This window comes from Asterias rubens, chromosome 1, assembly GCF_902459465.1.
Source record: "Asterias rubens chromosome 1, eAstRub1.3, whole genome shotgun sequence".
Taxonomy (NCBI): Eukaryota; Metazoa; Echinodermata; class Asteroidea; order Forcipulatida; family Asteriidae; genus Asterias; species Asterias rubens.
In genome coordinates, this window is record NC_047062.1 from 32,796,233 (window position 1) to 32,868,321 (window position 72,089).

Below are 72,089 nucleotides of genomic sequence, written 5' to 3' on the forward strand. Positions count from 1 at the left end.
TTGGATTTCTAGCTGATCTGAGAGTTGACCAAGGGCCTACCAAGGGCCTTGGAGCTTGGCTGGAGGAGTAAAATTTCTAAGTGCTGAGGGGCCAAGGAGGTTGCTCAGTGGGCTAGGGAAGGGTTGCCTCTGCTCTGAGACTCCCGGGTAAGGGGCTGGAAGTTTGCTGGTTATCCAGTGGGCTCGGTTGGTTGGGATGAGGACTTGGGATGATGGTGTAGGAGTAATTGGCTGGACTGTTTAGGATGAGGACTTGGGTTGATGGTAGGAGTGATGGGCTTGACTGTTTGGGATGAGGACTTGGGTGATGGTAGGAGTGATGGGCTTGACTGTTTGGGATGAGGACTTGGGGTGATGGTGTAGGAGTAATTGGCTGGACTGTTTAGGATGAGGACTTGGGGTGACGGTAGGAGTGATGGGCTTGACTGTTTGGGATGAGGACTTGGGGTGATGGTGTAGGAGTAATTGGCTTGACTGTTTGGGATGAGGACTTGGGGTGATGGTAGGAGTGATGGGCTTGGCTGTTTGGGATGAGGACTTGGGTGATGGTGTAGGAGTGATGGGCTGGACTGTTTAGGATGAGGACTTGGGGTGACGGTAGGAGTGATGGGCTTGACTGTTTGTGATGAGGACTTGGGTGACGGTAGGAGTGATGGGCTTGACTGTTTGGGATGAGGACTTGGGTGATGGTGTAGGAGTGATGGGCTGGACTGTTTGGGATGAGGACTTGGGTGATGGTAGGAGTGATGGGCTTGACTGCTTGGGATGAGGACTTGGGGTGATGGTAGGAGTGATGGGCTTGAACGTTTGGGATGAGGACTTGGGGTGATGGTGTAGGAGTAATTGGCTGGACTGTTTAGGATGAGGACTTGGGGTGACGGTAGAAGTGATGGGCTTGACTGTTTGGGATGAGGACTTGGGTGATGGTAGGAGTGATGGGCTTGACTGGGATGAGGACTTGGGGTGATGGTGTAGGAGTAATTGGCTGAAGTGGTTGGGATGAGGAGTTGGGGTAATGGTAGGAGTGTTGGGCTGAGACGGGCATGATAAAGCTTGGGAGGACTAGGGGTACGTTGGGATGAGATGGGGTTTTTCGTATTAAAGGTGTGGTATGGTACTTTTTAGTCAAAGTATTAAATGGGGTCGACACTTTTCTATTAAAGTGGTAATTCTTAGATGTAATTTTAACGGTAGGGGTTTTTCGTATTAAAGGTGTGGTGTGGTACTTTTTGTTTAAAGTTTATAAAGGGGTGGAACTTTTGTTATTAAAGTGGTTATTCTTAGATGTAATTTTAACTGTAGGGGTTTTTCGTATTAAAGGTGTGCTATGGTACTTTTTATTTAAAGTATTTAATGGGGGTGGAACTTTTGCTGTTAAAGTGGTTATTCTTTGATGTAATTTAACAGTAGGGGTTTTTTCGTATTAAAGGTGTGGTATGGTACTTTTCAATCAAAGTATTTAATGGGGTGGAACCTTTTCTATTAAAGTGGTTGTTCTTAAATGTAATTTAACGGTAGGGGTTTTTCGTATTAAAGGTGTAGTATGGTACTTTTTATTTAAAGTATTTAATGGGGGTGGAACTTTTATTATTAAAGTGGTTATTCTTAGATGTAATTTAACAGTAGGGTTTTTTGTATTAAAGGTGTGGTATGGTACTTTTAGTCAAAGTATTTAACGGGGTGGAACTTTTTCTATTAAAGATGTTATTTAACAATAGGGGTTTTTCGTATTAAAGATGTGGTACTTTTTTCAAAGTATTTATTGGTGATGGTAGGAGTAATGGGATAGGCAAGTAACCCTTTGTTTCGGAGGGTTTTCAGTCAATTATAAACAAATCTACATTTATGGTTTACTTATTTGTATTGAAAGTCATGACTCGATGGTTAAGGATGGGGACGGGGTTCTATGTCTCATTTTTAATACTTATAATCCACAACACATTATAATGTAAAACAATAGCACATTAAAGTAAGGGAATGAGAGAGATTTCTTTTTTCATTTATAGAATCATTTTATTTGCCAACTCGAACTTCAAATAGTATATTACAATGTAAACAAGTAATCTTAACATTATCAGCATAAGACAATAGTTTTAATTTAGGTTTTTCAAAAACTTTGAATCTTTTGCCGAGTGATGTTTTAAGCACTATTTTGACACTTCTTGTGAAAGACAAAATGTTACTATTTTATTTGTCAATACATATTTCAAATTTCTACCCTGGGCCTAATTTCATAGAGCTGCTTTTAGATGAAAATATTGCTTAGCAGTTTTCAGATCAGCATAAACGGGCAGGATACCATACCAGTCACCTGTTGTTCACATAGCATGGTAGTTAGGCTGGTAACCATATTTTGGTAAGCATATTTATGTTTGTGCTTAGCTACTTTTGGGCTTTAAGCACCTCTATGAAATTGTGCATGTTTTAAAATACCAGAAATCAGAGATAAATCTTTTGCAACAGATTGCATGCTAGTAACACTTTTTACTATGAGGAATGTTTTCTTGCCCAATTGATTATGGTGCAACAGTTCTGTCATCGTATAAGGTATTCCTGTCAAGAAACTACAATGTCTGGTATTGGGTTTTTGGTTTTGAACCATGTTTTTTTTCACTTGGTCAATTAATTAATTTATCAAGAAAATAGCAAAATACTTATTGGCTCAGATATTAGGGTTTCGTCAGCCAGTCACAAATAAGACAAAACTTGTGAAGGACATTTTTAGCTTTTCATTAACATGAAATAATAATTTGCTTTTAAGATCTTTGTCCACTATGCAAATAATACCTCTTAAAGGCACTGTACACCTTGCGTAAGATTTGAGTGAGATATTACCTCTTTCTCAAAAACTATGTCACTTCAGAGGGAGCCGTTTCTCAAAACGTTGTATACTATCAACAGCACTCCCATGCTCGTAACCAAGTAAGTTTTTATTCTAACAATTATGTTGAGTAATTACCACGAGTGTCCAGTGTCTTTAAGTCAACAACATTAAGAGCAAAGACTATGGCTACTTATAATTATTGACCTATGAGTTTACTTAACAATTTTGTAAAGCTTTAAGTTGTGGAGTAAAATAAGTGTACCTTGCAAGAAATCTAATTTTAAGATAAGGTTTTTTCCTCCTGGTAACAAAAGTCTATACAAAACCCACTATTTTTCTGAAATCTTAAAGCCACTCTCTCGAGAAGTATTCCACCCCAAGAAATAGTACATTTTTCTCAAACTTTGTGAGTTCAAAATACACACATTGTGTGCTTGCTTGCAAATGGTACACTTACTTTTTACAAGAACATTGACTCGAATGTAAGATTACATCAGGAATGTACCTGACATCATTAAATAACATGTCTACAATTTTACAAATGAAATCAACAAGCTAGTTGCTCATTTATCATTCCTTCATTATTTAAAGTGCCTTGAAAACATTGAAGTTTCAATACAATTAGTTTTTCTCTCAATGTCTGAAGCTTTCAAGATTGTAATGAGAATTATTTGCTACACACTAAGTTTTAGGGTATCAGCTTTTTTATGCTGTGAAATGGAAACATTGAGGTGTCTTAAGATGTAACAGAACACAAAAAAGGAAGTCAAAAACTTCTATTTATGCTTAACTATGTAACTCATTGCAATCTTACTTCTGCATCTCTCCTGCGCCAGGAGTGTCTTTTAGACAGACATGGCTCATTATAAACTGCCACTATTATTATATGTATTATTATTTTTTATTATTACTAAATGAACTTGCGTTAACTAGGGGTGTTTATTTGCCCTTGTCATCAAAATATGGTGATCCATCAATGACTTGATTTATGCAACATTCAAATTTTTTGAATCAATTTAGCCAAATTGTACCTTAAACAAATTGGATCTGATTTGCCTGAACTAAATTTTGTAAATTTGTTTTAGGTCAGGCATGGTGTACAGCACATTTCAGATCTTTTACTTATCATCATACGATGCAAAATAATTTCATTCCTAGTTTATGGTTTAACTCAAGAAGAAATATCATGGTTTGTACTAAAAAACTTGTTAATTATTTAAAATTGTATTTATGTACAGTTAAAGGGGTTTTGTTAATCAAAAACATGTTTCCTATCTTTTAAATCTGTTCTCAATCTGTAGGGACAGACCTCTCATTTCGGGTTAGGCTGGTGCCAGCATTTCATCCCCAAAAATGTTGTGGCATGTGACGAGATATTCTGTTGGTATGAGTGCTGCAAAAACAGACCACCCTTTGATGTTAGTGTAAAACAACCACAGGTATTTTACCTTCCTCTTGCGTAACCCTCACACATCTTAACTGGTGATGTGTAGACAGTGGGCTGACTATACGCAGTTGCAGGTCTCGGAAATATGTGATAGGTAGACACCATCTACAAATTAAGACAAACAAATGTTTATTATTAAGGTATATTTAGACTGTTACATTAAACAATGTAATTTTAGTTTTTCATGTACTCAGAAAAGAAAGAAAAAACAATGAGATGTAAGCATTTGAAACAACAACCCTTATGTTGAGCTATGTGAAAATTTGTTTGTTAAATGTATCAGAATTTATCACAAAGAATTTTGAAGTTATTTGTTTCCCAAATCCCCCCCCCCCACAAAAAAAGTTGTTATTGTTTCAATTTTTATAGACATATTAAGAACATCATTCACAGTTTTAGATATGTTTGGCTTGAATGATACAGTAGAATTCCCAACCAACTCTTTACACCATACTTTATAAGCCTAGCTTATACTCTACTGCAAATAGACCGATCCATTAAGCTTCACCCCATTGACCAATCACAACCCAATGCACAACCAAAAGTCTGACAAAAAAAACGTTTGACATGCGTGTGTGTATGCTTGGCGCCACGTCAGAGTTGTGCAGAATGGCATTGGAGAGGCTCATGTGTTCTTGCTCACATGTGCACCGAGGGCGGAGCCTATGGATTGGTCTATTGCATGATGTGGAGAATAAGAGTAACTATAATTATAAATGTGAATGGTAAACTTGCAGGTACATCATAAGTAAAATCTCTTTTGAAGGAGTGGTGGCTCTGAAAAGGGCAGGTTTGAACTCAACGTTTCCAACAGTATACTTTGCTCGTCTTCACTTTCAAGCACGCCAAACTCATCAACAGCCTTACTTTCCTGAAACGATACCGCAACGCAGACCCGATACCCCATCAAGTCCACGACCCGATCCACACCACCCACTCCCAGAGCATCCTGCACCATGCAGGTTTAGCTCTTCTCCGAGAACATATCTCTGCCACCAGAGCTCAACTAGCTGAATTAGGCTCAGACACTGCAACCCTAAGGCAGTCCCTCCAGTCTACCCTCAATCTACAAGACTACTCCAAGATTCAAGGTCTCAACCGAGCATGGTCCAGCAAAAGAGTCGAGTCCTCTAAGGAAAGAGAAACAAAAAGAGATTTCCGTGGTACTCAGCACTTTGCTACCAAGCCCCATCTACGCAGCGCCAGGGCCTTCACACAACACACCGTCGTCAACCTCAGCCAACGTCAGCTCACCAAAATGGAGAATGTCCTCTCCAAAGCCATTAACTTCGCCCTCACATCGCGCAACGATTCTGGTTAAAGACATCATCCAAGCCACAGAACCAGCACTCAAACATCTTGGCAAGACAGCCGACAATCAAGCCCGCATCCAGATCCTGCAAACCCTCAAGAATGCCAAGCTACCAGATCCGAGCTCTACACCAAGACAAATCGATCCACTTCATGTCAGCAGACAGGGGCAACGCTACTGTGGTCATGTCCACTGCAGATTATGACCAGAAGGTGACTGTATTCTGTCAACCAATACGCGTAGACGCCTGCCAAGGAACCCAACCGCTGCCATCGAACGCAACAACAACAACCAGCTCTGAGTTCTCCATCAAGATCAAGTCATCGACACACCCACGTACTGTCACCTCAAGTCCTCTGCACCCACCTTCCCACGCTTCTTTGGTCAACCAAAATAACACAAGCCCGATGTTCCACTCTGTCCCATCGTGGCGTCCAGAGTTTCACCTACATACAACACAGCCAGAGAGTTGGCCTCACCCAACATCACATCACAAATTCAAGCCAGTTCGTCAACATCATCAAAAACATCCACTTCAGCCAATCTGACATTCTTGTTTGGCCCCAGGGCAAGACAGCACTTCACCAGTTCCTGCAGCACCTCAACTCTCAGCATCCACTCATCAAATTTACCATCAGCAAGAAGAAAACCATGTCTTTCTTAGATGTCCAAGTCACAAGAAAAGAAGACAGGACTCTCACTCACACTGTACACCGAAAGCCCATACTCACAGACCGATATCTTCACAGGTGTTCATTCCACCATCCTCGCTTCAAGTCTGCCGTCCACAAAACTTTGGTTCGCCGTGCTTTCAACACCTGCGAGCAAGACAGCTTAAGCAGGAACTTCACCACATCAAGACATCACTACAACTCAACGGATACAAGTCTTTGAACTTCAGCCAGCCCAAGCCACCCACATGAAGACAGACCAGAATTCAAGGCAACCGTCACCATCCCTTACATTGACCACGCATCACACCAACTTCAACGCATCTTCAGCCAAGTACAAGTCAAGACCTTCCACACAGCACCCAATAAGATACAAGCATCTCTTTACACACACAAGGACCAACAAGTCACTCAAGGCAAGCCCGGCGTTTACAGCGTTCGCTACGAATGCGGTAAAGTCTACATCTAGACCGGCTGCAACATATCTACCAGAATCAAGGAAACCTAAACAAATCAGCGATCATCAAACACTCGCACGAACAAGATCATCTCATCAAATGGAAACAAGCCCAGCTCATCGCACCAGTCAAGTTCTGGCACCAACGCAGAGTAAGGGAGGCAATCGAAATCAAGGCTCACAACACAGTTCCACAAGACATCGGATTCTTCATCAATGACATCTGGTCACCACTTCTCAAGCAGCAGCTCACCACAACACTGACACACTCCAACGCACACACATCCAGCCAGCAACGAACTCACACGCTTCACCAAACAAGAACAGCTTTGATCCTTCCTGCCACTAAAGTGCAGCCATACATAAGCTCAACCACCACCAGTAGTCCAGCATTTCCCTGAAGACGAGCAGAGTATACTGTTCGAAACGTCGAGACCAAACCAGCTGTTTTCAGAGCCACCACTTCTTCAAAAGAGATTTTATGCATGGTTGTACCCGCAAGTTTACTATTCATATTTTTATTTATAGTTACTCCTGGTTCATATAATTTAATTTAACCGTTGATGATGAAACCCCTGATTATTTAGCGTGATTGTTTACAAAACCTTTTTGTTAATAGTGGTTTTTGTTGAGCCAAGATTATACAAAGTCTAAAATAAGCAACAGTTTGCACTATTAGTTGTTAAACCCACATGTTGAAACTTGTTCTCACCTGTTGATGGGGAAAACCTTGCTGTACTTTGACACTTGGCAGAATACGCATCATGCATCTACTTCTGAAGAGATAGGTTCCATCTGACAAATGGCATCTGTCTGTAGCTAACATGACAAACATAAACAATATTTTGTAAAAGAGGCGTGTTGTTGTTCATCTTCAGCAACACTTTGATAATGCTTTGACCATACGAGGGCGCCGTACAAGCAATCTCAAATCTCTCTTGTACCAACAACAAATGTGCATAGCAATCGCAATCAGCTTGTACCAACAACAAATGTGCATAGCAGTCGCTATCAGCTTGTACCAACAACAAATGTGCATAGCGGTCGCAATCAGCTTGTACCAACAACAAATGTGCATAGCGATCGCAATCAGCTTGTACCAACAACAAATGTGCATAGCAGTCGCTATCAGCTTGTACCAACAACAAATGTGCATAGCGGTCGCAATCAGCTTGTACCAACAACAAATGTGCATAGCGATCGCAATCAGCTTGTACCAACAACAAATGTGCATAGCAGTCGCTATCAGCTTGTACCAACAACAAATGTGCATAGCGATCGCAATCAGCTTGTACCAACAACAAATGTGCATAGCAGTCGCTATCAGCTTGTACCAACAACAAATGTGCATAGCGGTCGCAATCAGCTTGTACCAACAACAAATGTGCATAGCGGTCGCAATCAGCTTGTACCAACAACAAATGTGCATAGCGGTCGCAATCAGCTTGTACCAACAACAAATGTGCATAGCGGTCGCAATCAGCTTGTACCAACAACAAATGTTCATAGCGGTCGCCAACATCTGCAAAACGTTTACCAACTTCCACACACAACCAAAAGGTCAAAGTTATATATAACAAATTTGGCTTTTTTTATGTTTTTTTAATGAAAATTTCGTTTAGCAAAACAATCTCCACACAGCCATTTGTGTTTACTTTTCATCACTCTTGTGATGCAAGAGAATTTAGGTTTTTGCTTCCCCCAAACAGTGTCACTTTCCCCCTCCCCAACAAAAAGTTCACTCAATTTTACAGTTTGGTGGCCAGTAGGGTAGGAGGTACAATGGAAGAAAGGTGGCACGTTTGCCAAGGAATGAAGGAAACTATGATAGATTTATGAACTAACATCTGTTCTAATGTTCACAGCTCAGGAGTTTCCCTTACCTTTTATCAAGGAGAGAGCAGTTCATTTATCAGACTCGTACATTGTTAGGAAGCTCATCAACTTTGGACATATTCTTGGTTGATACGTAGATCTTTGTTGAGATGACAACCGTCGCTGTTTCATACGAAATAGAGAACACAACAAATGCTTTATGAGGCTTTTAAATAATAACAAGTTATAAAGCACATCAGTAGTTTAAGCATTTAAAATTAAAGATCAACTTGAACAAAATTAACAATTTTATTCTGTTTTATAGAAAGATAACTGAATGTGTACTGATTACATATAATTGAGTAAAAATGGATTCATAACATAAACAAATACATTTTGATAAGTGTCAAGCTTTGCAAAAAGGCAGAGTTTCATGAAAAGCCCTCTCAGCTCCTATGAATCAAAACAACATTGTGAGGTCTGGATACATGCATTGGAAGTTGCACATAAGCAAAGATGAATAATCTTCATCAAGTCTATGCTTTGATCAATTTTACATCACAACACAGACTGCTTTTACATTGGTTTTCTGAGGAACTGCATGGTAATGCAGTTCTGATTCAGCTTTGAACTTTTATGTGTCTGTGCTGGGAAACATGTTGAATGCCGCCAATTCTCACACATTCTTCAACTTCCGGGACCAAGTTGCTGAAACCAAATGTTGAAACTGGTCATTACCTGTAGATGGGGAAGACATCGTTGTACTTGGCACTGGCAGCATGAGCATCATGCTTCTACTTTTGAAGAGGTACATGAAGACTCGTCCACTGAAAAATGGCATCTGTCTGAAACTAACAAAGGTAAACAATATTTTGTGAAAGGGGTGTTATTTTTTTCTTCATCTGCAGCAACAATATAATAATGCTTTTAACATAAGACATATAAGATGGCACCATACAAGTTATCTCAAATCACTTGATTTCAACAACAAGCATAAAAGAAAACTGCCCCATATTTTGGTGTTTTTCTCGCATATCCACTGGGGGTTATTTTGTAGGTATGGGAATCAGTGATGACTCAACTCCTTTTTTTTTGGGGGGGGGGTGAATCTCTGTGCACTAGTGGCACAGGTTTTAGAGTGTTTAAAGGCAGTGGACACTATTGGTAATTACTCAAAATAATTATTAGCATAAAAACTTACTTGGTTACTAGTTATGGAGAGCTGTTGATAGTATAAAACATAGTGAGAAACGGCTCCCTCTGAAGTAACATAGTTTTCGAGAAAGAAGTAATTTTCAAAAAACACAATAAAAAATATGGACCCTGTTTCTTTCTGAATGTTTTTGAATGACTCAACTTTACATCACTTTTTTGTTCTCCTAGCATGAAAACTTACTTGGTAACAAGCAATGGAGAGCTGCTAATAGTATAAAACATTGTGAGAAACAGCTCCCTCGGAAGTAAAGTAGCTTTTTAGAAAGAAGTAGACTCTCACAAAAATATTTGAATTAAATCAGAAACCTCAGCTGAGGTCTCGAATTCAAGGCATCTGAAAGCACACAACTTGAAGACCAATTGACTCCAAATGTTCACAGGTGAGGTTTGTTATTTGTTTTCTGCACCTTGAACACCCAGCAGGGCGGATGTGTGCGCATTACAAGTCTTAATTATTATTATTATTATTATTATACTATGTTGGGATACACTAAGTGCGAATACTGGTTGTTGACAACAACCAAAGGTGTCCAGTGCCTTTAAGACACATCAACTGTCAGTGTGTTTTAAATCTTCCTTAAAAAAAAAAACATCTTTTTGTGGAGATGAAAACTTAAACAAATTGAAGGCATACAGTGGTGATCATGACACCATAACTTATGAACATGCACAATTGCGAATTGCGAATTGCAAATCAAGTAATATGACATATCCTAATATTAGTGCAAAAACAAGAATTGCCAACATTTGCACCTTGCAACTAGGAAATATTTAAAATAAAATTCAAAGTATTTTTGAACATTTTTTTGAAAAAGGAAAAATTTCTAAATTATTTGTTCATCTTGGAAAGATTTTTACTTTTTACAGGGAACTTTCTGCAGAACCAAGAGCAGTTCAGGCAGCTCTGTATTACCTGTTAGGTACTAAAACGTATGCCGCCGGTGCTCTACCAACTGAGCTATGTACTCACAACCTACTGGCCATTGACACAATACTTTTTCCCCCTTTCTGTCATATTGCCTTTTTGTACAGGGCCCCCAGGGAGAACACTGTTTTCACACTAATGGAGCTACCCTGTATACAAAATTCTTCATAATAATTTTTAAAAAATAACATCAACAACTAACAATTTTCAGTGGCTTTTGTAGGGCCAAGCTACTTTGAATCAGTCAATCCAAATAAGGACCATTTGGTGCTATTAGTTGTTGAACCCACATGTTGAAACTGGTGCTTACCTGTTGCTGGAGAAGACAATGTCTTATCTGACACATGGGCAGCATGAACATCAAACATCTAGTTCTGGAGAGATAGACTTCATCTGACAATGGCATGTCTGTAGCTAGCCTAAATGCAAAAAAAATATTTTGTGAAAGGGGTATGTTGTTTTTCCTTCAACTGCAAGAACAATATGATAATACTTTGACCATAAGAGGGCGCCGTATAAGTAATCTTTTAAACAACAAGCATTACACAATAGACCGATTGCATGACCAAGGAGGACTTTGAAATTTGAATAGCGGACAATAGAAGGACAGATAGCAAATCCTTCATTGCTTAAGCAAGATTGAAACAAAAGAAGAAGATAAAGTTGGGCCACTAAAATATCAACAAGGCAATTGACAATAATTGACGACAAGTCTTAAGCAAATTTACTGAATGACTACTTCGCATCAGTCTTCACAAAGGAGGATATGGTAGACCTTCCAGAACCAACAATGAAGTGTTGAGGTCCAATCCTTTTTGTAATCTACGTCAATGACATCGTGGAAGGCACTGTATGCAAACGGTGACACAAAGTTAGGCACTGTAGACTAAGTCAAGAAGCTGCTTATACAGTAGACTGCAAGAAGATCTTAACAAGATCAATCAATGGTCTGAAAAGGTGCAGATGCTGTTTAATCCTCAGAAGTGTCATGTGATGCACCTTGGTCACATAACCCTACTACAAGGAGTCAGTGGGCCTTACATCGGTAGACGAGGAAAACGATCTGGGTGTGACAATACACCGATCACTTAAATTCTCAAGACACTGTGCAGAAGCTGCGAGAAAAGCAAACATAATTGTTGGTATCATCTACAGAAATTTCAGAGTCAAGAGCAAATATGTGGTCCATAGCTTCTTCACTCTCAACAAAAACATCAAAGTCTTGGAAAAGGTTCAACGATGGATGACAAGGATGATACCAGAGCTAAAGAATAAACCATATGAAGACCGACTGAAGGCACTACATCTAACTACTCTGAAAGCAAGAAGACTGAGAGAGGTGACTTCATAGAGGTGTTCAGCATCCTCAAGAGAGTCGACCACCTGGGGAGCCATAGCTTCTTCACTCTCAACACAAATATCACAGTCTTGGAAAAGGTTCAACGGTGGATGAAAAGGATGATACCAGAGCTAAAGGATAAACCACTCTCAGCACAAATACAAGGGAGAGGGGACACTCAATTAAACAGGACAAGAAGAGAAGTCATCTCAATTCACGTCATCACTCATTCAGCCAGAGAGGGGTGAACTGGTGGAACAGCCTACCATGAGAGTGTGTGGCAGTAGATACAGTTCTCCACTTCAAAAAGGTCCTAGGGGAAATTGGGTATGAAATGGACAGACTTGTGGCTCTTTACCCCATGGCCAGCTTGCTGGCAACAGCTAGTTGGCAGTCTATAGGTGAGATACAGGTGAGACCTGAGCTACGCAGTAAAGACGCCCGTAGACTCGTACTGTGATGGAACTCAAGTAACTTTATTTTCAGTTAATAACACTTATTACTCAAAACAAAAGCCCTTTAATAAAATTGTATGTTGTAACATTGGTTTGCATGACATTAACAGTATCAAAGATCCAGTTTTCTTCCACAAAAAATTTTTTTTTTTAGCTACATGTGTGTATGGTTAGAGTACATAAACTATTGATGCTCGCAGCGCGTCTGCAGTGGATTTTGAACTGTGTAAGCCCTCAAATCAAAGCGAAGTGAGGCTCTAGCTACACCATGCCAAGGGAGACTGAAGTTGTCAGACTCTAGCTGATACAGCTACTTTTTTTAATCAAATAATTTTGGGTGAAAATAAAGGAATTTGCACCTTATAACAGTACACTTTCATTTAACAGCAAAACCAATATTGGGGGCAGTTTATCGAAAATCCATGCAGTAATATTTGCCTAGGATTGATATTCTCAGAAAAAAAAAATTCCTTGTTGCTGAAACTGTCTTTACCCATTACTGGCACCAGTAAGGTCTTGGGTACAAACTCCGGAATAAACTCTTGAACATTCTTGAGAGGTTTTGATAAAGAAAAACCTTGATCAATCAAACACTCACATGCAATAATAATCATACTTTTATTGCACTTTGATATGGAGGATGCCGTGTTGACTGAGCTTGTGCAATCGGTCTATATTGTGATATTTTTGCGGTTTTCTCTCACATTCCATTTTGAGGTTGTTTTGTTGTATGGGGACTCAGTGACACTTCCAACTCTTAAATTTTTAGGTAAATCTCTGCATACTTAAACAGGTTTCAATTATTGTTTTCCCAAAAAACAGCCAGAGCACAGGAAAAAAACTAAATACATGTAAAAGGGTTTCAAACTTGTACTAATGGCTTGTATATCAAACGATCAAAAAACACTTGATGCATCTCAAATTAATGGTTGATCACATAAATCAACTTACCTGTTGATGAAGACATCCTTGAATCTTGATGATGAGCAGCATGCACCGACTTCTGCAGAGGTAGACTTCATCTGACAATGGTGGGTCAGCAGCAAGCCTAAATGCAAACAAATTATAAACAGGATTCTGTAAAAAGGGGTGTATCTACCAATAAGGTATTCAAGGCACTGGCACAAAGGGAAAAAAACAGGTAAAGGATAAGTTTAGAAGAAAGTATACTGCTATTCACGCAAGTGTTCCTAAGTGTTCAGCAAGGTTGTCAAATGTAGCAATATTTGACAAGATTTTGAAAGAGAACTAGTTGGACAGTAGAAAAATTGTTGTCTTTCACATGAGGTACTATTTGTAAAATGTTGCAACCGTGCTACAATTACGCAAGGGACCCTTGCTAGATTACTCTCGTGTGAAAGGGGCTTATTATGAGAACTATCAAATAACCCAAACCATACCAAAAACATGATGAGTGTTCTGGGTTCTTCTTCATGCATTAGGGCAATTCCAACCAAACATGGACATGACACCAACAAATCAAATTGTTGTCACTTTCTTTCCACTTAGAAGTGGAACATATGAAACCAATTTATTTTTAGTTGATGACAAGCAATGAACCCAATTTTGCCAAATTGACTGGAAAACTATCAATGCGACTGACCATGGTTTTGCCATGTGTACTTAAAATTTCAAGTTGCTAACCATTTATAAATATCCTGTTGGATACTCATGTACAAGAGTTGTGTGTTTCAGGTTTTAAAACTTCCACAAGTTTTTTTAGTTAGTGGAAACTTTGATTGTGACTAGTGTGTTTTTACCACGTGTCCTTTTTGTATAATGCGACTGACCGCTTTTTACATTATAACATCAAGTGCACAAAGCCAACAACATTTCCAATATCATCAATTCAAAGCCTTGGGTGTCAAGCACAAATCAGTCTTTAAACTTAGTGGAAAGAATATCTAACATAAAACTGCTAGCACCAAGATCAAGAAATGACACAGAAAAGTGATGCGACTCACCATGGAATTGCCCATTACATTTACAAGAAATAACCTTGACCTTTATGTCCAGAGGATGAAGCAAAAGTTCCTTGCAGACAAACTTACTTGTTTAAATATTTTTTTCAAAGCCTTTTTATCATCAAACTGTCTTAAAACTCTTGATAGTCTCAAATTAAAGGTTTATGAATCTACCTGAAGACATCGTTGAATCCTAAACTAGGCTGTATTCCCATCATGCATCTTCTTTTGGGGTAGACTTCATCTGTAGCCAGCCTAAATGCAAATAAGAAAGGGTGTGTTATTTATTTGCCCCCATTTGCAGCAATAGCTTGGGCGCTATACAGGTAGCATCAGAAAACTTGCTCTCATCTTATGGTTGTAAACAATACACTTAAGATGGCCCATCTTTTTTGGATGGCTCATCCATGGAGATTTGGTGACGGTTTCATTCTCTTTAAGGTGAATCTCTGTGTACCAAATCATCGCGAGAGTTCAACCAAATATTATATTTAATCCTGATGCAATTATTATAACCAATACCTAAGAAACAAAATGAATAATTTTGTTTAGTTTGGTGTCTCAAGTGAACCAGTTAGCACTGGCAAATCTTGGCTTTTGGGGGCTATCCTTGGATAATTTTGCGCATTATATCTATCTTGGCTTATAATTTGGTTTATTTATATATCTTTGTCTTTTTTCCTGTTCTTGTGTGACTTGTATTTTTGGTATGTTCTTACTGTAGTTTTATCCGAATAAACTCAATCAATCGACCAGAGACTGTGGTAGACAAACACGCTATGTGTTCCTCCATGCTATCATTATACAGTACAGAATGCAGTCACTGTGCTACAATCCGTTGCCTCCTAACAATAGGGACAAAGGGTACTGAAATTTTGTGCTTGAAATTAACCTACATACAATCTCCCTTTTCCTGGAATACTTGGGTAACCCTCAAATCTGAAATCTGATAAACAAACAAGGATTACCAGTGACAGATATGCTGAACTGACGTTTTTGGCATGGGGCGTAGGTCTGCGATTTTAGCAAGATTAATCCTGGTGCATTTTATAAGAAAGTTTCTTTTATTTACATGGTCAAGCCATAATTTTATTTGCTATTCCAACACTGCACATATTATTCAGGAAATTCTGAAAATTAAGCCCGAAGGTCAGCTGGCGAAAGCAAAGATTATCTGGTGTAAATTGAGGCGGCAACTTTTTGAAAATACAAGACAAACTGTCACAGGAAAGGATTAATACACAAAAGGCCTAGTTTTTTTGTTACCATTGATCTGCTTCTCATTATTTTATTATAATATTGTGGAAGATGTAATGCCGACCGTTCCAGCCTGGCTGAGTCAAATTTTGCTCATGTATCCACTTTAAAACATTCAAACCTGTAACTGGGATTAGAAGGCAATATAACTTTGTAAACTACCGCCTTTGAAGTAATATTGTTGTTGAGAAAAAGGTATTTTCACCCAAAACAATTTTAATAGAAAGACTAATTGAATAATTGAGCCAACATTTTCTCAGGGTTGTTATTTTATGCATATTGTTGGGAAACAGTGACTGAGGATACATGTACTTGTCTTTGACAACTACCAAAAGTATACCCTGCCTTTAAGAAGTTACCCTTACCTTTTATAAAGGAGAGAGCAGTTCAGTGACCAGACTCGTTGTACACTGTTAGGAAGCTCATCAACTGTTGGTCTCAGACATGTACGTACTTGGTTGATGAGTAGATCTCTGGCCGTGGAGATGAAAACCCTCGCTGTATCTTAAACAAAAGAATACAATAATCTTTTATCTTAGCTTTACAATCCAAGTTACTTGTTGATGGTGAAGGTATCCTTGAATCTTGAGGCTGGGCTGCATTGACATCCTGCATCTACTGTTAGAGAGGCAGACTTCATCTGACAGAGACATGACTGAATGTAAACAAAATAAATTAAAAACAACATCTTGTGAAAGGTTGGGCCGGGCAAGATTTAGCGGGGAATTCGTGAAAGGGTGTCACAATTAGCTGGAAATTTTAAAGCCAGGTGTCCAACTTTTTAACACTCAATACATGTCATTGACAGGGTCTTAGAGCATTGGTGGTGCGGCACTCGAATAGTTTGGAATCCGGAAGTACAAAGCATGGGAAATTCCAAACTTATTTGCAAAAAGGGACTTGGACACATGCACATGGTATGTGAGGTCTCAGCCCGGCCAGGTTCATTGCTGGTGGTTGATCTTAAAGGTTTATCATCTTCCTCAGCGGGTAGGATGCTCTATGGTGTTATCATAATTATGGTCGACCAAACGGGTTAGTTCCTAGTCTAGGCCATGGGACTAGGGACCGCGTCTCGGGAGTAGGGGGTGCCCCCCTCAGACGGGGGCATGTACTTTGGTGCACTGAAAAGACTACAAGGGCCCTGATGATCATCTGGGGTGTGTTTTAGGGATGTCTTTGTGGTGTGACCAATTAATGGTTGTTCATAAGTTACCTGTTAATGGAGAAGGTATCCTTGCATCTTGTGGCTGCACTGCATTCACATCATGCATCTTTTTGAGAGGCTAGACATCATTTGACAGCAGCGTGACTGTAGACAAAATAAAAACATTTTGTGTTAAAGGGTGTGTTTTCTTTTCCATATATAGCTTTGACCAACAGAGGGGTCACACAGGTAAAACACTTAGTGTACTTTGTGGTTTAAAATTTAAAATAATATGCTTTGAGACGGCTCATCCTTGTTTTTCTCACCTTTCCACTGGGGGGGGGAGGGGGCAAGATTTTTTAGCAAGGACTTTGTAAAAAGGTGTCACAAGCTGAAAATTTTAAACCCGGGTCTCCAAACTCTTTGAGTTTTATCTGTCAGTATTTGATCAAGTCAGTACATGTACATCGTTGCATAAGGAGTTATGACCATTTTAAGTTGTTCATTGTTTCAGCTCATCTATCTGGAACCAGTGATAAACCCTTTGAGTTTTATCTGTTCATATGAATCTAGTGTAAGAAGCAATGTGTTTTAAGTTTCAGGTCACCAAATCATTTAAAGAGTTACAATGTTATAATGTTTGTCCTTGTTTTAGCTCATTCAACTGGAATCAGTTGGTGTATCTCAACATGTGTAAAATAACAAACTTGTAAAAATTTGAGATCAATCAGTCATCAAAGTTGCGAGATAAAACCCTTGTCACACGAAGCTGTTTGCATTTAGATGGTTGATTTCGAGACCTCAAGTTCTAATTCTGAGGTCTCAAAATCAAATTCGTGGAAAATTACTTCTTTCTCGTAAACTACGTCACTTGAGAGGGAGCCGTTTCTCATAATGTTTTATACCATCAACCTCTCCCATTACTCGTAACCAAGAAAGGTTTTATGCCAATAAGCTAATGTTATTTTGAGTAATTACATGTACCAATAGTGTCCACTGCCTTTAAACATAGACAGGCCACAAGGCGTGTTTCATAGCTATTTCATACATTATTTTTGTAATTTTGGGTCATTTTTGTGTGTGACAATCACATGATTTGGGGGGCGCTAGTACGACCGATGACAAATTTCAGAGGAACAAGAAGTACAGCGCCCCAGGGGTCTTGAATAAGTATTTTATGTTCATAATGGTCTGCAGACTAGTAACACTAAAATAATTGACAAAACAAAATAACATCCTTAAAACTCCATATGGTTGGGCCATGAAGGAAGGCAAGGCACATTTTCTGCACCTTCCTCCACGGCTTGGCCCACACAAAAATGATCCCGGAAGTTGACTTGAAATACATCCGAGACTTGCACAGGTCTGACACAGTGACACTACATTGTGGTAATCCGTAGGATTTTAGACATTACATGTACCCATTCGTTGGACAACTCCACTGTTCGGACAACTCAATGGCTCAGACAACTCTACAACTCGTACAACCATGACAACTCGACTTTGAGACAACTTGATGGATGGCAAAGAAAAGTTGTCGGTTGAACGGTCGACCTCCATTACTGACATGTTACATGAATTCCCTGTATAAATCCAGCATTTCTTCAGTAAGCCCTCCATTTTAAGCTGGTGCGTTATCAGTAACCTAAAAGGCACCGTAAATTGGTGTAACCTCCACATTCACATTAGCAGGGATAACTAAACATGCCGATGTGATGTCCTATTTTTTTTGATGTAATAATAAAGCTGTGAGAAACTTTGTTAAATAATTACAACTCCCCCCCCCAAAAAAAAAAAAAAAAATAATAATAATAATAATAAATTAAACAACAATAATAAAAAAAACAGCAGGTATGCATTTTTTATTTAAGGTTCAAGCTAGGTAATTTAAATTGGTACAAAATACTTCAACATACTTCAAAAGTATCACAACACCCAACTTAACAATTTTATTGATTTTGTTTTGCAGAAAATCCACAACGGATAAAGGCAGCATCTTGAAATTGATTGATGACACTATGATGAGTGATGTGCTCTACTAATGGTGGTTCCACTGATACCCACTATAAAATAGAGAAATTACTAAAAACAATTAATCTTGTACAGAGCAGGTGGTAAATTATTATTGTTTATTTCGTAAATATGTCTTTTTGCACTTTCACAAAGTCGCACTCGCCTATGCTACAACACAGCATTTTGTGTTACTTTATGAAACTTAGGTCAGCGCGCGCTTTGCGTGCTACTTCGTGAAAAATATTTACCTCACTTTGACTTGCGTGCGTGCCGTGCATTACAATGGTAAACAGATGTTCGGTTGCTACGTCGTGAAAACAAAAGATGCCACAGTCGTGCAAAAGTTGAAAACACTAACAAGCTTAATTAGAAAAGTAAAGCTGTCCGAGCTTTGAAACTTCGTGGAATTATAGGTCTTCATGCATTATCAACAGAAATGTAAAAAACTTAAATTGTAAAAAAAAATAGCCTTAAGCACGTAGGGTGCTATTTTGTGAAAACGCTGACGATTTGGTGTTTTATCCTTTATCATAATCATAAGATTAAGAAACATAACAAATTACGGGTGTGTCCCCCCCCCCCCCCCATCCCCCCTTATAGGGGTCTAATATTTTGGGTCTCCTTAACGCTATGTGTTTTTTAAATTCGGCGTTGATAGATGAAAATTATACGATCGTTAGCCGCCAATAACTGAAGAGCTTTGTACTATACAACCAAAACATTCCCCACACACTCAATATATATTCATAACGCTTGCATTGCCTTTTTGTTAAGTGAAATTAATAAACATCTTCAAAAGATGCAATTTTCTGCTCAGCCGCATCACTCGTTTTTTGATTTCTCAATATGCTCAACGATTTATGTTTTTGGTCACCAAGCGCTGCACCGCGGGTACCAGCCTATTGAATTGAAAAACTGCCGAGCCACGGCCGAGTCGAACTAAACCATTCTGTGTTACAAAGCTGTGCGGTACTGCGTAAGCTATATGCGTGAATGGCGGGTAATACGGGACAGTGCCCTCGCACTGCCCTGCATTATTATAAAGTTTTAAGGTTCATTTTTCCAAATCAGCGGATTTTGTTGGGCCTCCCGTTGTTGGTTGGCTTTTGGAGTGGGGTGGGTGGGGCTCGTTTGTCTCTCGCAGAGTTTGAGTGGTGGTGAGCCGGGGATTTATGATTTTTCTTCAGATAGCACGCAGGGAATTAATTTTCTTATTTTTTTTTCTGTGTGATTTTTTCAACAATTTTATTCTTCTGGAGCAATGATTTAGTTTCAGATGAGCAGAAGTCGATGAATAAGGGGGGGGGGTTAAAATGGGTTAAGTTACTGGGGTAATCGTTTGCAATAAGAGTGCGGCAAATAAATAATTCAGCAACAAATATTTTTTAATTTTTATTCAATTTGACAATGAAATAAATATGGGTTGAAAGTTGATCACCAACTTGAAATTTAACAATAAGTCATCACCAAATAAAGGTTTGAAAATGGTTTTGTTGCTGCCCTTTCCCAGTTGGCCTTGGTGTCCCTTTCTTTTTTCGAGCCTTTGAGGCAAAGTGGCCTTGACCCTCTGAAGCTAAAGGTTGAGGCCGGCCTGCCTGCCTGCCTATCACATCTAAACCATGGGATGGGTATTGTAAAGGGGCCTATTTTGGGGGTTCTGTGGTCCCCATCTCCGGACCACATGAAATTTGATGCACAAGCTTGGGTTTTCAATGGTACTGCATCCGAATTTGGTTGTTGCTAAGCTCTCAAAACGCACAGTTCGTGAACAGACCAATTTTTGAGTCATTTTAGGTCAAAAATAGTATTTTTTGATATCGTCTGTATACACTGGGACTATTTACCGATCGTTCACGGCAGTGCAAGAACCTTTTTCAAGGGTTAAATAATGTGAACGATGTCAATTTTCCCCTTTTCTTTCCGAAACATGCAAAGGCCGCCAACACAAACCCATGATTTTTTTTTTTATCTAACATCAAGTACAATGCCATTTGTTTTTTGTTGCCACACGACGTGCGCGTGGTAATTTTTTATTATCACACGCCCGACCGAGCTGGATGTGGGACGCATACGCACTAATTTCTTCGTATTCCACTCGCGCTTGTGTTATAACTTATACATTTGTCGAACGAGCCTGTAAATCGGCATCCTTTTATTCAGGGGCTTCTAAGAAATACACTGTATGTTTTAATGTAAGGGAGCACGTATCTATTTAACCGCCCGAGAGCTAGGCCGAACCCGGCCGAATCTGGCGGTTTGCGGATCCACAAAAGAAATGACTGCTGTCATGAATAATCCGCATATCGGGGGTTAAAGTTGCTCACCTTTGCTCATTAAACCTTCACAACCTCAACACAATGGAGTTGGGTCTGGATGGGCCAGGGGCACCAACAATAGGCTCCATGGGTCCTTTGTCAAGTGGCTGACAATTAAGGGATTATAGGATTACTGCCCGCAACTACAGACTGAATAAGCTGGAACGACTTCGCTCCCGAGGTTTAGCTACAGCAACCAGGTGCACTGACGCGTTAATACATTTCCGTGCGTACATATGTGCGTGTCTGACTTATAGTATATTTCTGTACTAATTCACAACACTGACTTTCACTGAATTGTATTTTTGACCTGACTTGTTATTCATAGTGTTTTACTTGTTCTTTTTCAGACTAAGAAAATTCTGATTTTTTTTTTTTATACACACTATTTTTAACAATTAACCGTGACAGTGTGTCTACGTTCTGTATAGGGAACAATTTATTTCTGCAAAGTTGCATAGCAACCATTTAGGCTACATTGTGTGTACGTTGAACAACAATTGATGTTTTTTTAGTAACAACTGCTACATTTGATTTGATGGGCTTTTAACAACCTTGGAGCCATAAAGCTTTTTAATTAATCTTTTCTCAAAATAATCCATCTTATATTTGATGGATCGATCAATCGTATCTCTGTTTCCTGAAGAAAGTTAAAATCAATAATTAGAAACGTAAACATGTGTTAATGTTTTACTATCAATGACATTTTATTTGACCGGAAGAACTACAATTACATTCTTTGGTGTTATACAAATATTCTTAAATTAAATGGCAGAAACACAACTTGAAAACGGAAAAATTCCCCATGATAAATAGTTTACCCTTGGATGAGTGATGAGCACAAAACCTTCACTAAGTTAAATTTTAGTGTGCCGACATTTGTCATTAATGACTATATTAAATAAAAATATTTTGTTTGAATCACAACTATCTGTGGAAGTTTTACGTTTACTTTGTTGTGGAGTTCTATTACTGTAATAGTAATAATAATACCAAAACTTATCTAGCGCCCTAATGTAGACATGCTCAAGGCCGCTGGACATGGAAATTATGGATAAAATTAAAAACATAAGAAAATACGGAATTATTGCAACGGGAGTGGAAATTCTTAAAAACATTCAACCAGTTAGTAAACAAACCTGTCGGGTATTGCAAATTAGGAACTCTTTAATTTTATAGATGTTAAGTTTGCATCGGGGATAAAGCAAATTAATTTCGTTTTTTTACCCATACACCGATGTGTGTTAGCACTGTAAGATAATTTGTTTAATATTCAAACAAACAACTATTGAACCAACAGCGCAATTATTAAGGTATTGTGCCCCGACGTGTTCCGATACATTGGCGTGCGTACTATAATAAGGGGCCACCCTGAAGAGCGCCCTCTTTGCGTACTATTTATAACACAATTAGAACGGGGAATAATTTTTCACCAACAGCCGTATCTACCTCATTTTCAAATTGACATGTAGTCAGCATCTGATATCAAAGCTTAATATAATTGTTTAGTTTGAACATACTCATTAAAACAACTGATTAAAACAAATTCGGATAAATACTTCACTAGAATCTGTCGTCAGTTTGCTCACAACGATGTCTCCACAGGTCGTGTGCCAGACGTGTTGGTACGTCTGCGTGCGTGATACAATATAAGGAACCATGCGAAAGTGCGCCCTCTTGTTTGAATAATTCTTTTTTTCTTAGACAAGGAGAAATGTGTACCATGCAGCCTAAGCCAAGTGTTCGTTTATTTCAAAGACATATATCTAGAAATAATTATACGTTAGTAAATTTGTGTCAGTACACAATATAGATAGTGCGATAAAAGTATTTATAAGTGACTAAATTTATCGTGTAAGCTGAATAAAATATTGAGTAATACATTAAGGTTTTTGTAAGTTTTTTCCCCGTTGGACTTGTTTTTGCCGTCGTCAATGAAGTAGGCCTGATGCGCAAAAAAAAGAAGAAAGACGAACAACCGAATGAACACATCACATTTAAATCGTGCAACACCATAATTAAAAGAAAAAAATTGTCAGTTGTGGAATGTAAACATGGCTGAAACCACAATTTATTTTGGGATTATAAATGGAGAGTTATAGAGAGAAATATTTGTATTCTTCTTTGGTCCTGTGCCGTTCAACTGTAAGTCCATCCTTAAATTCGTGTTCATCTCTGCACCACCAAAGATGTCCAATAAAGGGTTAGTAGCATTTTAACAACAGCATTGAGCTGAGATCATTCCTATTTTGTTTACTTATTTTTGCAAAATAAATGCAGTCATTGCTCAAAAAAACCCGTAATAGAACTCATGGATTCCAGAACACCTTTCCATATCATGGATTATAGTTGGAAGTTTATGGTCTTGGACCCTTCTCTAATCCGGGCACAAAGGGCCTTTGTCCAAGTCATCATGGATTAACAGTCGCCCATCTATTCCTTTGTGTACCAAAAGCTGGGTAGCAGGGGCAAGGAGATCATGAATATGCAGGGTAGGAAACCGAGCGGTGTGCATTCACCTGTTGATAATGATGCTCGTTACAGCGCCGGGCGATTCGGCCAGTTTCGGCCTAGCTCTCGGGCGGTTAAATAGATACGTGCTCCCTAATAGTACAGTGTGGGAATGAAACACGATAATGCTTCAAATGATGTCACCCACATCGCAGGCTTGCGAGGATTTTTAGATCACTATTTTATTTCATTTATTTATTTTATTTTAAATCTTTAGACATGCACATTAGCTATGTTGGGCGCGATCGGTCAATCTGCGCGATCAGCCGATCGCGCTGCGCTATTGAAAGATCAATTAAGATCAATTGGTCGCACACCAATCGGTCGATCGCGCACCAATCGGTCGGTCACGCATCAATTGGTCGATCGTGCGATGAACATGTTTGCGCGATTGACCGATCGCACTACGAGTATTTTTTCCCGTTATCAGCAGGAATGGGTTTGCGCGATCGACCAATCGTACAGGAAAAGTTTTGCGCGATCAACCGGTCGTGCAGGAAAAGTTTTGCGCGTACCGATCAGGCAGGAATGGGTTTTCGCAATACGCCGATCGCTCAGGAACGGTTTCGCGCGTTTGACCGATCGTGCAGGTAAACCATTCCTGGGGGCGATTTCTCAAAGCAATAACAATCATTGCAAGGCAAATTTTCAGTATCACCAGTGAGAGTGATTTATATTGTGACTTCACACTTTAGTTAGACGATTGATTTGCAGTTACGATCAATCTTACATCTTTGTGAATTCGGCCCCTGAACATCCCCGGCCAAACAATGTCGGCACAATCGGCCGATCGCGCAAAACCATTCCTGCACAATCGGCCAATCGCGACAAACCATTCCTGCACAATCGGCCGATCGCGCAAAACCATTCCTGCACAATCGGCCGATCGCGCCAAGCCATTCCCGCACGATCGGTTGATCGCGCATGTTTGTTACCGAATTTTGCGCGAACGACCGATTGTTGCGCGAACGACCGATTGGTGCGCAATCGACCAATTGTTGTGCGATCTAGCGATTGTTGCGCGATCGACCGATTGTCAAGGCTGTCAAGGTTAAAACAAAAGTATAAAAACTGTCATCAAAAGATGTGTAGAACCAGACCCCTGCCAATGAAAAAAATTCCAAAATATATATCTTACAATACAAACATGTCGCCGTAATTGTTTCTTTTCGGGATTCGGTGCAGAATTTTTGCCAAGCAATCAGCAGGTAATGGATTTTATGTATTTTATTTGGAAAAGTTTCCGTATGGCGCCACCACTTTTTCACTCATTTTTACAAAAAGGGATGGATAACATTCCGTATGGCGCCACCACTTTTTCACTAATTTTTACAAAAAAGGATATCTCATTTAGGTAAATTAGATACTATATTATTTCATATCGAATGAAAAAGTGGTGGCGCCATACGGAAACTTTTCCTATCCCTTTTTGTAAAAATGAGTGAAAAAGTGGTGGCGCCATACGGAAAGTTATCCTTTTATTTCATACCTACAATACATACGAAAGTATGAAAGTGAAACTTCCATGGATTTGGGTGAAAATCTGTAGTAACAAAATGATCATTATCACAATCGAATAAGCAACTTACCATTACACTTTCGTAATAGTTGTGTCCTTTAGAACTTGAGTTTGTTGGAGAGAAGAACGCATGAGTGTGTGAGAGACGTGTTGACGCAGCTAGATTGTCTTTAAAAATGGCGGCGCGATCTGCTGCCGGTGTCATGTGATCTTGGTAGGCCGTTCTCATTGGACAATTTATTACTTCTCGCCATTTGGTCATATTTTTATCTGAAGTAGTATTTCATATCACCCCAATACAAAAGTTGCGGGAACATTACAACAAAACGAATAAATAAATATACACAAAGGTTAATTTAAGGAATATGTATCACAACTATTTGGGAGGGGGGGAGCTATAAGCAGGAAAGTTCCGTCGTCATCTATCTACAGGAAACAGTCGTCAATTTGAACTTTGTGGAACCACAAGGTCAAACACTGCTTATTGTAAACAAAGTTCACAAAGTTCATGGCGGACTTAACGATCTATCCCATTTTCATGAATCTTAATCATTCATTCATGACCGCACAGGCCATAGTGTTGACGACTGTGTGGTCCCTATTGTTCATTGACCTTGCCGCTTCTGGTTTTGAGTTAAACCTATTGCAATCGTCTGTGGTTGTTCATAGTCGCTCAGCTCCTCAGATGAGGTTTTTAATTTTAGCTACACAGAAAGCAAACTCCCTTTTACCGGTCCTCGCTGATTTGCCATAACTAAAAGGTAAGTTTTATAATAAAGAAAAAAGTCTGATTTCTACCTGCATGGTCTGAGTGACCATGAACTTGGAAGAAATAAGACAAACGTTGATCATAAACTGACTGTGAGTTTGTCAACTGCAGGTGTTTTTAGTTCTCACTTTTACCGAAAGAGGATGCATGATGAAGGACCGTGCTTACAAGCATGCTTCTACCCCCATAGGTGTCACGAGATCCATTTGGGGCGGTGGCTGTTTGTCAATTCATTGTCAATTCATTGTTAATAATAAGGCTGAGTTTGACTTTTTTTTCAAATTTTGAAATGATGGAAACCACAGAAAAATAATAGTTTTTTTAATGATTTACATACCGTGCGTGCCATAAGTTAGATGAAGTCATCACATGTCATAGTTGATTTCCCACCCTCTGCCCTGGTACATAAAGTAAAGCAGAAATTAAGTATAATAATTCCTAAACTGCAATGAATATGCGACAGAGAGCTTTCGAAATTTCAAAATGTTGCAGTATATTAATATTATAGCAATTAAAAAATATTCTCAATTAATACCCAGCAACTATATGCCTGTTACCACAACTAACCTCATCATACAATGCCTCAAATCCCACATGTTCAAGTGTGTTTGTAAACCTTTGAAAGCACCTTTGCCTATTGTAGTTTGATTTAGGGTCAGTAAATACCTTTATATAACACCCAAGCAGATCCTTGCCATTTGATTGGAGGATTGTCTGTCACATGATAGCAAATAAAAGTACCATTGCACGCTGAGTCACTCACCATGCTTTTTCGTTCCATCCGAAAAGTACCATTGCACGCTGGCAGCGTGCAATGGTACTTTTCGGATGGAACGAAAAAGCTGAGTAAAAACATCACTGAGTGCGCGTGCCTTTGGTTACGCAGCAGGTGTTACTGCAAGGCATAAAAATTAGTAAAATTTGTAGCATTCGACTTCTACAATTAAAAATTTTAGGCCTATGCTTTGTTTTGAAAGTTGTATCTTTCAATCAAAATGACAAAGATCTACTTGGATGTTATATAAAACAAATAATGAATGTTTTTCATTCGTGCAATGGTGCGAATATGTTCATTCGTTGAAAGCTGGAATGTTCCATTCAACTCGGCTCCGCCTCGTTGAATAGAACATTCCATCTTTCAACTCATGAACATTATTCGCACCATTGCACTCATAAACATTCATTATGTGTATAATTATGTCAATAAGTATGGTGGCCCTGAAGGGGCATCGCACATCAAATATATCTTAGTAAATATTATTTGCGATGTGGAAAATACATTTGCAAATATCTAGCTTTTCAAATATTTGTGATATTTGTCGCATAGTTTGAATTTGTGCTGGGTATTTTTTCAAGAGCTTGGGGCAGGGGCGTCAATCTGTCTTGAAAGGTGGGGGGGAATTTGTTAGGCCGTAGATGCTCTCTGGTGCAATCTAGGGAGTCTGAGGGGTGATGTTCCCCCCTCTCAGATGTTGGAATTTAATGCCTATTTCAAGCTATGATGCACCTATTTTTGCTTTCATGGTTATTGTACCTAAAAAAACAACTCAATTATAGCTTCGTAGTATCCATATTGTTTCTGCATTATAATGCTCAGACGGCAGTTCATCCCTGGTGGGTTTTAAAGATGGAGCCTGCTATAAAGCGGAACGCGAAGCCTTTTATGGCCTTGGGTCCGGGCCTAAGGGCTCGGAAAATTTTGCATTCTAGATGCTCTGAGGTGCAATCTTAGGCCAATACGAGGCATACAGAATGGCACAGAACATCTGTAAAATGTGAGCAGCAGTAGAACCTTTTGAGTTAACAGTATCTTCAAGTTCGGATCTATGAACCAAGTTTTAGGGGGAAAATCTGTCGAAGAGTGAGCACACGAGAGTGCGAAACCTTTACGGCATGGGTCCGGGCCCGCTGAAGGCCAATAAGAGGCATACAGAATGGAACAGAACATCTGTAAAATGTGAGCAGCAGTAGAACGTTTTGAGTTAACAGCATCTTCAAGTGCGGATCTATGAACCTTGTTTTAGGGGGTAAATCTGTGAGAGAGTGAGCACGCGAGTGTGAAACCTCTACGGCATTAGTCTTGGTTCCAAGACCATTGGTGTTGCGCGGTCACACACAACCAACGTTCCGATTATGCACGTTAAAAACTATACACGCTTGTAATGAACGAACGCTAGCGGGCGCTCTGTTTCTCTGATTTAGAGGTGAGCACAGGACATGGTGAGATCCGGAAATCAGAGAAACAGAGCGCCCGCTAGCGTTCGTTCATTACAAGCGTGTACAGTTTTTGCCGTGCATAATCGGAACGTTGGTTGTGTGTGACCACGCAACACCAATGTCTAGGAACCAAGACTACTACGGCATGGGTCCGGGCCCACTTAAGGGCCCGGGAAAATTGTGCATTCTAGATGCTCTGTGGTGCAATTTTTAGGCCAATAAGAGGCTTACAGAATGGAACAGAACATCTGTAAAATGTGAGCAGCAGTAGAATCTTTTTGGTTAACAGCATGTTCAGGTGTTGATCTATGACACAAACTTTTGGGGGCAAATCTGCCAAAGAGTGAGCACGCAAATGTGAAACCTTTATGGCAGTTATTAGGGGTACCAGCCTTCATTCCAAACAAACTTATTCTATTGTTGTTGAAGTAGTTCACTTCAAATGCGTTTGTTTGATTAAGTTTACCCCCTGAAGTTTCTCTGAAAGAAGGACATACCCATGTACAGTGTATATATGCAATATAGCAGTCAGGTGGAAAGAAATCAAACGAGGGGGCAAACTTGGGTCATAGTCTATAGAACGAGTGTGGTGTGTCTACGCTAACAATAAATGGCAGTGAGCCTTTATTTGCCATGTCTATTCACTTTGCACCACACTTTTCAGTCTTGCTGTGGAAGGTAATACAATTCAGGCACATGTGCTTTATTTTGCACCTGTGGGTCATGACCTTCTGACGCTTTTCAAGAGTTGCTATATTTATTTTTTAATGACAGTACAGCAATAATAATACAACAGTAACAACAATACAAATATTGACTGCTATGAGGGGCACAGTTAAAAATTGAAAGCCCAATGTGATGTCAAAACTATGACCATGCCCTAAAGGCATTTGTGTAAAAAGTACTCTACTGCTTTAAAGTGGAATTGGCCAACAGGACATACGAAGAGGACGAACAGGAATGTATGCAAAAGATCAGATATTACTTTAAACTACTTATTCGGTTTAATGGGCTAATTAATTCAGCCTAGCCTTTGTGACCCCATATCCTATCTTTTCCTTTTTTCACAGTGAGAATCCAGTCTTTTCTTAAATGTTTCTACAGTTTTGGAATTTACTGCTTGTGGAAGGGAATTCAATATGTTTATCAATCTTTGGGTGAATAAATTCTTCCTGTATCAATTTTTTTCTTCTTCAGGGATTGCTGGAAGAGTTTAAGAGAGTGACCTCTTGTGGTTCTTTCAGTTGTTTTGAAGAATCTGCTGCTGTCCACATTATCACTAGGCTTTTTAATATTTTGAAGGTCTCTAAAATTTTCCTCTTTCTCTCTCTTCTCCAGGGAATACCAATCTAGGCCTTGCAACGTCTTATTCTTCATTATGGAAGCTGCCTTAGGGCTAGGACCAACTTAGTGGCCCTCCTTTTTTAACCTTTTCCAAGATATGCTCATAGTCTGGAGCTTTGAAAGTGAGAATTAAGATTTCACTTTCTATGCCTATTACGCAAACGCATTTTATTCGGGAGCCAAGGTTGAGTTTGTATGTATATAAATGTCGAAAAATGAGGTCGGTAGTTCGTCTGAGCATATGAACCAGAACTTGTTCTATGGTCTAACTGAGGAGTATATGGAAATACTGTGAATAAGGCACCTTCAGGCCAATCAGCCCAATGATCTGACACAGACAATGTACCTTGTTTCCAATTTATCCTTGTTTCTTTTTGCTGTGCTATCTGCTGATTTTCTCTCTCTCTACTCGTGTATCTCCACTTCACAGCTTATGTTTAACCAGTTTTGTCAAAACTGTTTTTTAAAGAAATGGTGAATGAATTATTTACAACAACAAAAGTGTGGTTTTGTCAGTTAGATCACTTTGTGGTGATCAACGGTTTGTATAGATTTTGTTTATTTTAAAACTTTTTCCTTTTATTTGTGTAATTATGGCTATAATAACTGAAATCGTTCTTGTTGTTTTCCTCGTCAGATTGACTATGGGTTTTCGACTTAGCTCAACGATGTTATTAATGGTGGTGTTCCCTATCATATTAGCTTTGGAGAGAGGTGAACTATTGGATATGTCTTACGAGTTTGGAGATACCACACCCTCTTGGCCTGGTAATGAGTTGTTCCAATTGACCCTTGGATATCGTGGACCAGCAGAAAAATACCCATGGTAAGAAAATCACATTTTATTTTATTTAGAAACTAATTCCTGCGAAACATAAATGCAGCTTTATTCAGAAGATCGACTCATATCTTGTTGAACAGCCATTGCATGGTGGTGAGGTATCACTATCTGGTTTGCGGTAACACATGTGTGTCTACCTAGTTGTTAGGTAGAGTTTGTTCTTTAGAAAACTGTCTTGCTATATATTCTACTGTGGCAGAGTAGGTTTGGGGGATTTTTTGGGAGACTCTCAATTCTGAAAAGAACTGTCCTGCTTTTTAACTACTACCTGGGTAGGAAGGTAGAAAGCGCCTGGGACTACTACTTTATACAGCTTATAAAGGGTTGTTATTATAACTTAACCACCACAGAGAGAGTTCTTAATAGAATTGGTCTCAACGTTTTGACCACCTTGCTTCTAGACATAGTCGGGAGACTGGCTAACATTTTAATATCAATGACACATCAAACATATTATAGAATACTTCCCAAAAATTACGTGCAATCTTTGGTTTTCTATCAGGTATGAAGGAAACAGTTATTCCTCGTCAGAACATGCTGGGACACACATCGACGCACCAGCCCACTTCAGTGAAGGCAAGCTACGAGTCAGCGACATACCAATCAGCCGGTTTATAGGGCCAGGAGTCCGTGTAGACATCTCAGAGAAAAGCGCAATGAACCCCGATTATCAAATGACAGTCAAGGATCTTCAGGACTGGGAAGAAATCAACGGGAAAATACCTGATGATTCATTACTGTTTGTTTACACTGGTTGGGGATCCTTTTACCTTGACCGTCTGGCATATTTCGGTTCGGCAAGGAACGACACGTTCGTGGATGACCAAGGAAACTCAATTCTTCATTTCCCAGGTGTGGCACCAGAAACAGCAATATGGTTGGTATCGAATCGTAACATATCAGGCATTGGTATCGACACTCCATCCATTGACTATGGTCAGAGTACAGACTTCCGGGCTCATCAGAATCTTTACCAGGCTAACATTTATGGGATGGAGAATGTCGCCAACTTGGATAAACTTCCTACAACAGGTGCTAGAGTACACGCTCTACCGATGAAGATTAAAGATGGCAGTGGTGCGCCAGTTCGTATCGTCGCTATGTTGGATGAAGACAGCACTTCTGGCACAGCTACCATGCTTTACAGTGCATTGGTACTCATTGTAGCTGTTTGCTGTGCCATGATGCTGTAAACAGTGACATTGCACTGGTATCGCAAACTTCCTTAATACACTTCAGATTGGATTTTTTTATTGAGGAGGCTCTATGGTTTTCATTTCTGTATAAGGTTGTGAAACATTGTTTTTTTCCCTAAAAGTAATGCTATACTTCTGTGGTGGTGGTTTTTTCTTTGAAGTCGCCTAACTGTGTCTATACAAAAATATCTTTTCAGATTTCTTTTAAAAATAGACGCTGGCATGTTGACAATTTGAGTAGTTTGAAAGGAAGACATAACGTCTTTGATTATCAGGATTTTTGTTCGCAACCAGAGCCTCCTACTTGATTGGTTCTGCTGCTATAATCAATTTTTTTCCACAGTTCTTTCGCGCTCTTGTCACTTTGAAAAAGTAAAATAAAATATCTCTGAAACTCTAAATCAAGTTGACCAGACGTGTGTATTGCATAATTTATTTACTTGACTTCCATTATCTGATGCCTCATTGGCGAGCTGCTTGAAAGACACTTTTTGGCGGAGGCCCTGTTCATACCTATAATTACTATACAACACTGTGAGTGGGCTTTAGACTTGGCAGTGAGTAAGGCAGTGGGGGCTCAATGCTTAAAATTTACTTCAAATACTCCATCCAAACTGATGATTTTAATCCAATTTTAAATAACCCTTCAAATTATTAAAAGAAATACCTTCCTATCATCTTAGCCTATCTGTGACTTATTCAAAGTTTATATAAGGGTTTGAGAGCCGCGGGAGGGCGGGTTGTAGTGAATGAATCAGCAGGGATCGATACTCTTCAACCCCAGACCTGTGGATTGATTGCCCTTTAATTCATTTATAATATTGTATAATCTTTTCAATGAATGTGTGGAAACTAACTTAATTAAAATGTGGTGAAATAAACTCTTTCTGTATTTTAAACAAAGTAAATAAGTTCTCGCTTCTTAATATTCTGTTGTAAACCTTTAATAACTGGCAGCAAGTCAGGCTATGGGGCCTACTTGAAATGGTACTGAAAGAACTTTGTGCAGGGATCTCCCCATCCATGTGATGTCAAAGATGGAGGCGGGTAACCCATCGTAACAACGTAGTCATAGGTAGTGTTAGCCATACAGAGGGGGTGTTACTGTTAGGGTGTCTCTTGGACACCCTGTTTTATCTGCAATTTAGAGCTTGAAATATTTCAAGTGAACAATTTGTACATTAATGGCAAGGCCTCCCAAATCATTATGATGGCTAAAACCTTGAACGGAATCATAATTATCACTAGATTTGCTGAGCCCCTTTTTACAAAGTATAAACACGCAAAGATCTAATGAACTACAGCCACATTATGATTAACAAATAGTTTTAAGTGAATTCACGACAATGAGTGACCCAGCTATATAAAAAAGGGCCTATAAGCCTGCTACATACCTGAATGACTTGTCTTGTCTTGTCTTGTCTTGTCTTGTCTTGACTTAACTGCAACAAACCACCGCCACGGGATAAAAACTTTCACTTTTTATGCAGACGACATCTTCTAGCAGACGATACAGCGCGACAAAAAAAAGGGTCAAACTACTATTGACCAATCAAAAGCTTCCCTTGCTCACGCAAAAAATATCGGCTGGCGCCTGTCTTTGCTTTATGCAACATTCTTTGAGAGTGAATACAGGGGACAAGTCTGAATTAGACTGGTTACTTGTTGAATGATACGTCAGGGTTCAGACTAAAGTAAACATGCATTACATGACACACACGTTTCACGCACGGTCAACAATCGAAAAGTGAAGGAACCGAACACGGAAGGTAACTTTTTTGAATATAAATATTGTTTGTGAAAGGTGCAGTTATTTGGGGACTTTGTGTTGCTGTAGTTTTCGTCGGAAGTAACAGGTACGTATATTCTGTGCGAAGTTGTGTTATTCTTTATATAAAAAAATATTAACTCGAGTTTAAGGTGACTGAAGGAAGTTGATAATTTTGTGTCAGGCTGGAGCCCGACAATTCTGCTCTCTGCTTTTTACCGTGCGTGAAATTCTGCACTTGTTATGTGTATACCATGGAGGTAGTGGTCCGAGATGGTCCGAGGTAGTTACAGAATGCAGGATAAAGGGCTCGGGTAAGCACATACTAATTCCACGATAAGCAGAGCCCCGAAATCGTACCCAGGGTCTACTCCTAGAACTATTTCGGTTTCGTCCAGCTGTCGTCTCCCGTAACCTCATAGACGAACATCTGTCACGCGTTTAACGACCCATGGTTCAATGAATTTTTGAATAGACCTTATGCACATGACGTCATTTTAGTACGGCGCCCTCGCCTTGAGGTCAAAAGGAGGTTGTTCATTGGCCAATCTATGTGCGTTTCGATTGTTTCGTCACCGTTTGACCTCAAAGATGGCGGCTGGATGACGTCAATGCATAAGGTCTATCAGAAATCTCTCTTTTTTTCTTTTTTTAATCTTGCCAAAATTAGGCTCTATGTGTCCTTTGATATCTCAATGTGCCAGGGGCGACCAGAGAATCCACTCCGCAATCTCAAAAATTGTTAAAAATGATAAATTCTTACCGTAATTTCGGATTCCCCATCTACTGTACGTGTTACTCCTCTGCCAACAATTTTGAAAATTACCCGACCTCATTTTGCGAGAGTGCGTCACGAGAGGGCGGGTACGATCCATGATTTGTGTACAAAACATACACGGAACCACGAAGCTTGCACAGGGTACCAGTATGTACACTTTTTACGCACAGCCATAAACCCACCCATTTATACACTGTGCGTCCATGTGTTATAATCACACGCACAACGCCCGCACAACTACTGATATTGCAAGTCGTCATTCACAGCCCTTTCAAAGATGAAAATCCAGGCCTGTGGTCTGTCCATCATCCAGGTAGAAACCCCGATGCTTTGTCCTTCAGATTGGTCCCGTGTGTTGTGTTACACACAATAAGGTACCCAGTGCTCTTATTGTTAATACGCAGTCCCACATACGTAGGGTTTGAAACTTTTGCATGGTGGAAATACGGTATAGAAAAGTCACACATACCTTACAAATACTGAATGTTGAAGCGCCTTGAGCATCACTGAGAGACGCGATGTGAGAATACTTATTTTATTTATGAAGGTCCCTTGGTGTCATTGGCAGAAAGATATAAAAAATAATCAGTGTGAAGATTATAATTATAAATTATTAAATTTGTATTGTTCCATCTGCAGGTAGCTATGGCTTCTCATCGTAATAGAGGAAAGAAAGCAAGAGATACAGAAGAGGAGCAGGAAAACACTTCCAAATTGGACAAATCATCACTTCATGAGAACAAATCTGCTATTCAATGTCCGTTTTCTTCAACATCAAGACCTGGGCTGGATGGGGGCAGAGACCCATCAAACTCCAAGCCAAGTGCCCCCAAAAGGAGTGAATTCCAGCATGCAGCATTACCTACCATGGAATTGTACCTTTACGTTGCATTCATCGGCTTTTTACTTTTCTACATACAATGGCACATTCACCAGATATCTAAAGGTAGGTGTGTTTATGTCAAATTAGTGTTGCACTTAATGACTAACTTTATAGGTAGATGAAGGCTCATAGATCAATTAATGTGCCACAAATTAACCACAAACTAATGGCAATAAAAACTTATTTGGTGAGAAGCACTGTGTTGATGAAGCAAAACTGTTTGAGAAAGGATACCCTTAAAAGTAATATGGTTGTAATGATATTACTGAATTTGAGAAACAATTCACGCAGTCAATCTTTTCTCAGACTGCTGAGAGTTAACTGATTATTTGAATTGCCATGGTGTTCTTTCATGAATGCTGCCCAAGATGTGTTTGGTTCTCCACTGTCACCTCACTAAATGTGGATTTGACGTTCTTGATCAATACAGTCAAAGTTGTGGGCCGCCTTAGATTCAGCTGAAACTTTTATTGGACCTTTCTTTGTGCAGTAAACATTGATTTGTCTCATTTAGGCTGCAGTTTCGAAAGGGAAATTGTCTTTTTGATTCAAGAAAGTTTAACTTCACCTTTAACCCTTGTTTTACTCCCCCTCCCCCTTTTTTTCAGAAAATGAATCACAGATCGGGTCTTACCTGAGTAACAGCTGGCCATTCATACAACATCTGAAAAAGGTAAATCTCAATTTTTCTGTCCATAAAGCTCAAAAATATCAAAAATGTTGTTTAAAAGTTGTTGAAATCCCACCAAGTCTCAGGACTAGATTGGGGGGGGGGGGGTGATCCACAGGAAGGCTTGTAGCTCAAAACTTTTACAGGGCCAAACTTTATTTTACAAGACCAGAATCAAACTAAGAAAAACTGAAAAGCTTGATTTCTTATTGTTCTCTGTTTTCACTATTTTACTTACTATGTTACTGTTTGTACACATGGCCCTTACAGATAAAAAGTATAACTCTGATAAGGCTACCCTGGTTAAATAATAAAGCAAACAAATATTTAAAGGCTGTTGACATAGTTTATCATATTAGCTGTGATTATTTGAATAAGTCTTGTCAGACATAACACTTATCTTGTTTTTCTTATTCAAAGGTACTGTAATGTACTTATCTGACTCAAAGTCAATAAGGTTAAACATTACTCTTTCTATTTAAGGTATTGATTTTTTCAAACACAAGACTGCCAGATTAAGCCCTTAATAATTTTTTACCTATGTTTAACTGTCAAGCCCTGGATTTGCATTATATACAGGGTTTACCCTTAACACTTGCTTGGCAACAACTGTTACAGGAGAATAAACACAACTTCTGAACTTGACCTGTGTAAACTTAACTTAACTTAACTTAACTTAAATGCATTTATAAAGCGCTTTACCACTGTTTCAAAGCGCTGTACAGTCAAGAAAAACATTAAAATGCAGGCTTAAAAAACATGAGCAAAAATAGCAATATGGTTTAAAAAAAATACACAGCAGTTAAAAAAGTAGCAATTTAGTAAAAACCTTGCATTACAAACATTCATATTATACAGCATACATATTATGTGTGCTACTTAAAGCTCTGCAACCCACTTTTAAATATGTTCTGTGTAGATTAATATTTTTGAGTGTGTGGATGTAAAAGAATTTTACCATTAAACTGGTTGACTACCATTATGATACATCAGGAAGATACATTTTTTTTAAACAAAGTCATATCATCGGGCCTTAAAATAACAAACAGTACCTATATTGCAGCAATTGTCGTGGTGCCTGTGCTTTTACTGTGGTGCCCTCTGAAAGGTTCTTATACAAACTTACATTTTCCTCATAGTACCCCTTACTAGAGGAAAAAGTGCTGCACCCCATCCAGAGTTCAAGGGCTGTCGACGAACATTTTAGTTATAATTTGTTTTTAAATTACAGGATACTTCTGATTATCAATGGAAGTTTTTTACTGGTACGATGACAACGCCTGCCGTAGTTGTTTCCTTCATAGCATATGTAGTCATGGGCCAACTGGTTGCGTTTGTTGCTCCAAAGGTAACTCATGGCTTAATACATACATGTTATACTATTTGGGGTAGAAATAAACCTTCATGTAAAGAACACCCCTTTCCAGCATTGTAGATACGGTGAGTGGCACTGGGCGGTCCGGCCCAGAACTCAACATTTTTGCCCAGCACTCTGAGCAAAATACACTGTGTCGCCCACCCCCTGCCCAACACAGATTTCCCCCCAGATTAAATCAAAATATTGTCCACTCAGACACAGCTGATGATAAGGAGTATCAAATGTCATAGAAAAAGAACACAGTCTATTTAATTAGGTCACTCAACTGATTGCATGGCAACATAACATGAACAGTTTGAAAAGCTGGCATCTTTCCTATTTAAAGCTTGCACTTCAGCAATAAGGGCCCCATAATTAAACAGGAATAATTTTCTTGATCCGCTTACCACTTTAATTGGTCTGCTCCTTTCATTGATTCCTTACACCGTTATTAGAGAGGTTTCACAAGCGTACAGATACAGATACCATTTCTCTAATCATGTATCTGTATAAAGGTCTGTATTCGCATTGGATGTGATTTCAATCATTATGTATCGGGCCTAGGCCAAATACATACACGTGAGCAAAACAAATCCAAACACATTTCATTTTTATGTTTTTGTTAAATTGGAGAATTTGAATGAACATTTCTTTTGTTTAACTCTTCATTTTCAGACTCACACACAACGTTTGTAAACAAAATTTCCAGCAATGTCAAAATAGAGACCCAGTTTACACTGCATTTTTCTTTATTGTTGTTGCTTACAAATGACTAACCCATTACAAATTGTTATAATAAAATCCTTTTATCTATCTCTCTTCACAGCTGAGAAAGCCATTCATGCTGTTGTACTCAATCCTGATTGTTTATGTTGGATACGGCAGCCATGTTTTAGCACTTCTCCTAGTACATGCAGTCATGGTGTATGTAGTCGCCCTCACAAGGAAGCCAATCTTAGTTTGGATTGTTGTTGTGCTTCAAATTACTTCCTTCAGTGTGCAGTCACTATTGGACTTCCAGGTGAGTACACAACTTTGCAATACTTTTGTCAAACAAGATTGTGTTATTGGTGGCGTGTTGTGGCGAGCGTTCTAGTTACCGAACCCATGCTCTGTTGTTGTCAGCATAGTGTGGGCTGCCATCCCAGTCATGGCCCTTATCCCCATGAGCAAGACACTTAACCATAGAGGCTTTGTACAAAGTTGGGAAGGTAGTGCATTTTGCTCTACTAGCCAGGCTCCTAGTGGATGATACCCTTGCCTACATTCCTACGGACTGTAACCCTTTTTCAGCCCAAGCAGTAGGTTGCAACGTGCCCTTGATGACAGTTTGTTTGGGTCGATAGCCCAAACTAGTTAAGTGTAGCGCTCAACTTGGACTGGCCGTCCGTGGCCTTGTGGTGTTAGGCAATTTCTCACAATTTTTTTTTGTATACAAACTATTTTGTTTTTTTTATCAATGTGTGATGAGCACTGTATACTCATGGGCTAATGATGTGTGATAAGCACTGTATACTCATGGGCTAATGAGTCTGTACAAAATCCACAGACATAATAATGGGGTGGGACTGCCCAGAACCCTGCATTCAAGAGTAGATGACTTAACCATAGACCGAGCGAGCCCTTGGATTGTGGGTTTGAAACCTGTCTGAGTAGTATGTCTGTGGATACCTTTCTGCAGGTTCTGTTGTGCCCCAAGTATAGAGTGGTTATCAGTCATATTTGTATGGTAAAAACTTAAATAAAAGTCTTTATTTCCCAGGATTGGTTTTTTTTTTTTGTTAGGGTGTTTGTTTGTTTGTTTGTTTGTTTGTACACAAGGGAGTATAAACACCAAGCTGGCAACAACAGCCAATCTCTCTCATACAAACTCAGAGAAAAGTATGCTACAGAGAAAATGGTTTGAGTATGAACTTGTAAAACAGTAAGCTTTCAGACAATGAATAAACAATGATTTTGTTTTATTGTTACCAATCCTGTACTATATTTAAGATATTTTGTTATCCCATTGTCTTCTTGTTCTGTAGAATCAGTATATCACTGGCTTGTATTCAGGCACAGTGTGCATAACAACCAGCAATTTACGCCTGTTATGTTTCGGCCTGGAGTTTTGTCGTAACACCAAGCCGGGTAAACCTTCTCCACGAGACTACACCTTCTTTGACATGCTGCTTTACAATTTCTATCTACCAGTGCTGGCTTACGGACCTGTCATTGGATACGACACCTTCTTAAGTCAGGTGAGTCAAGTGATTGGGAATTCGAGGTAGTGTCTTAGACTGTGCTACCCACCCTATGGAGACGATCGAGGGCGTCCTCCATGCTAGCCAAAGTAAATGCTTTTTCTAACTCACATGGTTTTTACTCTACAGCCATCATATCACAAACATTTTTACTCTTCAATATACCATTTTTAGAACCTTTTCCCTGTGTTGTAGTCCACATCTTCAAGACACTTCAAACCACAGTCGTTTCACTGTACTGGAATTTAAAGAGGGTGTAGCTTAGTAGTGGCATAACCCAAAATTACCAGCAAGTGTAAACCACCTAAAATAAAGACATCATTGGAACCCGGAACTTTGACCTTTGGCCGACTTTAATTTGTTTGAATGTTTACACTTTGTTTTTCTCCTGAAGACGAGCAGAGTATTCTGGTTGAAACATCGATACCACAACAGCTCTGAAAAGAGCCAGCACTCCTTCAAATAAGATTATACACATGGTTGTACCTGCAAGTTTTGTATAGTTAATTCTCATCTAATTTTCCACACCATGTAAAACTTCAAGCACAACTTACTTTCCCGGTTGCCTAGTCCTTTACATCACTCATCAGCACCCCCTCCCTTCATCTGCCCTTCATTTTCCTCCCCCTTGTATCTTCAATTAACTCTCCTCCACTTGTACTGGATTAAGAGGGTGTGGATTTCATTTCTCCTGGGCCCAATTTTGTTGTTCTGCTTACCATAAGCAAAGAATCTGGGATTACGGAAGCAGGGGATTCCAGTAGGGAACTTTCGCTCGTGCTCTTGTGCAGAAATTAAGCACTTGCAAGCGAAGAGTGGTGGTCGCAAGTGCAGAGTTTGGTGCTGAGCAGAGCCATACAATTATTTCTGATTGTGATCCTATTTTCTTCCTTTAGATAAACAATAAGATAAAGATGTTTTCTTGGAAGGAGTTGAGATACATCTTGAAGGAGTTCATCAGATTCCTCTTCTGGGCCTTCTTTGCTGAACTGTTTGTCCATTGGTTGTATATTGGTGCACTGACCAACCACAGAGCAACTAGAGAGAGTCTAAGTGCCTTGGATATTAGTAAGTGTCTATTCAAACATCTCAGTGTCTCAACATTTTCCAGGATGTAACATTTCGTTTAATTTAAGTGGTTTTGATGCCTTTTGCAGATCAAGTTCTTGTCCATGACACAAATCCCTTTTCACTGTGAAAGAAGACGTTTGTAATATAGTGAATCTGTCGAAATTTCAGCTTCGTTAGTTATCAAGTTTTTGAGAAAAAGGGTGAAAATCTCAGAGCAATGTTTTCAGGAGAGTCGCATAAGTCTGTTGACCCTGCCAAAATAATTTTAGTGTCACTGGGACGAAAATAATTTTTGAGAAATTGTTTTACTCATTTCTCAAAAACTACAGCACCTCAGCAAATAATATTTTAAAATGAAGCGGTCTAAAATCATTATCTTTGAATGCAATTTTTTGAATGTTTGTGTTTTGTGTCGTACAAAGAGTAACCAAACCCTTACGTTGTATTTGTTTTTGTTGCAGGTTTCCTGGCACTGTACCATTTACTGTTCTTCCAACTGAAGGTTTTAGTGTTATACAGTTTACCTCGTGTCATAGCATTATTTGACCGCATTGAAGCTCCCATCAACCCTATCTGTATACTCAGCATGCACTTCTTCAAAGACATGTGGAAGTAAGTTAAATTGTCTTTGTTTACTCTTTGCTTGTCATTCCCACTATGTGACATAGCTTCCATTATTATATTCCTTTTTTGAACGTTTCGACCCTAGCAAAGTCTTTTTTTGAGGGCCTCGAAGAAAGAATGCTAAGCATGTGTGTTGTACATTTAGCCTTCGAGAAAGACTCTGCTTGGGTCAAAACCTCAGACTACTAACTATTGTTTGCATTTGATACCATATCAGCCTCTTTTTGTACATTCTTCCCGTTTTTATGGCAAAACAGCTTATCTCTGAACTTACTTTTCTCATTGTCATTTTTCGAGTTGTTTTGCCATGGAAGGGCCATTCTGTTTTGAGTCCTGAGCTACATCCATCATTTTCTCTATGTAGCTCAAGCTGTCAAATGATTTGGGAATATTGTAGCTTGTAATTGTGCATTTCAACTCGGCCTTCTTTGGCTTCTTAAAGTGCAGCCATATTGCTTTGGTTTCATATCTTGTGTGTACCTTTTAATCTGTTGTTTAACCTGAATGTGTTTTTCTCTTGTCAACTTTTTTTGCACCAACAATGATATACATTTAACTGTCATATTTAATTGGGTTGTATGATGAACTTGTAAATGAATGACCAGATATTATTTCTGAATCAACGTTGATTTTGTTTATCTCAATTTGACTGTGATTTAACCTGATTATGTTTCTTTTACACTTGTCTACCTTTTTACATCAGAACAGATATGAATGTAATTGATTTGAATTGAATTACAATAATTACATGGAACTTTTAAATGAATGACCAATATTTATTTATTTGTACTTGTAGCAATGCTATATTTGTTTCTCTCTTGCATTATCCTATACTTTTTGAACCAACACATAAATAAATGTTGTGCTGAATTTAATTGAATTGAATTGAATTGAATTGAATTGAATTGAATTGAATTGAATATTGAATTTGAAATATCTGTGACATGATATTACGAGGACCAGCAAGTGTTTTTGTTTCTTGAACTTGTAACAATGCTATATTTTGTGTTTCTTTTTTCATCTTTGCTGTAACCTTTATCATACTTCTTCTATACTTGCTTGCCTTCTCGTTGAACTTCAAAATAAATGTTGTTCTAAATCGAGACTTTAATTGACAACCTCAAGGTGTAAGAAATAACTATTAGGAACTTGTAAATGAATGACCAACAAGTTCTTTTTCTTGTACTTAAAACAATGTCATATTTTTTCTTTTCTTTGAATTCTTCTATACTTGTTCCTTTTTGTACCAACACAAATATATAACTAAATAACGTAACTGAGGAGGCTCTTAGTGCAGTTGAGGGTTGCAGGTGTTTTTAATAATGTTTGTGGGTCTTTTGTTTCTACAGGTACTTTGATAGAGGATTGAATGACATGCTAACAAAGTGAGTACTGTTTAATATGTAGGTATGGATCATTCATTATCAGAGTAAGAATAATCTGTTTCTTTCAAACTCTTTACCAACTGAACTGACTTGTAAAATGGATGTTAAATTTGCGTCGGTTATTTGGGGTTACCTTTTAACATCAATATGTGTAAGCACTGTATACTCGGTGCTAAAATGAACTGTGCTGTAATGAGCTTCAGCTTTTACCTTTTAAGAGAAAGACTCAGTCAATACATCTTGCCATTACACTTTTGAACATTGTAGGAAGATTGACTGGTTACAGGCCTGTGTCTGTACATGGAATTAATATACACGTATGCACTGGTTGTCACATCACCACAGTATAATAATGACAGAACTTTTGTGATGTGATGGCCATTCAGCATGCTGTAACTGGGTTAAATCAAGCTAACCGCTGATTTTAAAATGACTAGAATAAATATTTTCGTCTAGTAATACAATCACGATTTTTTGATTTGTGCAATTCATAATCAGACATATTGCGAAACCAATGTTTGTATGAGAAAGATTGGCTGTTGCCAGCTTGGCATATAATTCCCTGGTGGGAGTTTGCCAAGTTCCCTTTATGGGAATATCATCTAAGACAAACTACAGTGTACTATTTTGAAATACCTTCTTGTAAGTAGTTTAGTGCACTGGTACTTTCTCTATTTATAATGCACCTCATCATGTCTTGATATCACAGGTACATCTACTACCCACTTGGAGGCTCCAGACATGGCATCCTGCGTCAATCTTTTGCAGCCTTCATGTGTTTCTTCTTTGTTGCCCACTGGCATGGTTGTACCAAGTCTAACTATTACTGGGCCCTCTTGAACTGGGTTGGAGTTCAGCTAGAATCTATTCTCCTAACATTCAGCGCCAACTTCATGCCTCTTCAGAGATTTCAGGTAATTGAATGCATTTGAATGGAATGATCATTTAGTAGGATTTGAAACTTTGTACTGTGGTAGTAAAGAGAAGTTTGTGGTGAAACCATGTGAAAATCTGTTTTGAGTAGTCTTGGTTCTACAAAGAACCAGTATCTGTTTTGAGTAGTCTTGGTTCTACAAAGAACCAGTATCTGTTTTGAGTAGTCTTGGTTCTACAAAGAACCAGTATCTGTTTTGAGTAGTCTTGGTTCTACAAAGAACCAGTATCTGTTTTGAGTAGTCTTGGTTCTACAAAGAACCAGTATCTGTTTTGAGTAGTCTTGGTTCTACAAAGAACCAGTATCTGTTTTGAGTAGTCTTGGTTCTACAAAGAACCAGTATCTGTTTTGAGTAGTCTTGGTTCTACAAAGAACCAGTATCTGTTTTGAGTAGTCTTGGTTCTACAAAGAACCAGTATCTGTTTTGAGTAGTCTTGGTTCTACAAAGAACCAGTATCTGTTTTGAGTAGTCTTGGTTCTACAAAGAACCAGTGGTTAACGACCCATTGTTTCACTCAGTATGTTCCGTTCGTATGCTATTTGCTGATCAGTATGCTCTAATCCTGAAGATGATCAGAGCATACTGATTGAAGCGACGAGTTGTCAACCACCAGTTCTTTTCAGTTTTCAGAACCAACACTAATCAAAAGAGGAATAGGAATGATCATTGTAATATGTTTTGTTTTATATGCTTGAATAGTTTGTTCAAACAATGTCTTATAATTGAGGTTAAATTTGCATCGGGGATAAAGAATATTAATTTTGGTTTTTACCCATACCGATGTGTGGGTAAAAACCAAAATTAATATTCTTTATCCCCGATGCAAATTTAACATCTATTATATCGTTGCGGTACCCGCTGCCAAAACATAGGATTCGAACTGCCTCTAGCTACCGGGCAACCTCGGTAGTCTAGTTGTTAAGACACTGCTCTAGAATTGCAAGGGTCGTGGGTTCGAATCCCACCCGAGTAACATGCACTCGGGAAAGTACTGAGTAAACAGTGCTAACACACAGCGGTGTATGGGTAAAAACCCAAATTAATAAAGAATGTCTTACAATTTCCAGGAATATTATGAGCACATTCAAATGTGAATGAATTCTTGACGGACCTGGGCGCTCTATAAGAGGCCACTATTATTATTTATTATTTTTCTTGGAGATTGCCTGGAACTGGTTGCCTGTAAATTACCTTGTTTGACATCGCCTTTTAGCTTGATGACAAAAATTTTAAAGACAGTAGTTTGTTATTTCATTCAACAGAATGGCTTGTCTGGTGCAATGCTGAGACGTTTTCATATCGCGTGTGCCGTGCCGAACTACTTATTCCTAGCATCGGCTAATCTTGTATTTGTTCTTGGTACCACAAAGACTTACTACATTGTGACTACAGTTTATTTCGGAGGTAAGTTTTAGATGCAACACAATTAGTTTTTGCAGCATGAAACTATAAACCCCCCCCCCCTCCTCCCGACCTCCCCTCTCTCTCTCTTCCTCTGTCTTTCTACTGCTTTATGAATTGCTACCCACTATCACTATATGCTTTTAAAATTGCTGCTTTCAATGTATTACTGCAGTATCGTTTGAATGGGGGGGGGGCCTTGAGCCCCCTTCATTAGAACCCTCATTAACTAGTTTGATTATGCCTTGTTTTTACTCAATAATAATTGCAAAACTTGTCATATATATGTATGACTAAATATTTAGTTTGACTAAGATTTTGCCATGATATAATATATATTGCCCTTTACACTGACTGATATTTTGCAATGATATTATATATCATATATATTGCCATTTACACTGACTGATATTTTGCCATGATATTATATATCTTATATATTGCCATTTACACTGACTGATATTTTGCCATGATATTATATATCTTATATATTGCCATTTACACTGACTCATATTTTGCCATGATATTATATATCCTATATGTATTGCAATTCACACTGACTCATATTTTGCTATGATATTATATTTCCATTAACACGTAGTATGTGATACTATTTTGCTATTATTTTGTGTCACATTATATTGACATTCTGTATCCACAGAGTGTCAAGCTCAATGTTTGTGGATACTTCTTATTTATTTACTTACTAACCAAACCAATTGCATTGAACTGTTTTTTTTTCTGTATACATAAATGCATCATTGTTCTTATATTATATTTTCTTGAATTATATGAACACTTTGCTATTCGATTACTGATTGTAAGGGCCAATACCTTTGCCATTATTTGTGCCTTTAATCTGCTTTGCTTAATGAACTGTTTTCCCCTCCATAAATGCCTTTTATTTTTATAACTACTATTTCATTTATCTCTGCTCTATATTTGATTGATTTCACGTCTTGCCATTTCACGTTCTCAGGTTTTCAATCATACTTCCGAATTCAAACTGTTGTCTTTGAACTATTTTTATGTATGGTAATTGTTCCTCCTAATTTCACCAATGGGCAGTTGTCAAAAACTGTTTATAATAATGATGTTGACGTTTACATGGATTTGAACCTATGACCCCCTGACCCAAGCATACAGAGCTTCTCATATGTTAACTTCAATGCCTGCACCTTGAACACCCAGCCTGCGCCTTGAACACCCAGCCTGCGCCTTGAACACCCAGCAGGGTGGATATGTGCGCATTACAAGTCTTATTATTATTATTATTATTATTATTATTAATGTCAACAATTGCATTTAAATTATTTGTTTATCTTTGTACATGAATGCACCATTGTCCTTATTTTATGTTTTCAAGAAACATGCAAACTTTGCTATTCAATGATTGATTGCTTAGGACCAATTTCCTTTCCCGTTACCAATGCCTTGACTTATTTGCCTCACCTAATGTTTTCTTGTATTAAAGCGCTGTGGTACCCACCCAGTGCAAGAGCGCTCTATAAATGCCTTTTACCTTTACTACTGTTTCATTGATGCATTTATCTCTGACACTATCCTTGATTGATTTCATGTCTTGCCATTTAGTATTTTTAATTGATCATCAAACTGCTGAATTCAAACTGTTGTCTTTGAAATATTTTTATGTATGGTCATTGTTTCTCCTAATTTCACCAATGGGCAGGTGTCAACAACTGTTTATAATAATGATGTTGACATGTCCCTGCCATTTCATGGTGTTCTTGAAGCTATGACCCCTTAACCCAAGCAAACAGCTTCTCACATATTAACTTGAATGTCAATGTCGACAACTGCATTTAACTGTTTTGTTATGATCTTTGTACGTAAAGGCACCATTGTTCATACATTTTATATTCAAGAAAACATGTGAAAACTTTTGTATTTAGTGGTTGATTGCTAAGGACCAATGTCTGTCCCATTATAAGTGACTTTATTCATTTCCGTTGCTTAATGTACTTTTTCTGAATTTATTGTGATAAATTGTGATAGTGTTGGAGCACTCTGTATTTATATTTACTATTATTATTATTTCACTGAATCATTTATATCTGACAAAATCTTTGATTGCTTGCATGTCTTACCATTTTGTGTCTTTTTATTGTGAATCATACTGCTGTATTTGAACTGTCGTTCTCATATTGAACTATTTCTTATGTATTTTTATTGTCCATCCTCGTTTCACCAATGGGCAGTTGACAAATGTTTATAATGATAAAAATAACTAGTTCTTATATAACACATTTTACAATAAGGTATCAATGCACTTTACATACGTTCAAATCCTACCTGAGTGGGTCACTTTTTTCACTGCACTGGGTAAACAATGCTTAAACCCAAATAATAATATTGATATTGTTATAAATGGCCTGTTAGCCATTACATAATATGAGGTAGGGCAACCTTTTCAACTAGGGACTGAATGGACACAATCTATATTTTGAATATGCCTCAATATTCGCCTCTCTTTTATTTTGTGTCATAAAATTATTTTCTATATTTTCTTTAATAATACACAACATTTTATTCATCTTCATCTATGAACCTTTTTTATAATTACCATTGTGTACATTTTGCAATATGGTAATAATTGTTAAGTGGAAGTAGGAAGTTTTAACTGTCGTGTAGGAAATGTAAACTGACATATTCAACTTTATTGTGTTTCATTTTCCAGATTGGCCGTGGAACTTTCTTCTAGTACTGATCTCTTTTTACTGCTGTATCCAGGTAGTGACCGAAATGGAAAAAAGAATCGGTAAGAACAGGATGTTATCAAAGAAGTACATCTGAAGTAACCTTCAGACATCTTCAGACCACAGGACAGCTTCATCAAGAAAGCACACATCTTATTAACACTCTTGAGTAGAAAATCAGGGAGCTATTTCACAAAGATAGTCCTAAACTAAGGACTAGTCCTAGGACTCTTAAGGAGTTTAAAAACATAAGGCTAGTCCTAAGTTAGGAAGAGTTAAACTTGTCCTAGCTCAAGATAAAACTAGTCTTAACTCTTTGTGAAATCCACTTCTGATGTGAAATGAAGGCAGTTTCGTTGAATACCTCTTGACTACTGCCCTCTATTGGAAATGGTTCTCTAGTTTTGAAATTGAATTATCCAAAGTGTGTACTTTTACTAGTACTACTTCTTCTTTTATACTTTTATATTTATCTATAGTTGTTATAAAACAAAGATATATAGATTCTTATATATTTTGACTAACATTAGAAACTCCTTTTTTCCCAGCTTGGTTGTAGTACTTGTAGTACACAATTACTACGGCCTTCTACCGAAAATTGTACACTAAATCTGCTTAAAATTAAACAGTGTTTTGAAACTAAAGTAGCCGCCAAAGTGTGGTTCTAGTGCTAGTTTTATACTTTTGTATTGATCTATATATTTTTTATACCACAAAGATTTATAGGTTGTTCTATATTTTGACTTACATTAACAATTCTTTTGATATTTTACATTAAAATGTACATTTTGCACCAAAGACATATTTTTGTATAGTATACTGTAGCTTTTGTTAGTATTTTTGTACATGTGCTGGTTCTTAGTTCTTCAAAAATAAATGTTTTGTTTTATTATAACTTTATTCATTCCAGTGTACTGCAAGAATTTCGAATTTTATATTGATTTAACACCACTACTATTAGTTGGATTACTGTACTTCCTATCTTTATCTTGGTGTTAGTTTGATCTGTCTTTAACGTGTAATTAAATGATAAAAAACGATACAGCCTGAAAGACTCGAAGACAATGGTAACGGCAGTAACATTCCTGTACACATGTACTTTATTTAGTGTTTTCCCACAGTGGGCCGCGCGCTATAGCTCACGTTTGCGTCGCAGCGGACCATATTATACATGCTCGCGTCACACTTGCGTTTCGTACACCCTCTGTTTACATGTATGTGTGATTGGATTGAGATAGAGCAGTACTTCAAGAAACAAATTGCACCAGGGCCCGATTCCACAGCGTTGCTTACTATTAAATATGCGCTTAGCAGGAAGCCGTAAAGGACTTTAAGAGTGTCATGTACCAGTATGACGACTGAAGAAGCAATTTATGTCAAAATAATGTTACTATGCAGAGCGTAATGTTGCTGGGTTTTGAAGCCTGACGTCAAATGGCACACAATTCACACCCCGACGACACAAACAGCAACTTGAGATAAATTAAGATGTAGACAAACAACTTAGACGTGTGATACAGTCGTTTACTCTTACAAGGGTGTTAGGATGGATAGCTAACCGCGACAGACAAGGTTTCGAAATATCAGAAAGCGTGTTGAAAAGAGGCTACGATTAAAAGTGCAAGGTGTGTTGGTGAATTGTAATCAAGTCTTTGAAGTTTCTCCTTCACACGAACTGCGGTATTAACACGTCTGCTTGCACTTGGGGAATTTACATGTAGTCGGAAGTGTGTAGGCCCGTGTAAATGACTACTGAGAAATTAACGCTTTGTTGATTGGTGAGGCCGTCTATACAGACCGGTAAATGTTTGGGTGTCGTGTTTTACTGATAATTGCTGACGAAATCTATGTGAAGTGTCTATAGATATAATTATGTAGTCTCTAGTCTGAAAAGAAATTAAATGAAAATTCTGGGGCTTTTTTTAAAGACGAGATTGATGTAAGGTCCTTCGATGGAATTAAAGTCTCAAAGTATTAAACTTCGTGGAAAGATATTTGGAAACGCCAATCAATTTAAACAGAAAGACCTTGTTCATTAAATTAAATTATTAACCAATTATATGTATTATCAATTCTGTGAGAATTTGTCGTTTGGTTCTGATTTGTTTCTTAATGATTGTTGGTTTTTATTTCTGTAAATCGGCAGTCACACCCTCTTTATAGTGTTCTCCTGATACTAAATTTAACAGATAGGCGGTGTCCGAATTGGTGGCAACGGCTGCGGCTACGACCGTTGCCAGGGGTGTTGCTAAGGGCGTCCTATACTTCAATGCATGATGACGCGGCGATCCGGCCGTAGCCGTGGCCGTAGCCGCCAATTCGGATCCGGCCTAAGTCTCGGAAGTCCATTCTACATCCACAGATTTCCTTCATGTTTTGGTAAAAATTCTTATATATATCCGTAGGCTACATTTCGTAATAATAGGCCTACATAACAAACTGAACAAATTACCCCCTTTCAAAATTATGATGACCACGACGTCATGTTTCATGGAAGACTTCAAGGTATCGGTGTCTTCATTGTTTTAGCTGTGTATCAATCGATAACACACCAATGTGGTCCCCATCATGTGCGACCACCTATGGCGAAAGGCAACTGCCGGACTCTAATTGCTAATCAAAAGTCAATAACGACATCACAAACAATGCTTTGTTATTGTTGTATCTGTCACTAAACAGTCATTTTATTGTCTGTATCTAAATAGTGCACGTCAAGTTGTGTAAGACAATGAACAAAAAGAAGCGCGTAAATAAGAAGATACTTTTCTTTCTGGATAGTTTGGAAACATTCTCAAACTAGTCTAGGTTTGTATTTGTCTTGATATCTAAACCCACAATTTGCCACGCAATCACTACTGGCATGGGGATGTTCCAATTTGGATTAACTTTTAAACAAATTCACATGATGTTTAAACACTCAATATCAAATCTTGTGCTTAATTTGCCGATCATTTTTTGTGCGTGTTACTGTTTTGCGCATTTTGGTAACGCTCGTGGTTTAGACGTCACGAATGACGCACAAAATGGCAGAAGCTGATTATAACCCAACAACCTGATATTAAATGAGATAATGGAATAATTGTCATTCAACATCAGGGTCCACTGTTGTAGCGCTGCTTAAGCAGAAACTAGTGCCTAACAATTTTCTGCTAAGCAGAAATATGCAGGATACCAGTCACAAATTGTTCATGCTGCATTGTAGTTTGGCTGGTAACTCTAGTACAACTTTGTTATGCTTAGCAACTTTGTCTGTGCTTAAGCAGCTCAATGAAATTGAAATTGCTGAGCAAACGTTTTACGTTTATGAACCGAACTTAGGCCCTACTATTTCGTAAAGTCAAACGAGAATATTGGATTCGATTTTTAGAAACTTAATGACAAGAATGTTTCCAGAAACGGATGCAGAAAGAAGAACACCTTTTAAAATGCATTAAAATTAAATTGATAAGCACTTAACATACTGTCATACTCTATCATAAAAAAAATGAGTCATCTGAAGATGAAGAATATAAAATGGTAACTTGAACCGATTATAGATTGGTAAAGTTTGAATTATAACTGCTATTTGATAACAATTATGAAGATGATAACTGTATATTGTTAGTATGACAATTCTGGTAATGAAAGAATTAAATCATCAAAAGTGGTTAGCACTGTGAGCTTAAGGCTTAAAGATACCTGTGAAGTAAGAGAAGATGATGAAGAAATGCTCAGTTTTAGATGTGGGAGGAAAACCCCAAGCAAAAACCATTCATCTAGAGAGAACCGAAACCTATAAACATGCCAGATTTGTGGCACAGAGTGCCCCTCAATTCTTGTTCCTACATTAATTGAGATTCACACTGAAGACACAATATAGGAAGGGTTACCATACCACATATCGATCACCAAATTAATGTTCGAACCGGTCAAACTGGTTTGAAATGTACCGGTTTGAACCGGTTTAAGTTGAACTGGTTCAAATTGAAGTTAACATAAACTCAACAAAACGTGCCCGATTAGAAAACATGCAGCCATAACAAAACCTGTTTTGATTGTTCCCAAATAAATCGGCAAGAAGTGAATTTCAAACCCATCTTTCCAGAGTCTGTTTTATATATACAGATGGATAGGCCATCAAGTTGATATAGATAAGTAGTATTAATTTTTGTAACTTTGCATTGTGGAAATACGAAGGTTTGCGGTATAACACCATGTTAGAATAATCTCTACGTGGGTTGGGGTAGTTCTGAAAAGAACCGTTGGTTTCAACTCGACGTTTCGATCAGAATACTCTGATCGTCTTCTGGAGAAAGTTTGAAAGCCTTCGTGCATCTCCAAGCTAATCCGCATCAACAGCACTTATGCAGCATCAAATCCCAGCTTTCTCCAGAAGACGATCAGCTGATCGAAACGTCGAGTTGAAACCAACGGTTCTTTTCAGAACCAACTCAACTCCCCGCAAACCTTTCTATATTGAGATAGATGACTGCGTAGATAGCTAATTGTGAAACAGATGAAGCGAAACCAGTTCGTGTTTGATACTCTTTCCCATGTTAATATATTAATAATATTTGGCTCTATTTCTCAACTTAATTATCTACTGTATGATAGTCAGAAGGAGAAGATACAACAAGTCCGAGGCTATGTTGTTTATACTACAAAATACTAGAGAAACAAAAGTAAAATTCAAAGACATAATCAGGTCATTCTGGTCCGAAAGACACGAGCAGTGGTTTAGTAAAATGTCATAATAATAGTGCTGTACACTGTAATGGAAATATAAAGAATTCATTATTACATTTTGTACAAGAATGTTTGTTTTTTAAATACAATCACCAGCTCCATCTCCCAACAAGGCACTTGCCTAAATATATAATATTTATAATCACACTGAATCACAAGGAATCATCATGAATAATAATAATAATCAAATATAATTCATTAATAAATTGCACATGCTTAATGTTAAATTACGAATCGATATCATATTTAAATCAATTAATTTCATCATAATAAATACGTCTTATTATATTTACAAAAGCCGCATTCGTTTCTTAATGGCAATCGATCGCGGATCATCCATCACTTAAATTATTTAAGACTATCTGAAAGTTCAACTGCATTGATTAATAAAATTGCAACTGTTCACTGTAGTTATAAAATATGCAAACTTGTAGGGCAAATAAATTTCATTTACAAGTCCATTTCTGTTATTTATTTACAAATTTTCTTTTTTTTTAATGTTAACATTTATCTTTCTCTTTTCCATGATGTGCACTACAAAACCGAATGTCACATTTTTGGAGCAAAAATAGTCCTGGAAAAATGCAGTATGGAATATCAATGTAATATGAAGTCCGAATAGTCTGGAACCTAAATGAAGTATGAAACCTAATTGGAAACTGGAATCTGAATCTAGTCTGGAACCTAATGTAATAAATGGAACCTGGGCTATACATTTAGGTACAGGGATGCATATCCAGCAAAACTTTTCCCATTTTTTAAACTGGGTATGATTAAATCATTTAGCTAGAATATATTACTGGCACATTATGCAGTTAAAAATTCTATGTCTCCATGATTTCGTTGCAGTGAATCGTAAAGCCATGTACTTTCTGACCCTGGCCGGGTAACTTTCTAGTGCAACTATACCGTGCCTGCTGAGCAGAGGGAGTCAAGTTATCTGTACTCCTCCCATCTTGTACAAAAGCCCAATCCCCTCCCGAAATGATTATGGAATGTGGTCAGGAACCGGGAGCTCAAATAGAACGCATACCAACTTCGGTCTCTGCCAAACCAGTGCCGTTTCAAAATCAGAGTTATAAATAAATTTACGTATTTTAAAATAGGTCTTGCGACCCACTTTTTCAGTTAGGTCGGATACAAAAAAAATGTATTTTCTCTGTAATCCAACCGAAACAGTGAGGCAACCATCAAAAAACAAACAAACAAACAAACAAACAAACAAAAAAACAAATAAACAAACAAAAAGACTAACAAGTGAACGAACAAATACCCAAAACCCCAACAACAAACAACACCCAAAACTGTTAAACCTCCAAATCATTTTTAGCCATTCCTCTTGATTAAAGATGCAGTTTTCAGAGTGTTCTGTGCATAAACTGTGAAATAGTTATAGTTTTATCTATACAATTATTGATGACAGCCCAAATGAAATGACTGAAGAACCAATGTGTTATAAATCCTCAACTTCTCGTTCCTTATTGCTTGATTTGTCATTAAAATCATTCTTCGATGTAGTTAAATGTTCCCTGATTACACCCATAGCACTTGGCAGTCTCCTTGATTCTCGTCTTTGTTGCATACTCTCGTACCTTCTCGTCTTTGTTGCATACTTATAAATTGGTTGTTCTCTTTGGCTCTCAAGAAAAATCTTGCCAAAACATGTATTTGCTTTTTAGTTTGTGCTTTTACCAAGTCATCAAGCTATAAAGTTTAATTCTGCACACATAATGCGGGACTCTTGGGACGTTAGGTGGCAGCAAACTTACCAGTGCCCAATTTCATATAGAGCTGCTAAGCACACCAATTTGCTAAGCATGAAATTTCTGTCTTGGGTAAAACAGGATTACCAACCAAATTTCCACATGATTTCCAGAATAAGCAAACAACAGCTGAAAACCAGTAACAAGCAATATGCAACAAATGGAAATTTGGTTGGTAATCCTGTTTTTATCAAGGAAGAATTTCATGCTAAGCAAATTGTTGTGCTTAGCAGCTCTATGAAATTGGGCCCAGGTAAAATCCATTGTTCTTGGTAATGCACGCATGCTCAGAACTACGTAAATGGAAACTTACCTGGTAAGTCTGCTGCCACCTAGCGTTCCAAAGTTTACCATTGACAGGAGAACCCCTGTGAATTTCACAAGCACTTTAAACCAGTTTTTTTTAATACACCAACCCGCCGTTTGTGATATAAAACGGCATTATGAATTATTGCATAATAACATCCACACATCAGCGGCTACATCGAAACAATCCAACCACTCAGAGTCAGTATAGTTTACACAGTGAAGTATGGTTGAGAATTATACTTAGCGTATACGCTATATTTTCACACACACTACATTAAATTGTGTCTATAAAAATGGTAAACATTAATAAGATTATACTTTTTTTTTAAATTAAAATTGTGGCACATGTGTGTCTGGGCTTGGGGGCGACTCTATGTCTGAGAAAGACTCCCTTTGAATGTCAGGTTCCAGAAGTGCTAAGATGTTGGTGCTTTCTACTGGAGGGGGACCCGAGAGATCGGGTGGAGACGTAGGGGTACCAGTACGTCGTGTCTCGCTAGAGCTCGAGTGTCTGGAACCACTTGAGCCACGTGACCCATTTGAGTTCCTTCTACTGTCTTTAGATTTCTTACGGTCACCGGACAGTCCGGAGGAACCGGAGGCAGTCATAGAGTTGGAACCAGATTCACTTTGTTGGCTGGTTCTTGAAGAACCATCAGCATGTTCGCGCACTTTGACTGTTATAGATGACTTTTGGGGAGACCCAGTCGCCACTTCGTTCATTGAACTGACACGAGAGCTGTTGGAGCTGGTCACATGAGATGAATACGGAGACGAATCAGGCGAAAAGAACTTAATAATGTCTCCAATTTGCTCATCTAATCTGTTCATTTTCACGCTCAAACTTTCGATTTCATCTTTCAGTTCAATTTTGATTTCCATGAGACTTGTGAGGAGTTGCTGGTCCGTAGAAGAGGTACTCATTGAGCTCGTCCCTTCCTTACTGTCGTTCCGACCAATCTCATCCAGTTTCTGATCACTCTTCAGTATACCACTGTCCGTAGACTCCGTCTTACGGAGCTGGTTAGGCTTCTTAAAGGCTCCCCACTTAGACACCGGCTTGTTGTTCATCTCAACGGGTGGTTTCTTCACTGGTTTCTCCTCATTGTTGATTGCTGGTTTGGCAGTTCTGTCCGGAGCTTTAATAGCATTGTTGTTTTCAGGCACTCTTCTTAACATGGGGCCTTTCATACGAGCCAGCACAGACATCGCTCCTATGTCATGATTCTCCCCCTTCTCTACATCGTTAGCCATTCCAGGAGTTCGCTTCTCGGGAACATCGCTGAGTTTACGGAATTTATTCAGCATTTTTCTTACGGGATGATCCGCCGGGATGGGTGGTTCGTTCTTTCGCTTCTCTGCCTCGGCCTGCTCTCGCTTTACATCAGCCACTTTCCGGAACACCAACTGGTGGGGGAGATGAAATTATGGAAATTGAATTTAGAAATGTAATCAGATTCTTTGGATAACCTGAGGTGACAACTTGGTTGTGTTGAGCATTTTCTTGGATTTCATCTGAGTTTAGCTTCTGTATTCCCTAGAGTGGACTGATGTATTGTATTTTTTATTCAGATGTTTCATTTCGCCGGAAAACATGTAATAACTTACCACCCCAGCATTGTCAGTTACGTTTGTATTTTTATTTAAGTTGGAATGTGGTAATGGGTCGGAAGAATACAAGGTAGAGTTTCGCCATCTCATAATAAAATTGCTTTGGTTTTCGCTTACAATACAATTCAAACTAGTATGCGTATATTCGGGGCTATTTAAAAGAATTTCATTAGCAAGGGATAAGATGTTAAATTGTTAATTTCTACCGCATGGCTTTCCATAATTCATGGCTTATTATAAAATGGCATTGATTATAGGAGTTCTAAGTGACAATTACGTGTCAATTACAAACACGGTACTACAAACCAATTGCCAAACTTCCTTTCTATTATCATAATTAGTTTCAAAATAAAGAGTGTTCTGGCAAATAAGGATGGCACGTAATCAATGTGCTTATAGAATATACATCTTGTGTGGTGTTTTAAAAGACACTGGACACCTTTGGTAATTGTCAAAGACCAGTCTTCTCACTTGGTGTAACTACACTTAGCAGTTTCACTTTAACCTTTGTAAATACATTTCCTTCTGAAGCTTCTCATTATTTAGAATTCCCCTATGGGGTCCTTTTATTTTCGACTTTTTGTTTTGTCCTTGGTCTCCATAAGGTATCCTCTAAAATGAGCCCTTGGACTCTCAGAAATTCTGTAAATGATTTGTGTGTGTGTGGGGGGGGGGGGTGAGGGGGCTATTTGTATAAATTCAGGCACTCTCTGCCCCATATATGGTATGATGGTATAAAGATAATGTGAAGATGATAGTAACTCACTCGGTGTCTGAGGTTGTATGTAAGGACCATGTTTCTAGCGAATGAATTGGCGAAGGCGTGGTAGAAATTCAACACATCAAGCAGATCGTCCCGTCTAATGCTGTGTAGATCACAGTACGTCAGTGCTTTTACATTTGCCGCTGCGTGGCCGATCGTGGTGTCCTTCCAAAAGATGTCGCCATAAACATCACCAGCTCCTGGATATTATTGACACATTATCGATAGTTACAATATTTCATGTCATGACAAAATGCGGTTTAATTTCGTTCTAGTGGAAGGCCATGCCGAACTTTGGCTGAGGCTGTCATATCTCAGACATCTGCCTGAAAACTGTAAGACGCACTGATCTAGCCACAGCCGGCCAACGGTTCGGACTCGGCCTGTGCCTTATAGAGCTGCTTAGCAGAAACTAGCATTGGCTGCTTAACAAACATAAGCATAATACCATCCACAGATTGTGTGACAGTACTTTGGCTGTTAACCTTATTTTTGTAAAAATGGTTATTAGCAGTGGGCTTTTTTGTTAGTGATCACCATTTTGGCGGCCTGTCAATCTGACACAATAGGTGGTTAGAATGACGCAGAACCTCATATTAAAACCAGTTTCTGGTTCAGCCTAACCCAGACAGGGACAAGGCTGCTATAGGGACCCGGAATTCAGGATATTTCTGACACGGGAATCTTTCTTCCATAAGAGCAATACCAAACTGAGCATTATCAATTAAAAATTCAAACATTGCAGCCCAAGGGGATGATTTGAGTTTAACAGATTACACAACAAAATTTTACAAAATAGAAACATTAAAAAGGGAAGTGTTTACAAAATTTTTTTTATACAATTGTTTACAATTGATGTTTATGTACTTACCTAAAATGGCTACGACTTCATCATCCTGTATGATCTCCAACGATCCCGACACAACAAACCACAAAGAATTGACGCTCTCTCCAACATGGACCAAGAGATCACCAGGAGCACTATGGCTCATTGTAAAGTTAATGGCTAAGGCTCGTAAGCAACCTTCACTGGCTAACCGGAAGCCCGCATGATCACTGAAGACCTTCCGGTTCAAATGGACACATACATCTGCTTTCATGTCCTTTGGGCAGTAACTCAGGACCTTTAACAGAAAATCAAATGTGTGGGTGTAGTTTGAATTTGTTAACAATGGGACAAAGCTGTGCATTGAGAGAGTTGTGGCACAGCGGGACCAATTTTCTTCGGTCACCATGGTTGAGGACGCCATTTTCGGTCCACAGCCCAATTGGCAGGCTAGTCTGGCATCCTGTATTCGCCAATGCGTAGGGACCATAAATTGCTTCTATAATCGCAAGTCAATACATGGCTCTGCAGACAAAATAACATTATATCGATGACGTCACAGTGTTTTCATCATTTGGCAGATAAATACCAATGAAAACCTTTCTCTAGAAGCTCATTACAGCAGCTTTCGATAGTTTAAAGCACGTTGAGATATACATTTCACTTTAAAGATGTTATGATTTATGCCATAACATTTGAACATGAGAAACGTTACTACAGAAACGCTTCTCAGATTGTGTATTCCTTTAGGATTACTCTTCCTGTTTATTCGCTCCGGATTTTCGGCGAACCTAAATATTATTACCTTTTGAGATAAAAGTATTGTATGCATTATACATTACATTAAAACACTCGAACGGTTAACAACAAACAGAGGTATACTTTGCCTTTAAATGTTATGAAAGTGATGAATGTTCCCCTTACCTTTTCAGTATCAATGCCTTTGCTTATCGACCATGACGATACCACATAATCCATGACTCTTTCCGATAGTCCCTTATCCACTTGGTGCAGTTTCATGAACTCCTTGACGTTGTTGAGCATGTCATGGTATCGGGCAGTGTTCTGGGTAAACTGTTGGAATATTGTGGTGACGTTACCGAAGATAGTAGCGTACAGTAGGGCTGGTGGTGCAAAAGAAAACATTTAGAATCTCTTTATATAATAACGATAACAATAGACCTTTATCATGGTGCAGCCATGATCTTGAATGTTCTCTCATTGCTATCAATGTAACCAAACCGAGGCTGGTAGAACAAAATAGTCTGGTCCCTAATTGCAAAATGATTATTAACATTCATTAATGTTATTTGATACGAGGATCATGACCAAGATGGAGGCAGCTTGATAAAGGTCTATAGGGTTGTTAATTATTGTCTAGTGCACCTGGCTCACGCTCAGGTGTGGTCAGAGTGGGGGGTTCAGATCCAGTCTTGCAGTGACGTCAAAACTAGGATTTGTATGGGAGCTTTGAGGGGCTTATGATTTTCGGTCGGGGGGGGGCAAGGATTCTGAGCGGGACTCCTTCACCCCCCCCCCCCCCCCCCCCCCCACCACTTGTACACCTCTGGTATCGGAGCACTTTTGTCAACGAGCGAGTACAACCTAGTGCACTTATAAAGTAAGGGCAAAATGTCTTATGCAATATCATGTGTCGGTTCCTATCGATCCGTGTCGGTTCGTATCGGTCCATGTCGGTCCCTATATCGGTTCATATCGGCCCATACATCGGTTCGTATCGGTCCATTTCGGTTCATATCGGTTCATATCGGTTCATATCGGTTCATATCGGTTCCAATCGGTCCATGTCGGTTCATATCGGTCCTTGTCGGTTCATATCGGCCCATCCATGACGGTTCATTTTGGTCCACGTAGGTGTTGGTTATACCTTGTGTAATTTCTATCAATCATTGACTGTCTTGAAGATGACCTACTTACATCCAACGACCATCATGAGGATGGTGAAGAGTTTCTCTAATCCGGTGCTAGCCGAGATGTTTCCAAATCCCACACTGGTGAAGCTGCTCATCGTGTAATACAACGACGATATGTATAACACATCCGTGTCAGGTCCACCCATTAAAGCTCCGTCCTCGTTATAGTAGTACGGCTCTTTCACCTCTCGAGACAGCTTCCGTAACCAGCCAAATGTCTTATTAGCTTCTGCGTCTGCAACTCCGATTGAATACCATATACATGCAAACCAATGGGCGATTAAGACGAACGTTAGCATGAGTAGGATAAGGAACGCCACACCGTATTCGATGTAGTGATCCAACTTGCGGACAACTCGACCTAGTCGTAACAGACGAACCACTTTCAGGGCGCTGAAGATACTGCTGAAATTCTGCTGTAGAACATGAACAAGGGGGGAAACTGATTAAAGTTTTAAGAAATTCAATCATTTAGTGCGATGAGGTCAGAGTGTAGTATAAAACCATCACTCTTTTAAATAGACATTCTGGGTCAGAAATTACCCGGATTTTAGATCACAGGGAACTGAACCCCTTTCTGGGCTAGTATGACCTGGGTCCAATTTCTAAATTGGTTAACCGCAACCAAAGTTTGCTTACCAGAGTAATGCTACCAGCTTAGCTGTCACGTCACATCTACCAATTGTGACTGGTATTCTAATAATAATAAAGCAAAACTTTCTGTTTCAGCAGCTTTATGAAATTGGGCCCTGGATTATGTGTCAAACGTACACATAACCCCAGTCAAAATTCAGGCCCCAATCCAGATCAATTCTGACCCGGGTAGGTTTTAGAGTGACGTGTAAGTTGCCGAATTTTGATAGGACCATTCCTTCTCCGAAGTGATTGGGATGGTGCTTATTATTTGTCTAGCACTTAATTTATAAATGCAACAGGTCTGAAATGTTTTACGTTCAATTCAACACGTCAATAGCATTGTCTAAGATTTCAAGAAGTCATACGTACATCTTGTTGTTGAAACGCATTGATGACGTCATACGGTAGGCACGATAGTAAGTCAATAATAAACCAGGATTTGAGATAGTTCATTCGAATGACCTTGGGGTCAGATACAACCTCACCCCCAGGGCCCACGAAAGTGGTATGGAAATTGAGGATGACATCGATGAAGAACACGATGTCCACTATCCCATCGATAACCATGACGATATAGTCTTTGGTAGTACGGATCACGAAGGCCAAATTGAGCGGCACGGCTACAGCCGTGTAGAAGGTCAACAACAGAATGATCCAGTCCCACATTGTTTTGAAAGTACAATAATGAAGGACAATATGAGGCGGTGTCTTGGGGGCTTCTCTCTTGTACTGGGGTAGGACTTCGGCATCCAGACTCATCATCTGCGAAAAAGGTCAACAAAAGGTCAGATTAGGGTCAAGGGGTGAAACTATTTGACTCTGGTATCGCTAGGGTTAGATTAGGGTAAAGGGGTGAAACTTTTTGACTCTGGTCTCGCTAGGGTCATATAAGAGTCAATGAGTCAAACAAAATTACTCTGGTCTCGCTAGGGTCAAATTGGGTTAAATGGGTCAAAATGTTTGACTCTAGTCTCGCTATGGTCAGATTATGGTAATGAGTCAAAATGTTTGACTCAAACCTCACTAGGGTCAGATTGGGGTCAATGGGTCAATATGTTTGACTCTGGTCTAGCATTATAGTCAATAATGAGTCAAAACGACTGGTCTCGCTATGGTCAGATTAAGGTTAACGAGTCAAGCTTTTTGACTCTGGTCTCGATAGGGTCGATGGGTCGCTTATGACCTATGGTAATTCTTTAACGAACCGTTGTTGTATTAGCTCGACGTTTCAATCATGTGCCCTGTTCGTCTTCGAGACAAAAATGAGCAAGATAGTCTACAAGGGTCTTCTTCTGATTACGTTTTTCATGAGAAAGTACCTGCTAATAGGGATTTATATGCTATTTGTAAGTGCCACATTAATGTTTGCAAATTCCATGGCGAGACAACACTCATTTAAATGTCACTTTGAATCTGGAAAGGCAGTTAGTTACTAATGGAAAGGGTCCTTGACCATAAAACCCCATCTCGTTCTGCAGTTCGCTTTTGGGTAATGCAAAGGCTGCTGTTTGTTTTTATGCTTCTATATTTCCTCTATTTGTAATTCATTGTATCATATTTTTTTAAGAAAGGGGTAATTTTTCGATCAAATGATAAAAGACTTCAGCTGAAGCCTTTTAATATGCATCGAAAAGCATACAAAGCAACAAGGGTATTTTTTTTCACAACGTCGATGACCAAAATTGAGCCCAAATTTTCAAAGGTTTGTTATTGTATGCATGAGTTGGGATACACCAGGTGAGAATACCAAAGTGCCTTTAATAGTGAAGTTCAATCGGGAACTAATCAGGATTCTATTGGTGTTGTCAGTGAATCGTAATACCTCCATTGCTCCTGTTATGGTGATAGAGATTGGGTCCCATAGGAGATTCAATCTTGACACCATGGAACAGTTCTATCTGAATCTGCTGAGTGTTACTTTACGTTCGGATAAAATAGAATCTGCTTAGTGTAACCAGATTACTAAGCGATAACAAAATTCAGTTTAGCAGTAACGTTATTGCGTTATTCTACGTACACACAATACAGTCTAGTTTTAAATTGATTTGAGTTTGAAACATTAATTTTATGGTTGAACTACCAAAATAGGCAGTGGATTGGTTTGTCTGAGATCTGGCTACCGACTCATTAAAGAGACTATCCATCCCCGGTACACATCATAAGCCCCTTTATACATGAGAGAAATTTAGCAAGGATCCATTGCTAAATTGTAGCATGTAGCAATGATGGACAAGATTTGGCAAGGGACCCTGGACACTCCAAAAAATATTGTCCTTTCACACGAGGTGCATTTTGTAAAATCTTACAACCATGCTACAATTTAGCAAGGGACCCTTGCTAAATTGCTCTCGTGTGAAAGGGGCCAAAGTTTACAAATTTTACAAAATGTACCTCCTCTTGCAAAAGGGTAATAACTAACAACATGTATAATACGAAGACAAATGTTTTTATACAATAAAATAAATCCATTCAAATTTAGATCCATGTGTACTTACATGTGCAATTTGTGATATTTGATTTTGCGTGCTCTGTTCTGATTTGATATTTGGAAGATGTTGAGCCACTTGGACGAGGACCGATTTACTTCTAGTGACGGTCCGAGCGAGCCGGGCGAATCTTCCCATTCCTGCCATTTAATCAAATCACAAATCAAAGTCAGTTAAACGAGTTCCTGTTTGACAAGGCCTTGCTTTAATTTGGTTATCCAGGTAGAAGATTTCCATTCAGATAAAAGATGGACGCTTGTCTGAACCAGTACATCGTGGATATCAAAATAATTCAGGGTTTATTTGGCAATTTACTTCATGTTACTGTAAATGTCATCTTCTACACACTGTTTTTGTTCAAGACATTGTGTAGCATACAAAAGGGATTTGTTTTCGAAAATCAAGAAAATATACTTTTCATGTGATTACTTAATCAAAATTTAAAAACAACTTTAAAACAATGACTCAATTTATATACAAATGTCCACATGCTATCTTTTGTGGAAAGGCGTCGTTTACCAAACACAACTACAATCATTTCATATAACAAATAACTGAGTTATTTTTTCGTGCGTCTACACAACACACGGGACCAAAGGCTTAACGTCCCATCCGAAGGACGAAATGCATTGTACTGTTCTAGTTTTTGAAATATCATGATGACCACATCTTGCATCTTGTGTATTATCTTAACCTACCTTTCGCCGTTTCATCCTCAATGGGCTGTTTCAGCGAAGTGATATCTTTGAACGTACACAGAAAGAGTACAACTTGGCCTTTCTCATTCTTAATGGCAGCGACTTGAAGTAGAGACCACATCGGTGTCCCTGTAAATAAACACAAAGAAAATGTACTTGTTTATTTTATTGAGATTTCATGTGATTAATTTGAGTGCAGTTCTGCGTGGACATGGACCACTAAGAATAATATGCAATATGAATAAACAATCTGAGAAACTTAATATTCTTTATACCCGATGTAAATTTAACATCTCTTGTTCCAGTACCCGCTGCCAAAACATAGGATTCGAACTGCCTCTAGCTACCTCTAGAATTGCAAGGGTCGTGGGTTCGAATCCTATCCGAGTAGCATGCCTGTGGTATTTTTTTCACAGGACTCGGGAAAGTACTGAGTACACAGTGCTAGCCCACACTGTCACTGTCAGTAACGCCTCTCAGATTCCATTTTGGGAGGATAAAGGGTACTATCTTTTACATAAGTGCAGGATACTTCTCAAAATGCATTACACAATCCAAAGCTGCTGTTCTTCTTACCAAGTAAGTTTTGATTGTCATTAATTTTCAGGGTCGACCAAACGTATCCGACCATTTAATAAGTATTTTCAACCAGAGTAGGTGTGATTTGACCTTCAAAGGGTTTAATTAGTATGACTTAGCGGACTCCCTCCGTTAAGCATGTACCACTAAGTCCCTCAGCTAACACCTGACCATCCCGTAATAGCCTTTAACACCATCACTACGGCACTTAGGTGTCACCCATGGGGAACGAGGTGGTACCATTAGATTACACCCTGTTGACCACTCAAGTGGTACCCTGGGGACGGTACCGATCAACACTCGTTTAATAACAAGAAGCGAATTGCGTGTAATAGTGCAACCAGAATAAAATATTGCAGGATTATTTTGAAGATAGACAGCAAGGGAATTATTCTTTTAGATGATTATTCTCACACGTTGTGTTCCATGGGGATACTTGTTGTAACACAAAATACACTGTCATCAGATTTACATTAAACTTACACAATTTGAGGAAAATGATAGTAGAAAGCTTTCCCTAAAAGATTACTCGTTGAGATGTTGTAATTATTGAGAAATGAGTAAAAACAATGTCACCAAAAAAAATCCGTCTCAGTTTTTGCATGTAAAACGTACCAACCAATTATGGTACTAATACCATAACTGGTTAATAATTTCCGTCTCTCCAAATCCTTGAGAATTAAAAAACACATTTTAATTTTATTTTAACTTTCTGGTTTATTTATGGGTCTTCAAATATCGTTTAGAGCTCAAAGAGCGGTGGAAATGAATATTATCTGATAACTTGTCCCCTCTTTATTTGCTATGTGAGTAATCAGTAAAAGTAATATTGGCTTGCTGATCTTCGTTTCATTCAGAATAAATGACGTTGCAGTTCTTTTTATTGGCATAGTTGTCAGAGTCTGTTTTTGCACATACGGTAATGGCACTTATTCGAAGATGATTTAGGGCCATATATTGACTAAGGTTGATTTAGGAGCAATTAAGCTCCTAAATCAACCTTAGTCAATATATCTTCATTTTGCAAAATACAAAAGGTGACAAACAGGACAACAAAGAACCTCATACTTTCGGATTTAAATGAAACAAATAGGGTTCTTAAAACCCCACTATATTGACTGTTTGTGTTATGTTATGGGACTACTTTTCGTATGATGGCGTAGTAATATTATGAATACTAATTAAGTACGGGGTATAGTACTTATACCAGGGCGCGGCCTATGATCGCCAGTAGCCGTTAGCCTGGTCTGGGAGGTTGGAGTCTCCGTCTTTAATTTACCTAAGTTTCGTAAGTTAAGTTATTAAATAAAGCTATTGTGTTCTCTAATAAGAAGTCTCACTAGCCTGTTTTATTTGAAGTTGTGTACTAGTATCCCGGTAGGCTGACAAAGCCATAATAGTTATCTCTAAATCTTTAAACGGACAATTTGAGATATAGCTAGCACTGCACGATGTTTCACGACATAAGTGGGTTAAACGACGAAATAAGGATGGGCTGTCAGATAGCGAGGCGTGCACTGTTTGGTAAATTTGCAATTTACAGTAATGTAAAACACGACTCTCCAGGTAACTTTTGGTTTGTTAATTTTTAGCGGGAACACGAATGGTTCCATTGGCGACAGAACCCGTAACTATGCAATAGTGACGTGGTTAACGGTATCAACCAATCAGATTTGTCTGTCTATTAACGCGAAGAGGTACAGACTAGCAACGTTCCGGATATTCGTTTAGGTTCATGAACAATTACAAATAGGAAACGCAAACATGACCATGTTGTTAGCCAGCGGACGAGATATTGCAAAGATCTAATTTCATTCTGGGTAGTTGAGTTTGGAAATTAAACCCATGTTCGTTATGGAACATGACGTGGTTCGTTGATTTAATTGCTTTCCATGCCCACTAATTATGGACATGAAGTTCAGAACGAAATAAGGATGTCTTATTTTCCCCCAAACCTAACAAGATATACGAAGAAATCCAATGAAATCTTATATGGTTTTAGGACATGTTTAACACATTTGTAGACGTGTGTTGAATACAGCTCGAAGTTAATTTTCAGTGGGGCCAGGGTGGGCCTGATTGCTCAGAACCCTTGTCCCTCCCTCCTTGGCCCCTCCCTCTTTACCCCCACCTCTGCCCTGCCCCTACAAAATGAGATCTGAAAAGGCACAGAACAGGGTTCGATACATTTAATATCCCACAATTAGGCCTACATAACATCCCCACCCAAAATATTCTGGTCTTTACACTGACCATCAATTCTATTTCCTCAATATTTACTACTATTGATTCACATTGTTTGTAAATTAAAAACTTTGAGTGGCGTTAATTTTCCAGTTTAGATATGTTAAGGTTTCTTGTAAAGGCTATGCCTCTCAAGGTTCGGTTTGGATAGAAAGCTGAGGCCATCTTCCCTTATTTTATTATAAATAAATAAATAAATGAAGATTACTGGTCACGCCACTGCTCAATCTCATTCTTCCCTGAGACTTTTCAGGTTAAAGCAAAATATTGACAAAGAAATCCACGCCATTGTGATCTGAGGGGAAAGGAATAGTAGATATAAGTGACCTTTAAGTCACTTACGGATGTGCATTCCTGGAATAAATGAAAACATAGACCTTACAAGTCATATTGAATTAAAAGGCTGGTAAACACGTCATATGTTGATTCGGTTGCTTAGAAACCGATGTATGATATGGATCTAAACAATTAGAATCCACATTTTTCATTTTGTTGCAGGATGTTCATTGTCTGGCGTGTTTGTTTTTCGTTATCAGGAATCATTTATTTTCCTTTAACATTCCTTGTTAGAAAATTTGGTTGACATTCACTCATTTATTTTCCGAATCAACATAGCAACAGCGGTTGCTTGGGTGGAGCGTTTAGGGCTCATAATTTGTGGGGTCGAGGTGGATACGTTTTCGTATGTTTACATGTGCACAAAATAACAAACCTGCAACAATTCTAACTCCATTGGTCTTCGAAGTTGCGAGATAATAATGGAAGAATAAAACACCCTTGTCACACGAAGTTGTGTGGTTTCAGATGCTTGATGTCAAGACCTCACGCGTGAGGTCCCGAAATTAGTTAAGATATTTTCACTGAGAAATTACTTCTTTCTCAAAAACTACGTTACTTCTGAGGGAGCCGTTTCGCACAATGTTTTATAATATCAACAGCTCTCCACTGATCGTTACCAAGTATTTTTGTATACTAACAATTATTTTGAGTAGTTACCGAAAGTGTCCAGTGCCCTTAACCGTTTGAATCCCTACGATACGAAAAGTCAGCTTTATTTCGATCCACACTTGTCAATCTACTTGATTGATTGTCCCCAAAATCATCTCTTATTGCAACTATTGACCAGCTTTTAGCTGGTAACTTATTTCTATCTTCTTGATATCATGTAAAAGCAGTCTTAACATGACTTGACTAGCTTGATCAATATTCAGTTTGACGCCTAAGTTCAGGAGTTGCTGGCCTGCGGGCTAACAATGCGCTCATCTGCGAAGGGCCGTGGGGACATTCAGGGTAGGATTACGGCAAGAAGCAACACAACCCGCTATATCACTATACCCTCTCACTAACTGTCCGGCTAGTTAGGTCCCAAGGGACCTTAAAGCATTGATTCTATAATAAGCCTTCTTGCAATCAGACATACAGACCTGGCACCCTCGCCGCATAGAGAGTTTTTTTTTAGCTTGGCAAAGAAATAATTATGGTAAACGGAAACTGTGAAGTATAATATTATTGAAGAAGTGCCGCAAGTGTGTCAACTGATACGGGTCCTACGTCACAAGACGGATTTGCAAAGTCATGCTAGGGGTTCTCGCGTTAGTGACCATAATGCCTATATCTCCTTTGGTTAATAGAACGTCACAAAGTTTGATGTTGTAGCGGTAAAAGATGCTGTAATTGTTAGAGTATACACCATTGGTGTGTTTTAACGAAAGATATCAAGTTTATCGGGTACCTTTTCAAAATGTCCATAGATTCACATTAAACTTACAGGGTTTGAAGATAATGATAGTGGAAAGCTTCCCTTCAAATTTTACTTACTGAGTTGCTGTAGTTTTCGAGAAATGAGTAAAACAATGTCATGAAAATACGTTTGTAAATGATTAAAATAATTTTCGTCTCATGAGACGAAAATTATTTTCATGACATTGTTTTACTCATTTACCCAAAACTACAGCACCTCAGCACGTAGTATTTTCAGGGAAGCTTTCTACTATCATTATCTTCAAACTGTGTACGGGAATAGTGTAAATCTGTGGACATTGTGTTTTTTGTCCTACAAAAGTTACATAGACCCTTTAACGTGGGCAGGGGGGTATCCCCCAAATGTTCAAGTACCTCAACTCACTATTTTCCTCTTGTACAGATGTGCCCCCTAAAAAATCATCTCAGAATTTCTGAGATGTCAAGCACATTAAACCCTTTTCACACTAGGGTATCTAAGCAAGGGTCTCTTGCTAAGATTGTAGCATGGTTGTAAAATTTTACAAAATGTACCTCATGTGAAAGGAAAAAAAGTACTTTCGACTGTCCAAGTGCTCTTGCAAAATCTTGTCAAACATTGATACATTTTACCGTCCTAGTTGATTTTACAACCAGGCTAAAATTAAGCAAGGGACACAGTTAAATTGCTATCGTGTGATTAGCGCATAAGAAGACACAATGAAGAGGGGGTCGAACCCGCCCCATATATCAAGCACCAAATGCAGATAAAACAGATCTCAAATGGATCTGTAACTAGTGCTTTAAAATATTGGGAAAATGTCAATGCTCCAACACACTGAAATTCATATTGAAGAAATGTATTATGAATAATATAATCATTTACGGTGAACCATGTATAGGCAGCCCCCATGAATAACATAATCGTAAACCACATTCAAATTAAATTCATCTTTGAATGAAAGTAATCAAGGTTTGTTCCATCGGGGTAAACTTTTCTTGAATCAAATTTTTTCGACTGCATCATTCATGTTTGGTTTGACCTGTTTTATTTTAAATCAATGTTCGCGCCATTGTACTTTTATAATTTCCATGAATAAAGATTATTCCCCAATGAAACATGACATCTGACGATGTTAATTTGTCCTTCAAATGGCATCTATCAACATAAAACAAATTAAAGTAACCCCCGCAGCCTGGAAATCATTCCATTATTTCTACTTAACCATCAAGGCTATTTTCACTACAGTTCCAATTGGTATTGCAATATCTAATAAAAATGGAATCAAATACTGCATAGGTTTTTTAATAAGTTTAGCCTACGGTAAATTGCAAACTGCTCGTTAAAAATGTATGATGTTTTACAATAGACTCGGTACGGGGACGAGGGCTTGAATAGATCACCATTAAACATTCCAATTCGTTAGGAACACAATGTCTCTTGCTTTGTATTGTAAATTGTCACCAGATAAAATACTCAATGGATTTATTTATGATAGATTCTTTTGATCAGTTGTTAAAAAGCCGCACGAGGTGTAAATCCAGGGTAGATTGGTGCCTCGGTGTTGATGGTGAAAGACAAAGCGCTTGTTGTCGGTGCACCTGGCGAGCTAACCGCCAACACCCACCGCTCATTTCCGTTGTGAATGCCAAGCCTTTTATGTTCGCGGTCTTGTCTGCTAGGCAATAGTAACAACAACCAATATTATTAAATCGAGATTAGTACAAACTGTGATTGAATAACGTGTTCGTTTCTTTATGTGGGTCATTTTGAGACTGGTTCGTTTATATTGATGTGGCTGTCAGACATTTACACCACGCGTCATTTTCAGGCATGTGAGACTTCCTCTTTTCAGCCGATTTCCTCTTTTGGGGTTTTAATTTTCCTCTTTTTTCCCCTTCAATTTCTGTGTACAATAGTATAGGAATATTATCTTTTCCTCTCTTTTTTCTTGCCCGGTTTTCTTTTTTCCTCTTTTTTTCATGGATAGTTACACCATGCGGCATTTTGTTTAAAGATGTCAGAAATTGAGAATGAAGACAGAGGTTCTGAGTAAATAAATTATTGTTAGTACTTTGAAGCAAATCAATTTAAACAGTTTTAGTCTTCATAGTCAACAATTTAAACTATCTTTAAAAAAATTGGTAACAGATAGTCTTATTATCATTCCAGCATAGCATTTTATTTTTAACAGATTGTGTTGTCATTTAAGCCTTCTAGACAGACTCTGCTAGGGTCAAAAAGTCAGGCCTTTAGCTATTTGTTTGCCAAGAGAAATAAACTCAATTCCAATCAATAATGTTAACAGGAAAGATGTTCCATTGTCAATCCACTGATAGATTTCGGCATTCATAGTGTTATAATTCGCACAGCACGTAGTCTGTGTTAAGGTCAAGGTCTGTTGTTGTACGGATTGAAAATTAAATTTCATAAACTAAAACGTGGCTGTTACAATGAAACTGAGTTGTCCGTGGCGTATTTCACATAACTATGACATGCCGAAAAAAGGCTCATCGATTGTTTTTGTGTTTAAAGAATGTTTCCATCAAAAAATATAACTCTATGTTTTCAGCCATCTTCGTCTTCAATTGTCCTTTATTTGGGCCTTTTGAATCTCTTGCTGTTTGCTCTGGGTTGTTGTCTCTTTTCATAAACTAAAACATGGCCTTTACAATGAAATTGAATGTCCGTGGCGCATTTCCGAGCACATAACTATCGACATGCCGAAAAAGGGCTCATCGATTAGGATTGTGTTCAAAGAATTGTCCACAAAAAAATATACTTTCTGTGTCGTCAGCCATAGTCGCCATCAATTGTCCTTTATTTGGGCCTTTTGTGAATCTCTTGCTGTTTGCTCTTGGTTGTTGTCTTTTTCATAAACTAAAACATGGCCTTTACAATGAAATGGAATGTCCGTGGCGCATTTCCAAGCACAAACTATCGACATGCCGAAAAAAGGCTCATCGAGCGTTTTGTGTTCAAAGAAACTTTTCCCCGAATTGTTTTTTGTTGTGTCTTTAGCATTTGTTGTCCTTAGTTGTCCTTTATTTTGTGTAACTTGAATCCTCCAAAAACAGACAGGGCCATGTCTGTTTGCTTACTCTCTTCAACCTCGTGCTCACCGAAACAGATTCAAAATGTATTATGGCCGTTCCTATGTCGATAGATGTTTACTTACCGAGTCGATTATTTATTTATTTTCACTTTCAAGTTTTCCACGAGGGAAACTGACTGGGAAAGTGTTTATATGACTTAGGATTGAACAAGGGAACATTGGCAAGAGCGATGGTCAACTAATGACCATAGTTTAACGTGCCGACAACTCAGCTATCTACTGGCCTGTCGGCGGTCTCCCTTTTTTGTAAATATCTTTTTAAGGAAAACAATCTGATATTGTACGCCACAGTTTGCATTTGCTTCTTTTCTGAGGGGAAAGGGCACCAAATGGGGAACTTTCGGGATGCTGGTTGGCATGCTCAGAACTACGCAAGTTGGGGCTTAATGGAAATTTACCTAACGTTCCAAAGTCTCCCATTACAATGGGTGCGTTCGTATAGCTTCCCTTTCTTGGTCTACCCCACGGTAGTCATTCTCGGGTGATCCCCTGACAAGAGCTAAACGAACGACCACTCACCGCTTTCTTAGTGACGTCGTTTACCTGGGGCCAGCCCCCAGTGACCCACTCCACAAGCAGGGCACTGGGGCTGACCTGGGTGAGCCCCTGGAATGACGTCAAAAGCTATTCGACCGGGGCAGACTGGGGATGACCCAGGGAAGCTAAACGAACGCACCCACTAATTGAGGAAACAACTGGATGTTTGGTTAGTTTGTTTTGAGTGCTTACTGTTTCTCTTGTAGATAACCAGCTCCGCTTGCAACGGTGTCTGGTCCTCAAACGCCTTCTCCACTTTCTTAATGGTGTCCTTATCAGTCAGGTCCCCGTACATGAAATTACATGTGCTACTTTTCTGCATGACGTCAGCTCTAGTACGTCCAGTCATCTTGCAGAAACCGTCGTTGCTATAGACGATTGGGTACCCGACCACTCTGGCGTTAGCCAGAATGAAGTTGCTATCTGTAAATTGGAGACAATTTGAGAATAGGTTTTAGAATTAAAGAAATTACGTTGAGTCATTGTTTTGCCAAACACTGGCCACCATTTTGAATTACACGTCTCAAGTAGCTGGGTTGATGCAGATTTGACCCTAAAATACTTTTATAAACTACATATTATTGCAATAAGATTTGTTGAGTAATTTTAGGTAGCAACCATGGATGTATCAGCGATTTGTCGAGTCTTTGTTGTCGAGGGTGATGTCGGGTCTCTTCCAATTACGGAACCATGTCTGTTAATGGAACCATGGCTAAAAGTGAACTCAATTACTGTAGCTTTGAAGTTTAAGGAATTTA

The 72,089-nt window shown here is 38.6% G+C and overlaps 4 protein-coding genes across 7 annotated transcripts; 2 read left to right on the plus strand and 2 right to left on the minus strand.

Annotated features, from left to right (window-relative positions):
- Positions 1–2,909: 2,909 nt before the first annotated feature.
- Positions 2,910–25,342, minus strand: LOC117302453. 2 transcript variants are annotated; one of them, XR_004521048.1, is made up of 11 exons: positions 25,257–25,342; positions 16,898–16,993; positions 16,239–16,336; positions 16,047–16,185; positions 14,599–14,679; positions 13,412–13,508; positions 10,977–11,085; positions 9,265–9,377; positions 8,595–8,709; positions 7,424–7,530; positions 2,910–4,376 (listed from the first exon to the last, which is right to left on the minus strand). XR_004521048.1 is itself a non-coding variant. In XM_033790208.1 (6 exons), the coding sequence occupies exons 2-6, from the start codon at positions 16,953–16,955 to the stop codon at positions 9,321–9,323; spliced, it is 432 nt and encodes a 143-aa protein (XP_033646099.1). In that variant the 5' UTR covers positions 16,956–16,993; positions 25,257–25,342; the 3' UTR covers positions 9,225–9,320. The 2 variants fall into 2 exon arrangements, 1 of the variants encoding a protein (XP_033646099.1); XM_033790208.1 differs by lacking the exons at positions 2,910–4,376; positions 7,424–7,530; positions 8,595–8,709; positions 10,977–11,085; positions 16,239–16,336 and having other exon boundaries at positions 9,225–9,377.
- A 338-nt stretch (positions 25,343–25,680) lies between these two features.
- On the plus strand, positions 25,681–32,922 carry LOC117298552 (isatin hydrolase-like). The gene is made up of 3 exons (XM_033781870.1): positions 25,681–25,947; positions 30,154–30,342; positions 30,860–32,922. Exons 2-3 carry the CDS (start codon positions 30,161–30,163, stop codon positions 31,548–31,550), a joined length of 873 nt encoding a protein of 290 aa, XP_033637761.1. The 5' UTR covers positions 25,681–25,947; positions 30,154–30,160; the 3' UTR covers positions 31,551–32,922.
- Positions 32,923–33,279: 357 nt separating this feature from the next.
- Positions 33,280–47,643, plus strand: LOC117290144 (protein-cysteine N-palmitoyltransferase HHAT-like). Of its 3 annotated transcripts, none has more exons than XM_033771402.1 (12): positions 33,280–33,409; positions 34,739–35,045; positions 35,591–35,655; positions 36,884–37,000; positions 37,836–38,030; positions 39,037–39,249; positions 40,149–40,320; positions 40,785–40,935; positions 42,297–42,332; positions 43,042–43,246; positions 44,530–44,671; positions 47,367–47,643. In XM_033771402.1, exons 2-12 carry the CDS (start codon positions 34,745–34,747, stop codon positions 47,480–47,482), a joined length of 1,713 nt encoding a protein of 570 aa, XP_033627293.1. In that variant the 5' UTR covers positions 33,280–33,409; positions 34,739–34,744; the 3' UTR covers positions 47,483–47,643. The 3 variants fall into 3 exon arrangements, with proteins under 3 accessions (XP_033627293.1, XP_033627300.1, XP_033627307.1); XM_033771409.1 differs by having other exon boundaries at positions 33,280–33,322; XM_033771416.1 differs by lacking the exon at positions 33,280–33,409 and adding an exon at positions 33,536–33,635.
- A 6,509-nt stretch (positions 47,644–54,152) lies between these two features.
- LOC117299227 (potassium voltage-gated channel subfamily H member 5-like) lies at positions 54,153–71,957 on the minus strand. Its single transcript, XM_033782697.1, has 10 exons — positions 71,950–71,957; positions 71,524–71,754; positions 63,137–63,265; positions 62,448–62,578; positions 60,322–60,714; positions 59,321–59,732; positions 58,307–58,506; positions 57,428–57,680; positions 56,560–56,756; positions 54,153–55,589 (listed from the first exon to the last, which is right to left on the minus strand). Exons 2-10 carry the CDS (start codon positions 71,678–71,680, stop codon positions 54,513–54,515), a joined length of 2,949 nt encoding a protein of 982 aa, XP_033638588.1. The 5' UTR covers positions 71,681–71,754; positions 71,950–71,957; the 3' UTR covers positions 54,153–54,512.
- Positions 71,958–72,089: the final 132 nt, after the last annotated feature.

Coding starts and splice junctions, on each gene's coding strand:
- LOC117302453 (XM_033790208.1), bottom strand. CDS start 16,955: ATGCATGATGTGAATGCAGTGCAGCCACAAGATGCAAGGATACCTTCT. Junction 13,509..14,598: donor GGATTCAACGATGTCTTCAG/GTAGATTCATAA, acceptor GTTTGCATTTAG/GCTTGCTGCTGACCCACCAT. Junction 9,378..13,411: donor AAGGATGTCTTCATCAACAG/GTAAGTTGATTT, acceptor TACCTTTGTTAG/TTTCAGACAGATGCCATTTT.
- LOC117298552 (XM_033781870.1), top strand. CDS start 30,161: ATGGGTTTTCGACTTAGCTCAACGATGTTATTAATGGTGGTGTTCCCT. Junction 30,343..30,859: donor CCAGCAGAAAAATACCCATG/GTAAGAAAATCA, acceptor GTTTTCTATCAG/GTATGAAGGAAACAGTTATT.
- LOC117290144 (XM_033771402.1), top strand. CDS start 34,745: ATGGCTTCTCATCGTAATAGAGGAAAGAAAGCAAGAGATACAGAAGAG. Junction 35,656..36,883: donor TCATACAACATCTGAAAAAG/GTAAATCTCAAT, acceptor TTTAAATTACAG/GATACTTCTGATTATCAATG. Junction 44,672..47,366: donor GACTACAGTTTATTTCGGAG/GTAAGTTTTAGA, acceptor TTCATTTTCCAG/ATTGGCCGTGGAACTTTCTT.
- LOC117299227 (XM_033782697.1), bottom strand. CDS start 71,680: ATGACTGGACGTACTAGAGCTGACGTCATGCAGAAAAGTAGCACATGT. Junction 63,266..71,523: donor GGTTATCTACAAGAGAAACA/GTAAGCACTCAA, acceptor GTTTATTTACAG/GGACACCGATGTGGTCTCTA. Junction 59,733..60,321: donor ATGCGTTTCAACAACAAGAT/GTACGTATGACT, acceptor CATGTTCTACAG/CAGAATTTCAGCAGTATCTT.